This window comes from the organism of the source record quoted next, unplaced genomic scaffold (assembly GCF_019419815.1).
Source record: "Pyrus x bretschneideri cultivar Hongxiangsu unplaced genomic scaffold, Pyrus_bretschneideri_v1 Contig148, whole genome shotgun sequence".
In the NCBI taxonomy this organism is placed as follows: Eukaryota; Viridiplantae; Streptophyta; class Magnoliopsida; order Rosales; family Rosaceae; genus Pyrus; species Pyrus x bretschneideri.
The window spans coordinates 41498-113586 of record NW_025999444.1 but is presented as its reverse complement, the minus strand read 5'-3'; the positions used below and the strand labels follow the sequence as shown (position 1 = coordinate 113586).

The 72089-nt window shown below is 36.6% G+C and overlaps 5 protein-coding genes and 2 long non-coding RNA genes across 10 annotated transcripts; 4 read left to right on the top strand and 3 right to left on the bottom strand.

Annotated features, from left to right (window-relative positions):
- The first annotated feature begins 14568 nt into the window (after positions 1 to 14568).
- On the top strand, positions 14569 to 15465 carry LOC125475410 (uncharacterized mitochondrial protein AtMg00810-like). The gene has a single exon (XM_048580139.1). The coding sequence runs from the start codon at positions 14569 to 14571 to the stop codon at positions 15463 to 15465; it is 897 nt and encodes a 298-aa protein (XP_048436096.1).
- Positions 15466 to 17405: 1940 nt separating this feature from the next.
- Positions 17406 to 20452, bottom strand: LOC125475408 (L10-interacting MYB domain-containing protein). Of its 2 annotated transcripts, none has more exons than XM_048580135.1 (5): positions 20297 to 20452; positions 19370 to 19716; positions 19187 to 19280; positions 18578 to 19083; positions 17406 to 18416 (listed from the first exon to the last, which is right to left on the bottom strand). In XM_048580135.1, exons 2-5 carry the CDS (start codon positions 19703 to 19705, stop codon positions 17844 to 17846), a joined length of 1509 nt encoding a protein of 502 aa, XP_048436092.1. In that variant the 5' UTR covers positions 19706 to 19716; positions 20297 to 20452; the 3' UTR covers positions 17406 to 17843. The 2 variants fall into 2 exon arrangements, with proteins under 2 accessions (XP_048436092.1, XP_048436093.1); XM_048580136.1 differs by having other exon boundaries at positions 19370 to 19706; positions 20297 to 20443.
- Positions 20453 to 22519: 2067 nt separating this feature from the next.
- On the top strand, positions 22520 to 23540 carry LOC125475409. The gene has a single exon (XM_048580138.1). It carries the CDS (start codon positions 22520 to 22522, stop codon positions 23468 to 23470), a length of 951 nt encoding a protein of 316 aa, XP_048436095.1. The 3' UTR covers positions 23471 to 23540.
- A 112-nt stretch (positions 23541 to 23652) lies between these two features.
- Positions 23653 to 24494, top strand: LOC125475412. The gene is made up of 2 exons (XM_048580140.1): positions 23653 to 23746; positions 23831 to 24494. Exons 1-2 carry the CDS (start codon positions 23669 to 23671, stop codon positions 24374 to 24376), a joined length of 624 nt encoding a protein of 207 aa, XP_048436097.1. The 5' UTR covers positions 23653 to 23668; the 3' UTR covers positions 24377 to 24494.
- Positions 24495 to 24793: 299 nt separating this feature from the next.
- LOC125475411 lies at positions 24794 to 27965 on the top strand. Its single transcript, XR_007256799.1, has 2 exons — positions 24794 to 25562; positions 25653 to 27965. It is a non-coding gene; the product is annotated as an uncharacterized LOC125475411 (long non-coding RNA).
- Positions 27966 to 42496: 14531 nt separating this feature from the next.
- Positions 42497 to 47681, bottom strand: LOC125475407. Its single transcript, XR_007256798.1, has 2 exons — positions 47583 to 47681; positions 42497 to 42569 (listed from the first exon to the last, which is right to left on the bottom strand). It is a non-coding gene; the product is annotated as an uncharacterized LOC125475407 (long non-coding RNA).
- A 2155-nt stretch (positions 47682 to 49836) lies between these two features.
- Positions 49837 to 58420, bottom strand: LOC103941171. Of its 3 annotated transcripts, none has more exons than XM_048580132.1 (6): positions 58207 to 58417; positions 58068 to 58099; positions 53435 to 53626; positions 52796 to 52846; positions 50341 to 50402; positions 49837 to 50225 (listed from the first exon to the last, which is right to left on the bottom strand). In XM_048580132.1, the coding sequence occupies exons 1-6, from the start codon at positions 58308 to 58310 to the stop codon at positions 50121 to 50123; spliced, it is 546 nt and encodes a 181-aa protein (XP_048436089.1). In that variant the 5' UTR covers positions 58311 to 58417; the 3' UTR covers positions 49837 to 50120. The 3 variants fall into 3 exon arrangements, with proteins under 3 accessions (XP_048436089.1, XP_048436090.1, XP_048436091.1); XM_048580133.1 differs by having other exon boundaries at positions 58228 to 58405; XM_048580134.1 differs by lacking the exon at positions 53435 to 53626 and having other exon boundaries at positions 58228 to 58420.
- Between the last annotated feature and the right edge of the window lie 13669 nt (positions 58421 to 72089).

Sequence of the window (72089 nt, the reverse complement as noted above, 5' to 3'; positions counted from 1 at the left end):
TTGGAGAGAGTGCCCACACGGATTAGGGGTGCAACTTAGGCAATTTGGACGGATTGGAAGATCAATCCAATCATAACTCAATTTTTATAATAAGGGTTTGGGTTCGGGTTGAGTTTTATTCGGGTTTATTTGAGCTCGAGTTTAATTGGGTTAGGATTTACTTGGATTGGGTTCGGGTTGCCCAACTTTTTCAAGTTTAATTTTGTAACAATTTAGTTTATAATAATTCCTACAAAAAATTAAGCCAAGTAGCATAAAAGCTAGCTAACTTTAATTTCATAAATCCTACTATAAAGCTTTAGGATTTAGAGACTACAAAAATGGACTGACTAATCAAAACCTCTTGTTCCCTAAAAGCTTAAGTAATTATAAAGGGGAATTGTTATTGGCACTTCAAAATTCTCATTTTACACTCCAAACTTTCTATATTTAGAAAGAAAAATACACTTATGAGGAGTGTAGAATGAGATTTTTGAAATGCCAATAACACTTCCCTTATAAAAGATAATTTATTAAAAAAATATTAGATTGCGCATTGATTTTTGGAATTGGCTCATTTGGGAGCATTAATTGATATGTGTTACAATCTGGTTAAATTGAGTTTGATTAGTCAGGTTGGGTTGGGTTAGGAATGGACAAGCAAATGATCAACCCAACTCAACTTAATCAATGAACGGGTTAAAATTAGGTTGGATTCGGACGGGTTATAACTAAAAAAATAACCATTTGTTCGAGTTTAAAATCGGGTTGGACATTGATGAGTTCAGATTGGCCTAACTTAAGTTGCACTCCTAAAACAGACTGCTCCTTCTCTGTTTGTTGGATCTTGGAACCGCAAATCGAATCGAGTGGGAGAGAAAATGTCACCAAATCTGAATCAAGCTCCTGATGCAAATCAACCCCCAAATCAATGTATCTCCAGTTACCCCTGTCATACCCCTTTAAATCGATATTTGGCACACCAAAAAACGAGAACTCAAGAAACCAAAAAATTGATACGACCAACAACCATGGAATTAAATACTAGAGAGAGAGTGGAAGGTTGGGTTTGGCTGAAATATGATTCAAATCCATCGTGAATTGCGTAGCATCCGTCTGCGACGCCAGAGAGGTTGAAATTCTTATGCCTAGCTTCCGGCCACTGGAGCAACGTCCAGCGAGAAAGGATGCAGCCGGGTTTTTTTTTTTGTTCTTTTCATTTTTTACTTTTATTTTCGATTTAATTCATGCAAGGGCTAAAATTAAACAATTTTTTTTTTAAACGAACAATGGAGAAGTCAGGCGATAATCATCTTGGGGATAGGCAACCCAATACACTTCTCCCTCCCCAAAACACTTCAACCCACTCAGGCAATTTGGCTCAAGGCGACCCTGATAGAGAAGGCAAGCAATAATCGTCTGGCCTAACAACCCTGTCTATGTGATGCAAAGCTGACAACATCATGATGTCAACCACAATCTAAATTATTAAAATTATAAAAAAACTAATTAAAAATATAAAAAATTATATATTTTGTTTTCTATAAATACCTAATCATGTTCTTCCATTTTACACTACATTTCAATATTTACAAATACTTTCAACTAATCTTTTATTATTATCTGAAATTAAAAATATAGTTATCTTTTATTATTTTATAAAATAAAAAATATTAATATTAATATTTTAATACAAATTGCCTAAGTTATTCAATTTAAGGGTGGAAATGCAGTTGGGCAGTTACTGTTCAGGTAATAATTCAGTGCAAGTAGTTGCTGTTCATTTAAGGAGATTAAGGTGCCTATTGCCCATGGGTGCATTACTACACTGGAAGTGCTCTAAGTCTAAGGGGAAGGGGAACAGGCTTAGCTTCACAATGGGCTTGCAATAATGTAGTTGGGAAGAATCAAACATATTACTTCTCACTTACAAATGAAGAGGAATACCATTAAACCATAGTACTAAGCGGCAGGGCTAAATTAAACAATTAATTTTGTTTTTATAATCCAAATGGCTTCTTAATATTGGAGTTGATGTCATACATTGTGCCACTTCAGCACACTAACATATTTTTAACGGAATTCAAACGGAATGAGAACATTGATTTACATCACCCATTTTCAAGTTCGACATTAATTGCCTTTTAACTTGCTGCATCATCTTGACATGGTGGGTCAATTTCATAAAATCATTTGTGTTTATTAACAAGGTAATATAATCTTTGTGTTTATTAACAAGGTAATATAATCTTTATGTTCATTAACAAGGGAATGTAATACCATCTATTGTATTAAGAGAAGAGCCCTTGTCAACTTTTTTTGCCCCATTTTTTCCAATTTTACTCTTACTTTTGAATACACACTATTGACATGAGGAGGGCAAAATAGTAATTTTGTACCCTTTGACAAAATGACAATCATATTCCTATTTTTCCTATTTTACCCTCACTTTTGATACACAACAAGAGAAATTGTCCCACTATCAATTTTTCATACTCTTTTTAAAATTTTAAAAACTAATCACACTCCTTAATAAATAAATAAAAAAAATGAAATAGTTCACACACACAGAGTGTGTACTCATCGTCTAGTACCCATTAAGATAATTTAAAGTTCGTTCTACTTATAGTGGTCAAGTTTTTGGATATGGTGTAATTTAGAATTTGTGAATGATAAACATATTAAATCAAGGACTATTAATATCAAGGGTTGATCTCAGTTTACTATCTTGAAATTTCTCAGTTTTCAACATTTCATACATTAGGTTTTTTTCATCCCAGTCTGGTATCTAAAGTTGTAATTTTAGGACATTTTCATGCATCCATTAAGATGTCTATTAAAACAACGATTAACCTATGACGTGATGTTCCCATAGACAATGATTAAGCGCCATGTGTCAATATGGGAGCAAGTCAATATTAAAAAAATTCTTTTCTCTTCCCCCTTCTTCGACTCCCCTGATCCTTCCCACTTAGATCTGACATTCGTTTCGTGTTTTCCATGTTCGTGTCGTTTTCATGTCATACCGATATCTTAACGGGTCGTGTCATGTAACACCTGTTAAAATAAAAGAGTAAAATGACCTGACCCGAAATCGACCCGATAATATTAACAGGTAATATGACCCGACTTGTTACCCGTTAAGGAAAATATATTTTAAACTAATAAATAATCAAATGAAAAACATAATACTAAATATATATATATATATATATATATATACATACCATATTGTCACATCCAAAACATAAAAACGCATTTTTCTTTTAAGTATATATTTACATACCCAAAATAAGAGCATAATAAAAAAAACATTAGAACATTACAAAATATCAAATGTTCAAAAGATTTGCAAAATTAAGGACATTGGAACCTTGCACATTTTCTTTCGCACATTCACAAGATGGACACATAGTGAGGGTGGTTGTTGGCATATGGATGTACAAAGGTTGGTTTAATTTGTTAGTGTTTCACAGAACTTCTTCAAGAACTCACAGTCTACCTCAGTTTACTTAAGCTTTGTCCTACTATATCCTAATCGTTGTTTGGTATGAAATTATGAATAGGTTGTGGCATTTCTTGCAGCCATGGATATCATGGCTGAGCAATTTCCTGGAGCTTTCTCTGGGTATTCTCTATAGGTACTTCACTTTTCCCTTATAATTTGTTACTGATGCTAAATATATTATAAGAGAAAGTCTAATTGTTTGATAAAAAGGATCATTTTCAGTATAATATTGACATTCAAATGAAAAGAATGAGAAAATGCTTTTCGTGAAGAATGAAATCCAAATAACAATTAGCTCAAGAACTACAGTCCAATTCAAATCGAAAACCCACATTAGAATTACATACCTCCCAATAGATTAAACTACATACATCCCAATACATCCTAGATAACAATTAGCACAAGAAATAATGCAAAATTTAGGAAGGACTAGGTTTAGATTTGGCAGGTTTAAGCATAATTAACATCAGAGGTTTAGATTTGGTAGGTTTAAGCATCAATTAACACGAAACCTTAACAAAAACTAGAAGAAAAAAAAAACCAAATCTGAAAACGCAGTTCTTGATCAAAATTCCAATTAAATTCAAAATTGCCTACTCATATTGAAATCCCAATCCCAGCTTTTTGATTTTTGGAGAAGTAGACTTACGGTAGCAGTGTCGTCGACAGCTGTGGTGTTGTCGAAAAGGAGAGGGTTACGGGAGTGGGGAGAGGGAAAGGGATTAGGGCTTTTGTTTTGATCAAATGGTAAAATTGGAAAATAATGGAATAGAGAAGGGCTTTTTTGGTCCAAAAAAGTTCTAATAATATAAGTGGAATTGAATCCAACGGTACAGATTTACTCTAATTTATCTTACGACTATTATTTAAGTAAAGTCTTTAAAACTTTTTTAATTAATATAGAAGTGTAAAAAATATAGAAAATATATATATAAACGCTCGTAATAACAAGCCTTACAACTTTCGTGAATAGCTTAACTTCGAAATTCGCCATTATAATCATATAAATCATAGATCAAAATTTAACCGTTGATTGTTGTTTACATTTACGCTTCATTTTTCTCATCAAATTTTTTTTTTTTTTTTTTTTTGAGATTTTCTTTTTTGAAAACATAATCTATTAGAGGATGCAGAAGATGAACGGTTTGTATTGTTGATATTATATTCAGAGTTTTACGGTTAGTGAAAATATTGCTTGATGTCTATAAAGTTTCTACAAACTATATGACATCGACTCATATTTTAGTTAACCGTAAATATCGAAACGTGATATCAAATGTGACATCCCACATCGCCCAGGGGACTGATCCTTATATGTATATTCCATCTCTACCTAGCACGAGGCCCTTTGAGAGCTCACTAGCTTCGAGTTCCGTAGGAACTTCAAAGTTAAGCGAGAAGGGGGATTGAGCAATCCCATGATGGGTGACCCACTGGGAAGTTGCTCGTGAGTTCCCAAAAACAAAACCGTGAGGGAATGGTAAGCCCAAAAGCGGACAATATCGTGCTACGGTGGTGGAGCGGGCCCGGGAAGTGGTCCCCCCCGGGCTGGGATGTGACAATTTGGTATCAGAGCCTAACCCTGGTCGTGGTGTGCCGACGAGGATATCGGGCCCCTAAGGGGGGTGGATTGTGACATCCCACATCGCCCAGGGGAGTGATCCTTAAATGTATATTCTCATCCCTACCTAGCACAAGGCCTTTTGGGAACTCACTGGCTTCGGGTTTCGTAGGAACTCCGAAGTTAAGCGAGAAGGGGCTAGAGCAATCCCATGATGGGTGACCCACTGGAAAGTTGCTCGTGAGTTCCCAAAAACAAAACCATGAGGGAATGGTAAGCCCAAAGCGGACAATATCGTGCTACGGTGGTGGAGCGGGCCCGGGAAGTGGTCCTGCCCGGACCGAGATGTGACATTGGTATCAGAGCCTAACCCTGGCAGCGTGTGTGCCGACGAGGACGTCGGACCCCTAAGGGGGGTGGATTGTGACATCCCACATCGCCCAGGGGACTGATCCTTATATGTATATTCCATCTCTACCTAGCACGAGGCCTTTTGAGAGCTCACTGGCTTCGAGTTCTGTAGGAACTTCAAAGTTAAGCGAGAAAGGGGCTTGAGCAATCCCATGATGGGTGACCCACTGGGAAGTTGCTCGTGAGTTCCCAAAAACAAAACCGTGAGGGAATGGTAAGCCCAAAAGCGGACAATATCGTGCTACGGTGGTGGAGCGGGCCCGGGAAGTGGTCCCCCCCGGGCTGGGATGTGACAATTTGGTATCAGAGCCTAACCCTGGTCGTGGTGTGCCGACGAGGACATCGGGCCCCTAAGGGGGGTGGATTGTGACATCCCACATCGCCCAGGGGAGTGATCCTTAAATGTATATTCCCATCCCTACCTAGCACGAGGCCTTTTGGGAGCTCACTGGCTTCGGGTTTCGTAGGAACTCCGAAGTTAAGCGAGAAGGGGCTAGAGCAATCCCATGATGGGTGACCCACTGGGAAGTTGCTCGTGAGTTCCCAAAAACAAAACCGTGAGGGAATGGTAAGCCCAAAGCGGACAATATCATGCTACGGTGGTGGAGCGGGCCCGGGAAGTGGTCCCGCCCGGACCGAGATGTGACATTGGTATCAGAGCCTAACCCTGGCAGCGTGTGTGCCGACGAGGACGTCGGGCCCCTAAGGGGGGTGGATTGTGACATCCCACATCGCCCAGGGGACTGATCCTTATATGTATATTCCATCTCTACCTAGCACGAGGCCTTTTGAGAGCTCACTGGCTTCGAGTTCCGTAGGAACTTCAAAGTTAAGCGAGAAGGGGGCTTGAGCAATCCCATGATGGGTGACCCACTGGGAAGTTGCTCGTGAGTTCCCAAAAACAAAACCGTGAGGGAATGGTAAGCCCAAAAGCGGACAATATCGTGCTACGGTGGTGGAGCGGGCCCGGGAAGTGATTCGCCCCGGGCCGGGATGTGACATCAAAAATCTGAACCGTTCATCTTCTTACATCCGTTAGATGATCATGTTTAAAAAATAAAAAATAAAAAATGAAATTCAGTAAGAAGAATAAAGCTAAATGACAATCAACGGTTAAATATAAATTTAAGGTTTATGGATTATAGTGATGGATTTCGAAGCTGACCCCTTCATGAAAGTTGTAAAGCTTGTCACTAAGAGTGATTGTATGTGTGTGTGTGTATATATATATATTTTTTTTTTTTACAGTTTTTACACTTCTACAATAATTATTATTAATTTTATTAAATTTTTCCTCAAATAAAAAACATTATTCATGAGGGTTTGGAGGATTTTAAAAATCTAAACGATAATGTAATTGTAACCATTATCTACTCGTCGATGAATAATGATGAATCACGAGTGTTTATATATTCTTTCACATTTTTCATACTTGTATGTATGTCTTTTTAGTTCTTGCCTATACAAATACTATACTAGTTTATTTTAATTTTGGACAACAACATGTTAAGTAAAATTTATTCTAGTAATGACAATAAAGAACTCTCATAATAAAAATACATAATGACTATTTCCTTTAAAAAAAAAAACTTATATAGAATAATAATACAAAACTATATATTTAATATAGAATATATTGTATATATTAATATGGTTATTTTATTTTATTATAAATCTTTTAGTAATTAAACTTTAAAATTATCAAAATAATTTTTTTATCGAAACGGATTACTCACATGTTGCCCACATGTATACCTGTTATTAACAGGTTCTTAACGGATCACTTAATAATGACCCGATTAGTTATCGTGTTGACTAAAAATGCGTTATTTTCGTGTCGTGCGACCGTGTCATATTAGAAAATGACAGGCCTACTCCCCTTCCTCCCTTTTCACCTCCTCGACCCACCTCCCCCCTTTCTTCCACCCTCTTCACCTCCATTCCCTTCCCTCTCCCCAAATCAACCTGCACTAGGCCTGGCAATTTCTGACACGACCCGGCAATTTCTGACACGACCCGATAACCCGACATGACACGAAATTAATAGGCGTTTGGGTCGACACGATAACGAATCGGGTCGTTATCGGGTAACCCGATAAGCACCTGTTAAGATAACGGGTTGGTTCGGGTATACACGTGGGTAACACGATACACGATAAGCAGAATATTATTTTTATAATTTTATAACCCTAAAAAAATACTATAATAATTATATACATTAATTTTACAATTTTATACCCCTAAAAATTATAATAAATATATATATATATTAAATTAACTATAAAATTTATAATAATTATAATAATTATATATACTATAATAATTATACCCCCAAAATATTAAGTCTATCTATAATAATTATATATATATATATTAAATTTTATAAAAACTATAATAATTATTAATTAATAATTTAATATGCATGATGCATTGCATGATTTTGCATCCATTGAAATTTGATGTGATTTCTTTCCATTCAAATTTCAATAATCAATTTCTTGCCGTTGCCAACTTGCCGCCCTTTTTGAAAAAAAAATGGAGGGAAAATGAAAATGTTAAGAAAAGTTGAAAATGAAACAAAAAAGTGAGGGAATTAGGGAAAGATGTTGGAGGGAAAAGTGAAAATGATAAGAAAAAGTTGAAAAGGAAACAAAAAAGAGAGGGAAAAATGAAAATTAATAGAAGTGGTGAGAAATTTTTTATTTTATTTTATTTTTTTTAAGTTATTAACTTTTTATTACACACATGACTGTCATGACATATCTCACTATTTTTATAATGACCACGTGATACGTGATGTATGTACTATTCCGTGTACCGGTCAAGTATAATTTATACGTACAAAATAAATAGATTTAAATCTACTTAATAAATATATATATACACACACACACACACGGAACTTGATTGATGGCATACGAATTCTCCAAAACTAATTTCAACGATCCAAACCGTCAAAATTGTTTGTATATGCTTGGAGATCACATCAGCAAAAAATCACAAAAAAAAAACATTCAGAGATCAAGTAACGGGACAAAGCTTTTCAACGGTTATAAACGAAAAATCACGATTTAACGGTTATTTTAACTCCGATTTTGATGATTTTTTATAACTACACTCCTTGACCCTATATGAATACAATGAATGAATTCGATCTTCAATTTAAAATATTAACACAAGTGGATACCACAAAATCTTATGTTATACTTAATGAAAGTATAAATAAACTCTAAGTGTTAGTCAATCTATCGTTTTACGAATTCTCCAAAACTAATTTCAACGATCCAAACCGTCAAAATTGTTTGTATATGCTTGGAGATCACATCAGCAAAAAATCACAAAAAAAAAACATTCAGAGATCAAGTAACGGGACAGAGATTTTCAACGGTTATAAACGAAAAATCACGATTTAACGGTTATTTTAACTCTGATTTTGATGATTTTTTATAACTACACTCCTTGACCCTATATGATACAATGAATGAATTCGATCTTCAATTTAAAATATTTACACAAGTGGATACCGCAAAATCTTATGTTATACTTAATGAAAGTATAAATAAACTCTAAGTGTTAGTCAATCTATCGTTTTACGAATTCTCCAAAACTAATTTCAACGATCAAAACCGTCAAAATTGTTTGTATATGCTTGGAGATCACATCAGCAAAAAATCACAAAAAAAAAACATTTAGAGATCAAGTAACGGGACAAAGCTTTTCAACGGTTATAAACGAAAAATCACGATTTAACGGTTATTTTAACTCCGATTTTGATGATTTTTTATAACTACACTCCTTGACCCTATATGAATACAATGAATGAATTCGATCTTCAATTTAAAATATTTACACAAGTGGATACCACAAAATCTTATGTTATACTTAATGAAAGTATAAATAAACTCTAAGTGTTAGTCAATCTATCGTTTTACGAATTCTCCAAAACTAATTTCAACGATCCAAACCGTCAAAATTGTTTGTATATGCTTGGAGATCACATCAGCAAAAAATCATAAAAAAAAACATTAAGAGATCAAGTAACGGGACAAAGCTTTTCGACGGTTATAAACGAAAAATTAAGATTTAACGGTTATTTTAACTCTAATTTTGATGAATTTTTACAGCTACACTCCTTAACCCTATATGAATACAAAGAATGAATTTGATCTTCAATTTAAAATATTTACACTAGTGGATGTGGATATCACAAAATCTTATGTTATAATTTATATACTTAATAAAAGTATGAATCAACTGTAATATTAACAATTATATACATTAATTTAATAATTTTATATCCCTAAAAAGTAAAAACTATAATAATTATATAGATGTAGGTGTAAATTGAATACAATTTCATTATGATCGATGTAAATTGAAGATTTTGTAAATAGAGGTGTAAACTTTTGAGAAAGACTTACAATCTTAAAAACAAAAACTCTTTATCCTTGCACATTTAATATTTGTAATATATTAGTAGTGTATGTATTATTTTTTTTATTAGGCTTTTATTTTCGAGTGTAGATATAGTACTTGAACGAGAAATGTTTTAATGTTTTGAAGTAATATTTATGTGGCAATGTGTGATATGTGCAAATTTTAAAAAAATATATTTTTTTCTTAACGGGTCATAATGGGTCATAACGGGTCGGGTCACTTTACCCGTTGGGTAAAGTGACACGACCTGTTAAGGACCCGTTAAGATAACGGGTGTGACACGAAAACGACACGAACACGATAAACACAACCCGTTTGCCAGGCCTAACCCCCACCTAACCCCCACCATCCATCATCGTACCCAAAGCATCGATACCCGTATTAACCATGTAATGCCGAGTGACAAGAGTTGTTGTAGACCATTAGATCGAAGATTGGTTAGAGAAATATTGACCATTGGATGTGAGTTAGTTAGGAGGTTACTTAATTGTTAAGACTCCTTCCTTGTATAAATAGTGAGCTGGATCGCTTTCTGATGTAATCAACATTCTGTCTCCAGAAATATATACAAGACTCTTCATTTGTTTCTCTCTCTAAAATCTCTCTTGATTTGTACCGTCATTGTTATCATGGTATTAAGAGCTTAGGTTTTTCATCGGGCCTGAGTCTCTGTGATAATCTGTGTTGATTTGTGCAGAATTTGGATCTCTGAGTCAGAAATTTCGAGTCGGTGATTGGAGTCGGTGATTTCAAGTCGGCGAATTGGAGTCAGTGTTTGGAGTGTTTGGCCCTCGTGATTGTTGTGATTCCGGTTGCTGTTCAGGAGATACCTGAAAGAGTATCTGTGCTGGTGTGAGGACGGTGATTGTTGAAGCATCTCAACAATGGCGGTGGACTTTCCGATTGAGCAGGATTATAGCATTTCAGGTCATTCCTTTTTATTGCTCTAATTGAGTGAGAATTTGATGCGTAATCTGAAGCACGAAGCTGTTTGTGTTGAGTAATTGTTGAAAATTTGGTGAATCTCGCAATTTTTTTTTTGAGGCACGAAGCCCTATGTCTGTAGCTTGTGGTTGATTTGTTAAAGTATGAAGCTTAGTTTGATGACTGTTTGATTTCCTGAAAACCGATTCCTAGCACGAAGCTCATTGATTGTTCAAGAAAATCACCAAATTTTGTTCAATTAGGGCAAGAAGCTCCCTGATTTGGTCTACGTGCACAAAGCTCTCTGATCTGTTGCAAAATTCTTGTCTGCATTGACACGAAGTCGTTCTTTGGAGTTGTTTACAGTGTTTTGCTTTGTCAGAATTGCATTCTGTGTTGGAGTATTGGTATGGTCTTACATAAAGTTACATATTTCTTGTAACAATGACAACTTCATCACTCAAGATTGATGGATTTCTGGGAATGCTTACAATTCGCCTACAAGATGATAATTTTGCTAAGTGGTCATTTCAATTTCGGTCCGTCTTGGAAGGGTATGATCTTTTCGAATACTTTGATGGCACAAATGTCTGTCCGCCTAAGTATGTTGTCTCTGTGGAGAGTGGAGTGACAAAGGAAATCACGGCTGCTTATCATGAATGGATAAAGACAGATAAGGCTTTACTAAGTCTTCTTATTGCTACTCTCGGCGATGAAGCTATTGAATACGTTGTAGGGAGTAAGACTGCCCATGAGACATGGACACAACTTACTGATCGATATGCTACCGTCTCACGAGCTCAAATTAACCATCTTAAGATGGAGCTGCATACAATCAAGAAATGAGCTGATTCCATTGAAAAGTATTTGCTCAGACTTAAGCATTTGAAGGATCAGTTATTGGCTGCAGGAGAAAGTATTTCGGAGAATGATTTGATTGTTGCAGCTTTAGCTGGTTTGCCTTCTAAATATAACATGATCCGTACTGTGATTGTGGCACGAGAAACACCAATAACATTGAAAGAGTTTCGTGCACAACTACTGAGTGCCGAAAGAACTGCTGAGGAGTATCAATCTGCTATGCAGTTTCCTATGACAGGAATGTTTTCTCAAGGTGAATCATCTGCCACAGGGGCTAGTAGACAGTTTTATCAAGGAAAAAACTCTAATTCAAGAGCTAATCGTCAGTTTTATCAAGGAGAGAGTTCTACTTCTCAGAATTATAATGGAGCAGGTTTTGTGGGCCAATCACAGAGACAAGGTGGTAACTATCACAATGGAAGTCAGAATTATACCAATGTAAGACAGTCTCACAGAAACCACACTGGTTTCAATGGCTCTCGGTTTTACACAAAACCAAGGTTTAATGCTGGTAATTCTGGGGGTTTTAACAACAGATGCAATGGTAGTTTCTCTGGTTCCTCAAACAATAACAGGAGCAATTCTACCTGGACTTCTTGGAATGGAAACACTGGTATCAAATCCAACATTATTCCTGAATGCCAGCACTCAATTGCTACTACAGAAATGAACAGTTACCATCTTCTAATGGTCCAATCCCTGAGTGCCAGATCTGTGGAAAGCGAGGACATATTGCTCTTAACTGTTACCATCGAAGCAATTATTCCTTCTAGGGTGTAGACTTCAACAATAATCAAGGTTGGATCATGGATACTGGGGCAACACATCACATGACCGGCAACCTTGAGGACTTGAATATGATTGCACCATTTAATGGTGATCAGAAAATCACAGTTGGCAGTGGTGAATGTCTTCCAGTGAAGAATACTGGTTCTTCTTCTATTCACACATTGTCTAAACCCTTAAATCTCTATACTGTTTTGCATGTTCTTGAGTTAACTACAAGTCTCATTTCTGTCTATACTTTATGCAAGGATAGTAATTGCTATGTAATTCTTGATGAATTTGGGTTTTGGGTGCCGGACAAGGCAACAAAGACAATACTCATGAGAGGAAAGAGTAGTGGGGGATTATATCACATACCAAAGCAGCTCTTCTTCCAGTACAATCAGTTGAGGCAGTCTACACCAAAAGCATTTCTTGGGCAGTTAATAAAGGCTTCTTTGTGGCATCATCAGTTAGGTCATCCTACCAATGAAGTTCTACATCATATGTTATCCCATTCTCAGATTACCTATAAGAGTGATATAAATAAGCATGTTTGCAGTTTTTGTCCTAAAGGCAAAATGTCTAGACAAGTGTTTGAAACTAGAACTTTGGGGTCTGTAAAACCATTTGAGAGGATCAGCAGTGATGTATGGGGACCAGCTTCAATTGTATCAATAGAGGGTTATAGATACTATGTGAGTTTTATTGATGATTGTACTAAATTCACATGGATATTCCCTTTAATATACAAATCTCAAGTTCTGGAAGTTTTTCAGTCTTTCTATGCATTCATTCGAACTCAGTTTCAAGCAGTTGTTAAAATTTTCCTATCTGATGGTGGTGGAGAATATATGAGTTTGGCTTTTAAGAAGTTTCTTAATTCAACAGGTATATTGCACTTGGTATCATGTCCTTACACTCCCCAACAGAATGGTACTGCTGAAAGAAAACACATGCATATGTTAGAAACTGCCATTACCTTACTTACCTCAGCTAATCTTCCGCATAACTTTTGGTATCATGCCTGTGCACATGCAGTTTTTCTTATCAATTGGATGCCATGTAAATCTTTTAAGTATGCAGTCTCCATTTTTCCAATTGTTCAAAGTTCAACCTATGTTGCATTCTCTGAAAATTTTTTGCACAGCCGTGTATCCTTACCTTAGACCCTATACCTCATTCAAATTAGATGCAAGAACAAATCAATGTGTATTTGTGGGATATGCCTTAGGCTAAAAGGGTGTGCTTTGTTACCATAGAGCTACGAGGAGGTTGTATATCTCCAGACATGTGGTTCATGATGAGCAGACATTTCCGTTTTATCACAGTAGTTCTTCAACTGGTGCACCGAATGTTAGATATCATCCTGTGATCGTTCCTTATGTTCAGAAATACGAGTTCCTTCACAGAGTTCTCCAGAATCCACAAAGGTTCAAGTTCCTTCTCAGCTCCAAGGTTCCTCACCCCACACTACTCTACTCTCTGCCCCAACTCTCAACTCTTTGTTGCTTGTCCATAACCCAGAGTCAATTGAGGTAGGTTCTTCTTTTTACCCAAATAATGATTCAAGTTTAGTACATGCTATATCTCATCCAGTATCTCCAAGTGAGCATCCTATGCAAACTAGACTAAAGTCAGGTGCAATTCAACGGAAGGATTATAGTGCTTATTCTGCTCATTCTCCTTTTTCTTCTTTGTCTAGTGATTTTGCATTTTGTGGATATACTGCCTTGCTCACTATTACAGAAAGTGATGAACCTTCATCATATAAAGCTGCTGTTATAAGTGCAAAATGGAGAGAAGCAATGGTGGATGAATTCACAGCTTTACAAAGACAAGGTACATGGATTCTTGTTCCTCAACCTTTGAACAGGAATATAATTGGTAGCAAGTGGGTCTACAATGTCAAGAGGGATCAACATGGTGTAATTTCCAGATACAAAGCACGGCTTGTTGCTCAAGGGTTCAGTCAAGAACAAGGGTTGGATTATGCAGATACATTTAGTCCTGTGGTACAGTTCGAATTGTGCTCGCCCTTGCTGCATCTCAAAAATGGCCTCTTAGAAAATTAGATGTGAAGAATGATTTTCTTCACGGGGATTTACAAGAAGAGGTGTTTATGAAGCAACCCCAAGGTTTCCAAGATTCTGAGCATCCTAATTATGTGTGCAAATTAGTCAAGTCCCTATATGGTTTAAAACAGGCACCTAGGGCCTGGAATTCTAAATTCACAACCTATTTGCCTACATTGGGATTTGTTGTCTTAGATTCTGATACTAGTCTTTTTGTCAAAACACAAGGTGCTGATGTAGTGATCCTTCTACTCTATGTCGATGATATTATCATTACTGGCTCTAGTTCCTTCCTGGTACAACAAGTGATTGATGCTTTAGGAGAAGTTTTTGAAATGAAGGACATGGGACAGCTTACATTTTTTTTGGGATTGCAGATTACATATCAAGCAAATGGTGATCTGTTTATATCTCAGTCCAAGTATATTCAGGATTTGTTGAAAAAGGCTGGTCTTGAGTCTTGTAAACCTTGTTCTACTCCCTGCAAGCCTCACACTCAACTACTCAAAGATGAGGGTACACCATTGCCAGCGCCAACTATGTTTCGAAGTTTGGTAGGAGCACTTCAATATCTTACATTTACTCGTCCGGACATTGCATATGCTGTGAATTATGCTTGTCAGTTTATGGCTACCCCAACAGATGTTGATTTCTCCCTAGTTAAAAGGATCCTACGATATCTTCAGGGCACTGCAGCTTGTGGTCTTACCTATTCTGCCAGTTCACAGTTACACTTGACAGCTTTTAGTGATGCAGATTGGGCCTCTGATATCAACACAAGGAGATCTACCACGGGTTATGTTGTGTTCTTAGGTCTTAATCCTATATCTTGGCAATCTAAGAAGCAAGGGGGGTATCTTGAAGTTCCAGAGGCTAAGTACAAAGCCTTAGCTAATGCAGCTGCAGATATGGCTTGGGTCCGATTGATTTTGAAAGACTTGTAGGTGTTTTTACCTCATCCTCCTCTGTTACATTGTGATAATCTATACATTGGCACTGTGCTCTAACCCTGTCTTTCATACTCGGATCAAATATTTGGACACGGATTTCCATTTTGTTCGAGAAAGGGTGCAGAAAGGGGATTTGCAGGTGGAATATATTTCCACTAAAGACCAAATAGCTAATATTTTGACTAAGGGCTTACATGGTCCCTTGTTTCTTCATCATTGTTGCAATCTCAAACTTGGTTACCCAAGTTGAGATTGAGGGGGGATATTAACCATGTAAATGCCGAGTGACAAGAGTTGTTGTAGACCATTAGATCGAAGACCGGTTAGAGAAACATTGACCATTGGATGTGAGTTAGTTAGGAGGTTACGTAATTGTTAAGACTCCTTTCTTTTATAAATAGTGAGCTGGATCATTTTCTGATGTAATCAACATTCTCTCTCTAGAAATATATACAAGACACTTCATTTGTTTCTCTCTCTAAAATCTCTCTTGATTAGTACCGTCATTGTTATCAACCCGGGGTTGCGACCGCTGGAGTTCGGAACATCGCCAATATTATTGTCGAGGTCCGTCATCTTAGAGGCGTTTTTGGCATAATTTGGGCCTCCGAGCTCCACAATCTGCCACTCCCAATGGACCTTCGCTCGAATCAGCTTATTGATCTTGTCGTTGAGGTCGCATGTCTGATGCTCCCCGAGGGCTTCGTTCTGGATCTCGGCGACCTTTCGGCCGATTTCCCTCTATGATTTGCTGCCGCCATCTAGAGGCCTCAGCGAGGTCGCGAGACTCGGAGGCGAGGTATGGGCGTCGCTCTTGGCTTCTTCTTTTCTTCGGCTTTGAGGGCAATGAATCGATTGAGCACCGACTGCGTTTTCTCTTCGTTACGAGCCAGTGCAATTAATTTGCAGTAGATATTGATTCAGGCGAGAAGCGTAGTGGAATTTGATTAAAACCTAAAACTAACCCTAGTTGGAGAATGCAAAGTGTGCAGTCTTGGATAATCGGTGATTTTTTGTTCAACCTTGAGAGCGAAATAGTGGCTGTTAACCGCGAAAGGTGAAAATTTATAACTGTTGAACTTAACTGATATTAGCAGAAGCTTTGGGTGCGGCGGTGGATGGTGGGGTTAGGTGCAAGTTGATCTGGGGAGAGAGAAGGGAGGGGAGGTGAAGAGGGTGGAGGAGAGGGCGGATGACGATCAGGGAGGTGAAGAGGGAGAAGTGGGAGGGATCAGGAGAGTCGAAGAGGGAGGGGAAGAGAAAAGAATTTTTTTTATATAGTTTTTTTATTTTTTTTAATATTCACGTACCATTGACACGAGACGTTGAGTCATTGTCCACGTGCGCATCACGTCATATGGTTAATAGCTATTTTAACAGACAGCTTAATGAATATATGAAAATGTTCTAAAATTACGATTTTAGGTACGAGATTGAATGAAAAAAACTTGATGTATAAAATGTTAAAAACCAATAAACTTTTAGGATGGTAGGAACACCAATATTAAACTTCAAACACAAAATAGTCACACGAAATAAGTAAATTTTTTTTTAAAGATGTTTTTCTTCACATTTGGTAGCGTTGGCTGGTCCCAAATTAAAAGACGCATTTTTCAATTGTGGAGAAAAATTGTACGCTAGTATAATTCTATTTTCCGGGTACTATGACATGGGCAATAATGTATATCTGTTAGCGCATGATGTGATAATAGATAATGTGGTATCCCTAAACTACAAATTTTTACCACTTTTGACTCCTATATCGCACAATTCAAAGTGAAGTAAAAAGTTCACCAGAAAAAGAAGTTGAAGTGAAAAGAGCTGGAGACTTTGCAAGAGTTTCATCTTAATCATGGATAAAACCTTGTTCGTTGTTGTATTGGTACAAATATAATGAATTAACATGTGTATCGTTTAAGGCTAAGGAAGCTGCATGACAGAAACAAGGATATTCTATTACGTCGATCGAAGACGTGTGATTGACTTACATTCTCCAAGTGCTAAATTACTCACTAATGTATGGCTGGATCATGGATGGATGAAAATCCAAACAGCTTGAAGCATATATACATATAGGGTAAAATGCATACCGATTAGTCTATCCGACTCAAATCAGCCGTCAGCTTCAAACTTATTGTACTCTGCAGCTTATATCTAATTGCTTTAGTACATATCAGTTGAGAAAGGCCACTGTAACCTAATCACTTGCTGCCATATATACTCTTTCAAATTCCCCATATTAAGCTCCTCCATACATGATACTTCAGTCACAACCCAATAAACTAAAACTACCATCAGAATCAGATTCAGAGCACATAGAGAGTTGATGTTACCTTCCCTCGCACTTGTATGTTTCTGGGGCCTAAATTATACTACGTTGCCAACTGCGGCCGAAGCTTCCTCGTTAACCACTTCTTTCGTAATTTAACATCCAATGCCATAAATGTTTTTGCCTTGTTTTCATCCTCTAGCAAATCACAAGCATCTAACACAAGGTCTTCGTCCATGTCTGGTAATGCTTGTATTGCTTCAATCACACTTTCTATTGAGCCAGAGTTCATGTTCCCATCATTTCTCGTCTTATCTGACAGCGATGAAACAGCAGATGCCATCTCACGAAGAGCACTAGCCATGCCACCATCTGCTTCTCGGGATCTTTTTGGATGAGCCTGATTTGAGGAGTTTTCTAGTTGACGCCTTTTCTTATGGGACATAAGGCTCGACTCCTGCACCTCAACAACATCATCCTCGGCGGAAACTGATGTAGATGCAGACTGAAGACTAGTTAACGCTCCACAGAATCTGGCGCCCTCAACTTGATTTTGTTGCTCTACATCTTGACCTGAATAGCAGTCTCTGTCATCAAGACTTGGATCACATATCATGCATAAATCTTTATAATATGGGACAGGTCGGGTCATGAACTGCCGTGCATCAGTATGTTCCTGCATGTTACGATAACAATATTTTCTTCTGACTCTGAATAATGAAACAAAGATAATCATCATGATTAACCGGGAGGAACTCAATGGGAATATTATGTGCAATACATAAATAATAAAAGTCTTCAATTGAATAAGTATGCGGTATTTGAATAGATAATTACCTTAATATAATCCTGCCAAACATAATCATCAGCTGTCACCATATGGCGCTTATCATCCCAACTAAAGCCATCTAATTCAAGTAGATTCTTTATAACATTATATTGCCTTTTCAGAGTTTTGTGCCGATTTTTAAGAACATCCATATCATAATTAAAGCCAAACTTAGTGTTGAATAATGCAATCATCTCCTTCCAAGCTTGTTTACGAAACACACCATCAACCCTGCTGCCTTTCTGCACCTGTTCTTGCAAAAGGTCAATGAAATAACAGTCCATGGGCGGCTGCCAGTAAGTTCTGGAGCGATTACTAGCAGTGATTTCAGGAACACTTGTAATAGCGTGCTGCCTAACATCAAAACATTTTTCTGAGATAGTGACTCCATAATCCTCACCAACAATGATATCACGAAGAGCCTCTGCTGTGTCCTGATTAATGTTCGTCAGCTGTGTGGCTGCTGTTTTACCAGTCTCGCTTGAATGTGATGACTCCTCGGGAACATTATCACCTGGCATGAACAGGTTAAGAAGCAGAATTAAAAACTCCTGGCAAAACAATTGCTCCTAATCGTTACATATTTTTAACATTTGTATCAAGGACACAATGATTACCTTTCTCTTCGAATGCTGCGTCGCCATATATCAAACACAAATCACGGTAATAAGGGATGGTTTTTATTCTGAATGACCGTGCATCTGGGTGTACCTGAAACCATAATCTGTAAGGTCTCTTGACATGGTTAAGAGAGGGAAATTTGGAAAAGAAAAGAGAAAGGTCAGGTGATTTAAGTATACCTTAATATATCCATCCCAGGCATTATTATCAGCAGTCACCATTTGTCGCGTTTCATCCCAACTGAATCCCCTCTGATGAAGGAGGATTTTTACAGCCTTGTACAAATTCCTTAGTGTTTTGTGCCGATTTTTCAGAACATCTTTTTCATAGGGGAAGTTGAATTTTGTATTGAACAAGGATGTCATATGCTTCCAGGCACGCTTGCTAAATAAATGATCATCAAATTTATTTCCTCTGCCAACTTGCTCTAACATGAGATCAATGAAATATCGATCCATTTCAGGGGTCCAGACCGTTCTCAGGCGATCACCACCAGTTCGGGCACGGGTACCCATACTGCTGGAATCTGAGTGAGTATCAGTAAAAGAGTAATGAGCACAAAAAATCACTAAACGGCATTACATTCAGATCAAACTAATTATGATCTCTCCCATATAACAACGAAGCAAGTCTCTGCCCATGTCCTTTGTCTAGTGAATACTTATTAGTGAGGAATTCTGAATGCAATAGGATGGTTGGTTGGTTGCTTCAGAAAAAAAATGATTGAGTGATATCAAAGCATACTATAGTATCTATCTATCTGCCTTCCAATCTCAAGTCCCAATGTCTCAAACATACCTCCCTCCCAGATTTCTACGAACTTTTTGCAATCCATTTCTGGCTTACTTTGCCTAAATCCCTAGTAATTTGAAACTTGAAAGTCCCGCACCCAAACATATAGAAGAGAAAATTTCACTGCTGAGTGCTGACTGCACTCAAAGAATGTGTTAGCAGTATTAATTCATTAAGATATACCATCTTAATAAAATTCACGTTTTGAAACTTTCTCGCTCAAATCTGCACACCATATAAACTTACTTTTTATGATAATTGACAACAGGGCAAATGTAACGAATAACTCGAGGGAATAATTGGTCACTACCAACCTCGGAATCGATCGGCAAGATCTGGCTGGGGCTGCTCCTGCTGGAGTGCGTTTTCTGCGTGAACTCGGGGATAAGGTTTTCCTGGATAAGGTTGTATCCTCTTCCTAATTGGAATAGTATGCTAACCCCAACCTTAGTTACACTAACCTCTCATTGTGGGAAGCACATAAGACAATTTCTAAAGTCAAAATTTTGATTGAAAAAAAATAAAGATGTCAAATTTTAAAACATGAAATTAAATTTGAATTGATATGACAAATTTAAAATATTATTTATCTTTTATATATATATATATATATATTATAGTTGTAATCTATATATACTAGCATTTACATACACACTTTGTGTGTATAAACACATTTTTTTAGAAAATGAGAAGGAGAGAGAGAATGTGGACGGAGTGGGAGGTTTTTGTTTTTTATTTTTTTTATTATTATTATTAATTTTTTTAAATATTAGAGGTATTTTAACATCACTTGTAGGCAATGTTTTAAAGAACTCGCCTTGGGGGGGCGCTTAGGGCGCCCTTGAGGCTGGGCGAAGAGGCAAACGCCTCAGTTTTGCTGGAGTAGGTGAAATGCTTCGCCGGAGACGCCGAGGCGGCGAAGGCACGCCTCAAGGAGTCTGGACGTTTTTTTTTTTTTTTTTTTTTTTTTTTTTTAAAAACCATCCAAACCCAAAACGACGTTGTTTGGGTAAGGATTTTTAGTCTTCACCCACCATACCTTCGAATTCAACCCATTTTTCTGCCTCTACCTTTTGCCTTCTGCCTTGTTGGTTCTTCTTCTCCCGCGCGCCAGAAGCCCAGAGGCTCAGAACACTGGTCCAGTCACCACGCCGCCATCACCCCGCCGCTATCACCTCAGCACCATCAGCCCAGCCCCAGCGCCGTCAGCAAGATCCCAAAGGTTAGGGTTTCTGAAATTAGGGATTTATTTTCTGGGGAAGGTTTTGCAACTTTTGCTATAGAGGGGTTAATAGTTTTCAGGGGATTTAGTTTGCTGGTTTTGCATTTTCTGGGGAAGGTGCTCTGCGAGAAAGAGACAGAGAGAGAGAGGGAGAGAGAGGAAGAAGCAGAGTAGAAAACAGGGGACAGACAGCCCACGATTTTATTTGTCTGTGTGGCTGCCAAATTGTTTTGCACTTATAGTCTTATACCATAAACTTAATGCTTCTGCCGGCTGCCATAAATTGTGTCCGTGTGCCATAAATTGGCACTTAGATAAATTGTTAGAAATTGTTAGAAATTGGCACTAAAGGGTTAATTGTTAATAAATTAATTAAAGGATTCATTTATAAATTAATTAATAAATTGTTAGAAATTTATTAATTGTTAGAAATTGTTAGAAATTAATTAAGGGTTAATTGTTAGAAATTGTTAGAAATTGGCACTAAAGGATTAATTTATAAATTAATTAATAAATTGTTAGAAATTGTTGGAAATTGTTGGTATATAAATTAATTAATAAATTGTTGGTTCATTAATTGTATGCATGCATCTATTGTTTATTGTTTAGGGTATTGAAGAATATGGCTTCTTCTTCTAAGAAAGATTTTGCTTGGCAATGGACAAAAGATTTGGATTCTGTCACTAAGCACTTCTATTGTGTTTTTTGTAACCACAAATGCACGGGTTCAATTTCTAGATTCAAACATCACTTGGGTGGTGTAAGTTCGGGAGGAATGATAAGTTGTAAAAAAGTCCCACCCAATGTGAAGGAAGAATGTTTTGCTAATGTTATGGAAACTAAAGAAAAGAGGAAAGCTAGTCATGAGTTGTGTCGTGGTGGTGGAGAAGAAAGTGAAAGTGTCGCCATGGGCACAACAAGGACACCATATGTAAGTAGTGGGAGTGGGAGTGCGAGTGCCACACATTCACAACAAACCGGTTCTTTTCTACCACCTAGGTCAAGGGGACCACTTGATAGGTATGTTACATCGGAAGCTCGTCAAACCACGTTGAATACACCTTTCAAAAAAGAGGAAAGAAGACAAGCATCCCGAACACTTGCCCGATGGTTCTACACTAGTGCCATTCCATTCAATGCGGCAAACAATGAATATTATGTTAATGCAATGAAATTGGTGTCCAATTTTGGTCCCGGCTTTGATGCTCCTACAAGCCAAGAATATAGAACTTAGATGCTTAAAGAAGAAGTTGATGATGTACAAAGTATGATGAAAGAACATCAAAAGGCTTGGAAGAGATATGGATGCACTATTATGTCGGATGGATGGTCGGATGGCAAAAGTAGATGTTTAATCAACTTTCTTGTCAATAGCCCTCAAGGTACTTGGTTCTTGAAATCGGTTGATGCATCGGCCTCTATTAAGAATGGAGATTTATTGTATGGCAATTTGGATGACGTTATTCAAGAAATTGGGAAGGAGAATGTGGTTCAAGTTATATCTGACAATGCTTCGAACTACAAGAATGTCGGGGCAAAACTTATGGAGAGGAAAGAGAAGGTGTGGTGGACTCCATGTACGGCTCATTGCATTGATTTGATGCTAGAAGATATTTCTAAGATGGCATGGTTTGATGACACACTCAAACGTGCTAGGTGTATTTCAAAGTATCTATATGGGCATCAATGGGTACTAGCTTTGATGAGAAAGTACACTAACAATTCGGAAATTCTTCGTCCGGCGGTCACTAGGTTTGCCACTTCTTTCCTTACACTACAAAGCTTACAAAAGCAAAAGGAAAATCTTGTTGCTTTGTTTACCTCTCAAGAATGGTTGGAAAGTACCTATGCAAAATCCCGTGAAGCAAAGTTGGCTAAGCATCATGTGTTATATGATCGTGAGTTTTGGGGTCGAGTTTCCTTTTGCATTAAGGGCGTTCTTCCTCTTGTTTGTGCTTTGAGAGAGGTTGATTCGGAGGAGAGACCCCCCATGGGTTTTATATATGAGTTGATGGATGCTGCAAAAGAGAAAATTGCAAGCAATCTTAACAAAGTGGAGAAAAAATATATGCCTATTTGGAGAAAGATAGATCGTAGATGGGACGATCAACTTCATCAACCACTACATGCGGCGAGCTATTACTTAAACCCACAATTTCGATATAAGGATAATTTCTCAGATACTGATGAAGTGCGAAATGGGTTGTTTGCTTGCATGGATAGGATGCTTGGGAAAGGGAAAGAACGTGAAGAGGCCGATGTTTAATTGGATTTATTTACTAATAAGCGTGGTCCATTTGCGGATTCTATGGCTATGCAAACTAGGAAAAAGCGAACACCAATTAAGATTTAATTAGTTAATTGTTAATACCCTTTTATCATTAACCTTTAAATTACTTACCTTATTAATATTATTTTTTTAGCGGCTTGGTGGGAGCGCTTTGGGCATAAAACACCCGAGTTAATGAAATTTGCTATCCGAGTTCTAAGCCTTACTTGTAGTGCATCGGGATGTGAGAGGAATTGGAGCACATTTTCAATGGCAAGTAAATATATTATTAGTATCTTAAGTGTCATTTTTGCTTAAAATATTTAGACTTGAATAATAGAATTGATTTATCTGTAGATTCATACAAAAAGAAGGAATAGGCTTGAACACAAAAGGCTTAATGCTTTAGCCTATGTCAAGTACAATTTGGCTTTACAACAAAGAAGTAAGAAAAGGATGGAGAAGTATGATCCTATTGTTGTGAAAGAAATTGCCTCCGATGATGAATGGATAACAGAGATAGAAGATCCCGTTCTTCCGGAAGATCCTACATGGCTTGAGGATGAGTTATTGTATAATGTTGAGGCTGTAAGGAATGTGCCAACCCCGATTTATGAAGGTGGCTCATACATTCGAGAGCCTAGAGAGTCTTCTCCTCCTCCTCCTCCTCGTGAGCCTACTCCTCCTCCTTCTCCTCGCGAGCCTACTCAACCTCAGGGTCCTATTACATACAAAAGAAAACGGGGTAATGAAGAATCCTCAAGTAGAACTAGAAGAAATGTGGAATATGATTCGGAAGATTCTTTTGATGAAATGATGAGATACCCGACAAGTTCATCTAGAGTTGGCAATGAAGAGGATGATGTTGCCTTTTATTTAGATGAAGAGGATTTAGATGAATGATTTATATCTTTGTTTGTATTTTGATTTATATGAAGATGATTTGGATGAATGATTGTTTTCTTTGTTTGTATTACCTTTTGAATGATGAATTTGGGTGATATTACCTTTGAATGATGAATTTAAATGATATTATCTTTTGAATGACTATGGATTTGAATGAAAAATTGAGAATGGATGTTTATTTTACATAGTATTATTTTTTATACAATTATATGTATAATATATAAAACATATATATAAAAAAAGATTAAATCCTGTAAGGCTTCGCCTCACGCCTAGGCTGGGCTTCGCCTCGTAGGCTGGGCTTCGCCTTGGACGCCTCACCCACGCCTCACGCTTTTAATACATTGCTTGTAGGTGAGGATTCAATAAAAACAGTAAAATTTGGATTTGTGAAATTACATTATTGCCCATCTTTTTTTTTTTTTTTTTTGTGTGATAGAAGACTAATTTGTCTTTTCATTCTCCTTTGGTTGACAAAAAAATTTTTATTAATTAATAGAGATAAAGGAAGAATGCTAGTTTAGTGAAGCATTCAGAAATGCCAAGAATGTCGCTTTGTTTTCTTCACTATTGAAATCCAATAAAAAGGAAAAAATGAGGACAAACTAGTAAAAAAAAAAAATAACTGAATAAAAAAAACTGTATTTCAAGAAAAAAAAATCAAAGCAAAAAGTAAATACGTGTTGAAAAAGATGAACGAAGAATAAACGCGAACCAGCTGATAGTTTTCTCTGTAGGATCCTTACGATTTGGACCAAGTTCAGTGGGAGGTTCAACAGTAACTACCCACACTACACTAATATTTAGAGATGAATAATTGGAAGGAAATCAATTTTCGTTTTCAGCAAATTAGTGTGGTTTCTCGTTCCAAACAGAAAAGGATTGAAAAAAAGAGTCACAGATCTCCTTCTTTGTTTTTGCCGTTCAGGGTTTTGTGCTCTGCATGCAAGGGGTAAAAAAACCAGAGCTTTTTGGTTTGAGAAAGCGCACGTCCCTAAATTTGCTCCACGTTTGAGCGTTAACAACAACACGATGCGCTTACATGGACAGAAAAACTGCCATTCTGCTATCATAGATGGGTACAAAACTTACGTCGGGTGTGTGTCTCGGAAACTCGACTACATGCGATCATGAGAGAAGCACACCCATCATTGCCCCTCCCATAAATCGAACTTGTGCAAAGGTATGTGAATCCATGGATATCTGTTTGATTTGGAAGATCATTTACATGGTACTGATATCTGTTTGATTTGGATTAATTCTTGACTTCCAGGTTTGCTTTGGACCGTTGTTTCGGTTCTCCGAATCGTCCATGCAGTTGGAGCACTCCGCTTTCGAAATTAGTGGTGGTTCCAATCACCGACCTTTTTTTTTTCTTTCTTTCACTGGATCAAACAGTTTAACGTTCACAGATAGTGGATAGGTATGTCTTTGTTTCTTGCAGTTGCAGATTTATGAAGAAAGACGAGAACGTGCTTATGGTGCCTGCTAATCGTCTTTATATGATGCAAGTTAACATGTAGACTTTATGTTATATTAACTTGTATGATGCAAGTTAACATAACATTGTGTAAAAAATAATTTTGGTGCCTGCTAATCGTCTTTGTAAAATTTAGCTTAGTAGTTTGATCTATTTGTCCCCTTTCTCCTTTGTACAGAATATCTAATAAAAGTTATTTGAAGCTGCATCATCTCTTATCAGGTAATACAATGGAGAAGCTACAAGTGATGCATTTTACATTGGATATGAGGCATCAACAAATTAATGCTGGATAGAGACATGGAGGTATGGGTAATATGGTTTGAACTTTCTATTGTTTAGATTTTGGTAACAAAAGCAAATTTAAACAGCTCAAAATGGCAACAAAATGCAAAGTAAGGGGGTTTTACATTTGATTGAGCTTCTCAATTCACTCTAATTAGATATGAATATTTTTTTTCTTCCTTTTTGCCAGTGTCTGTACATTTTAATTACTACACTATGCTCATTCAAACACACTGCATACTATAATCATTCAAACACACTACATACTATACTCATTCATACACTCCCTTGCAGCTATGGAAACAAGTATTAATGTTGTGGCGGCATTAAATTGATACAATAGTTCAGGTGGAATGGAAAAGTGTAGGATACATGTCAAGAAAAATAGTAGACATTGTACTCTGAAACCACAAACCCTATCAACTCCATCTTTTATCTTGCTGCTTATTGTGCGGGTGCAGTTGGTTTCCTCCTTCCATTTTGGTATTGACTTCATTTTTCTCTGCAAATATAGGTAGTTGATTTTGGGTGAGAATGACTCTCTTTTGTTTAACATTGTGTAATTGTAGTAAGAAATTACTCTTTCTTTTTCTGCTTTCATTAGATTTCATCATCAAAATCATTCAACTTTCCTTGATCAATTTGACAGCATCACAGTTATGCTCTTAAATTCTTTTTTTTTTTTTTTTTTTTTTTTTTTTTGATACTTTGCATTATTTGTTGTTTATAAACTGAAAGTTTCAATGTGTGAAGGTTTGGGCATATGTCAAAGAGGGCATCATGGCTTGGACTTATGCTTCAAGAAGACTCATGACTCATCTGTAATCGAAAAATCATAGTTCATGTTTTAATTGATTTCCTTTTTCATAATTTCAAATGAACTTGATCTCACATATATTGAGTTCTGTATTTTCTAACTATAATGCATAAAGCTGTGGCAGAAGTCCGTATAACGGAAATTGTGAATTAGCTAGGTAGGTAAATGGGTTTGGAAAATAACAAAAAGCTTCAGCAGCCATCTGAGTTTGTGATTGGTCTGCAACTTTTACAATTACATTATTATGTGGTAAGCTAGCAAAGAAGAAGAACTATAATTGTGTGGACAAATTGGTTTAATGCAAGTGATAGTACCAATTTGTGGTACTGTATCATAGTATAATATCTACTATTTGTGATGGAGTGATTTTTCAATTACAGATGTGATAGAGTGAGTGGTATTGTATGTGATCACATATCTTTGTAGATTGTTTAATAACTAAAATTGTTCCTTGTAGTTTGAATTTGTCAAAATCAAAGTCAAGTTCATTGTTACCTGGTGCATGTTCCGCCAATGCTTTGGATGATTGTGTTTGTGGATGGTATGACTCAAACCCATTCTTGGCTTCATAACGTGGATGTTGAATGGTACTTTTAGTTTTATATGCAAACAAAATCTAACCTTATATTTGCTTTTGTTTGTTTTGGGATTAATAGAGCTGAGTAGATTTGGATTAAATTTTGGTTGAACAGATTGTGTAGTTGCGAGTCTTGATCTGATGGATAGGATTGAATGAAAAAATCGTGGAGCATGAGAACCATGGAAGCATTGTAAAACTGCTCTGATGGATAGGATTGTGTTGTTGAGATTATGGCAGAACCAGTGCCCCCTGTCTTGCCCAATATTGGAACAATCCAACAAGGAATACAATGCAAAGATTAAAGGGAGTAGGTTGTTAACCATTGCCGATCTTAATTTTGCCTTCCCACTCCATCTCATCTCTCTCCTTTTTAGTATCTAACCGTGTAACTTTCAAACCTTTTGTAGTAATTTTTCAGTTCTAAGAGTAATTCTCCAGTTAATTGCTTAATCTTTTAATTTTTGCAAGCATATTTTCTTTTGAGCATTCTAATTTTTCTTATGACATAGTTTCTAATTATTGTTAAAATGCGATCTATGAGATAACATTTTCATAGTGTCTAATTTTATTCATGTGTATTTTTTTTTTCTTTTCTTTTTCTTTTTCATGTGCATAAGCAAATGTACATGCAAAGGCATGGTATGTGCTTTTTTTTCTTGTTTGATTTACTTTTATTTTTATTGAGATTTGGTCCATATTAAATTGTAATTGATATTCTAAACTTTACTACTTATGTGGTTTTCGTAACCCAACATGTGAAGGGTTAATTCTATTTTTAGGTTGAAAGAAAATATGGTGTATGAGTGCTTTCAATTCTTTTCTCATCTCTAAAGTGAATACTACAGCTATAATTGAAATTCTTCTTGAATTGGTTGTATACAACAACACTTGCCTTCTCTGTTCTATTTAGTGCCCATATCTATAAAATGGACACACACCCATAATTTATAAAATAATCACTTAAAAAATACAAGAATATCTAAAACAATACATTTTTAGAACCCGTAGCTCTCGTGATGCAAAAATGCCTCTTGCACGCGGAGAGGCTAGTTTAGTATTTTAAAACAAAAGATAAGTATAAAAATTATGAAAAACATTTATTAATTACTAAAAATAGATTTGAAGCTGCTGTCAAACTTGACAACAACTTCCTCTCCTTTCCATTTCATGCCACATAATTGTCATGTCAGTTCGAAAACACTAATAATGTTCTATTTTACCGTTATTACTGATGTAAACTTTTTGACAACTCCTTTAGAGATGCTCTAACATCTTAACGAAAAATTATCATATATAGCCAAAATTTACTATCTACTCTCATAAATGTCAATTTTTATAAAAACTATCAATTATAACAAAAAATATTAAATAGACTTAAATGCCCTAAAAATTAATTTAGATTGCCGAAAAGTGTATTTCACACCAGCAAAGTTTTATCACATGTAAATATTTCCAGAACATTAACAACACCAACGCCGGCTCACATTCCCGAAGGGATGATGGAAAGATATTGACCTTTTTTTTTTTTCAAATTCAACAGAAATTAAAAGAGCCTTTCTTGTATAAATATTTTTTTTTATGTTAAATTAACTTCCTGATTGGAGTTCTTTGACTCGTTTCATGACGATTTCATCTAAATGGATGAGAGATGCTTTATTCTTTTTAGTTTTTACTAAGATCAAAACGAAGCTATATAATTTCCGTTATTTGTATTGCCTTTTATTAATGGTCATAACTAATAGGTTGATATATTCAGAGAACAATTTTCTTCACAAATGAATTAAAATCCATCAGAGCCTGTAAATTTTCATAATTTTATAAAATAGAGTTTGGAATTTAGGGTCTTTGTTTGTGGAGAAGCTGCTCATTCACTACAAAAGAAAAGGACGAAGCCTAGAGTTTGGATTTTAGGTCTATCGTTTTTAAGTTTGAGGGTAATTGGGTTGACATTTACAAAATTGGAGGCTAAAATTTGACCTGGTATTTTTTTTTTCTTTTTAGTACAAACGTATAGGCTGGCAAATCTATTTCTTTTTTGGTAGAAACGTACAAGCTGAATTAATAAATTAATTGTAAACTCATCATTCATTTTATTCAACAATACAACTAATCATTTAATTAAGGTTTATTTTTACCTATATCCCTTAGAACTCTATTTTGATCTCTCTTTGTACTCTGTAACTCAAAAGTCATGACTTTACTCTATAAAACTCAAAATTTGTTCCACTTTGACTTGTGGACTCTCTCCTCTCCCTGAAACTTATAGGCAGCCTCCTGAAACATATATGGGACCTAATACCCAATAAGAATATGCGACATGTGCAATAAATCTTCATTATGCGTTAACATTTAACAATAAGAGAATATTAAGTTTAAAGAAAACTGAAGAGATGAAAAGAAAAAAAAATTGATTAGACTGGTGCACCCAAATCAAAACAACATAAGAAATTAACAAATCTAAGGCAATGCAGAATGAATTTTAAGTTTTATAGAGACGACTTTCAAGTTTTATGAGGCAAAATTAGATCAAAATCGAGTTCTAGGGGACAAAGTAAAGCGAACTTTGAGTTTCAAAGAGTAAAGTGATGACTTTTGAGTTACAAGGAGCAAAGTGAGATTAAAATAGAGTTCCAATAGCGTATCTAAAAATAAGCTTTTAATTAAACACTATTTACATGGCACATAAGTTGAGGGATAGGCTGAGAGTTTTATGACTTTAGTTTAACAAGGTAAAATAGGTTACATGCAGGTAAACTTGAACTGACCCGTTATTTTAACAAATGTTTAACGAGTTGACCCGATAAAAGACCCGACACGTTAAACCTCGACTCTAAACTTGTTTTTTTTTCCGCATCGTGTCATGTCAGGCTAACGTGACGTGTCTTGCATAAAATTGCTAGATCTATGCTCAATGTGGAAGGTGGTGCAGTTAATTAGGCGAGTATTGGAAAGTAAAGAAAAGTAAAATCTGACAAGATTTTTCTAATATCCGCCACCTAAAGTTAATATTGTAGTAGTGTTAGGCAAGTATTGGAAAGTAAAGAAAATTAAAATCTGGGCACCCATTAATTTAGTGGGTTGCACCTGATACCACTATCAAGTAAGTTGGATATGGGTAGACGCAGTAAGCTGATAAATGAGTTTGATGGGTTATGGATTGTTATTTATCCATTCGTTCATGGACATGGGTTGGTCCAAATCCACTCGTTTTTGCCCAATGCTCTTTGGATTGATACGGATGAATGACACAACAACTCAATTCAACTCCAATAAATAACTGGTTTGAGATTGAATTGGATTTGGACGAGTATTTACTTCTTTTTAGTTTGGGTTTGAAATTTTAAGAACCCGTACTTTTAGAAAATATATTTATACGATTATTTGAAGGTAACGTGTGTGTGTATATATATATGTGTGTATGTATATATATTTATATGTATATACTTTTATTGGTTGAACTACATGTTTATATATTTATTTTATTACATATTTTCTAGCTTTTGTTTGCTGAGCACTTAGTTTGGTGTTTGTAGTTAGCCGTATTGGTACACGTGGAAGTCTACAAACTTGAGCTGGAGGACAATGTTTTCATATAGCTTTGTAGATACATGAGATTAAAGCTGGAGGTCGCATTGAGATTGCATACAATGGACAGGTGTGTATGACTTATGAAATTTTAGCATGAGCTGTCGATACAAGGACTATGGTTAACCAATTGGAGCCAAAGCTATCATGGGCCGCCCATTTGAACCAATCAGAGGACTCTCTTAGCCGACTTCCTTTACTATAAATAGGGTAGTTACCGTTTGGTTTTGGAAGGGGAACTTTTAGAATTTGCATGGAGCAGGCAAAAGGTTTAGTTATATATAGAGAGCTTCAGAACTGAAACTAGAGGGAGAAAGTTACCATGGGTATTTGATAGAGATCGGATTATAGGGTAGAAGGTTTTTATATAAGGGAAATGATTAAACAGCAGCAAACTGAGAGATGGCTTGTGGTGTTAATCAACAGCATGCAATGTAGGCAGGGATAGATACAGAATGAAATGGAAAATATAAGGACTATGTCGTGCATGCAACAAGAGTTCATGTAGACATTATATATATTTATATATAGAGAGAGAGAGATTAGAAAATAAAAGAGAGTGGAGAAATAGATGACGATCAAGGAGCTTATTTAAGTACGTGGAGTCTAGCTATTGCGGTAGTGATATGATTCTTCGTTTTAGCTTTAGAATCCAGGTAGGGGAAATACAGCAAACCTTTACGGAAATTGATTATATTAAATTTCGTGAAGTACGATAATATTCTTGATATTTTTGGTTGATTAATGTGATTGAATATTAATTGGCTAATTGCTTCCGTTAAGTGTTTACTTGTTATTGGTTATGGAATTATTGCTGGAATGCTATTCGTTGAGAATATACTGTGAAATATGTGAAAGATAAAATGACATTATATGTGCATCATTCATGTTGATGTGGTTGGAATTTTAGTATTTAGATTGGAAGTATGGAAATGAGGGTAGTTGGAAAGGATCTTTTGTGTAGTTGAATCTATTCATTGTGAAACCAGTTCCAGGCGAGCCCAGTGTGCACATTATAATAGGATCGACGAGAATTGTCGATGTGGGTGATTTGGGCTAGAGATCAATGAAATAGATAAGATAACTAGCAAAAGGGGTTTATGAACTTGGGATATCATATGGGGGTCAGTTTCTATAATAGAACATTTGAACCACCTCTGCAAGGGTAAAATGCATGGTATGGGATGTGCAAGTCTGCATGTTTTATTATATAAATTAACAGGGGTAGTTGAAGAGGTTGCATTGCATTCATGCATTATTGTCAATAATGATTTGATATTTGGCTATATGATTTCATGACACTTAACTTAATATTGTCAATTTACTGTGATAAGGTTATGTCCCCATTGAGCTATTAAAGCTCATCCCTCTATTGTTATGCAGGTTTAGGAACTAGACATTCAAGAGGGTAGGCAGGATGAGATCGGATTAAATTGGAGTAGAGAAAGTATATTCATCTATTTATTGTAGGTTGTAAAGAATTCTTGATTTGTTTAAGAATCATGAATTATTTTTATAAGAGGAATTTATTTTCCAACCCATTCTAATTTCCTTTTATTTATTGAGCTTTTAACCCACGTTTTGGATTCGAGTTTGAGTTTTTATTATCGACCCCAGGTCTGGAACGTGACAGAAATTGAGTTAGATATAGACAGATTCAGGTTGACCCAACCTCAATTGCACCTCTAATATGGATCATTGTGTAATGTAGGGGTGGTTCGGTATGGGATACCGAACCGAAAGTAGTATCTCGAATCCCAAACCGAAATCTTTTGGGACGGGAATTTGAAGACCAATCCCAAACCAAAATTTCGGGAATCCCGAAATATTTTCTGGATTTCGGAACAAATCGGGAATCCCAAATTAAAATATGAAATTATGAATTATTCTTCAAATATATAATTTAAGAACACATTCATGAACTAGGAATGTCATTTCATTCACACTACCATTTAATCAAATATTGGCATGCTTGATTGTTTTTATCAGAGTCAAAATTCAAATTAATTAAACCCTTTTGACAATCTGTTAAGAGACAAAAGAATCAAACCTTCTAAAATCATTAGCCATGACAGCAGCAATAATAAAATCCAAATGAATATCAAACAGAACATGAAAAATATGCAAGGTGTAAGACATTCCAGGTTGCAGAGCATGAATTAGAAACTACTAGCATCAATTATAAAAGAATAATATATAATATATATGTATAAATTAATAATATATAATTTCGGTTTGGTATGGGATTCCCGAAATATTGAGAAGCCAATCCCAAATCCCATACCAAAATTTCGGGATCGGTTTGGGATAGCATCCCGAAAATTTCGGGAATTTCGGTTCGGGAAATTTTTGGTTTGGGATCGGGATTTTTTCGGTTCGGTTTGGGATTTTCGGGAATTTTTTCCACCCCTAGTGTAATGTATGCAATTGTATTAATTAGAGCAATTGCTACGTTTATCTTTCTGGGATATCCATGTTTAAATGTTCCCATGTTTTTCATCTTTAGGGTTTTCTCATTTTCTTGCTACCGCCTCTTTGTCCCCTAAGATTTTAATTTAAACTTTTAGGCTTTCTCTTGCTCTATTATCTATCACCACATAATTTTAATCGCATTGGCCACATTACTTTTTTGTATTGTCCATACTATTAAAGGTTTACGTTGAAATTTTTTGATTCTATTGTAGGCCTGATTTAATTGAACAATATAAAGGATAGGGAGAGGGGGTGCGGCGACAATAGAGAGAAAAGAGACGTGTGATTTTAAGGTGTGTGTTATCTCACCCCCATTATGCCTTTATTTATAGTAGCAGGGAAGGTAATTCTTTGCCCCAGTAAGATTACAACTCTAAAATGATAATATCTATTCTAAGAGATATGATAGAATCTCACAAGGATATCCAAGCTAACATAGGATTTACACAATCACATTCTTAAACTATTAGGTCTCCAACACTTCCCCTTAAGTGTGTAAATACTCAAGTAAATGGCGTATTAAGTCTTCAGCGATGAAGTAAGATCGGTTGATGAAGTCGTCCGTACAACGAGTGAATGTGAGTTTTAAATCAGTGGAAGAATGCATAAAAGGTAAAACTCACAAAATCTTGCTATGGTATAACCCAGGGTAGGTTAAAAACTCATAGACTAAGGAGAAAAGTGAGAAGTTGCATTAAGTCAAAACTATACGTCTTATAGATGCAAGTAGAAAGCTCACAAGGGTATGAACAACCAAGATGGGTGCCTCGTCAAAACCTAGTTAGGTAGCAAAAACCTAATGGCGAAAAAAAGCTTCTAATCATAGGAGAAAAGTGCATTAAGGTCAAGTGAGTATAGTTTTGGATACACCCCCTGAATTTGACAAAACTTCCAAATGAGAACTACAAGCATTGGTTATGAATAGTCAAGCATACCAATTCCTTAGACAAGCTTCTGGAAGGTTGACTTCGGTAGTGACATCATGCAGAGATCGATAATGTTATTTGAAATCGGATTGCATGACTTCAATCTCATGATGCTTTGTTGATGTGATGTAGACGCAATATATCTTGGCTTTGACTTCGTTGATGTATCATGTCTTGGTCGAGTTGATACATGTGACATAGTCTTCATGGATCGACGTTGAGACTCAACGATGGATGAAAATAGCAGGTACTTCAAATATGCTCAACAAGAACTCTCAACCATGTCTCATATGTGGTGTAGTGAAGCTGAATCTTGGAATGATTCTAAAACCTCATAACTAAGGCTATATCATGGACCTCCAAGATATTGCGGTATCCCTAATGGTAAAGACATAACCATTTTAGGAATGTACCTTGTGCGGGTTTGATATGTAACTAGCGTCAGCATAACAAACAAGGCAAGCATCATTCCCATGATCAGGGGGTTGGATTTATTTGGGATGTGTTGGGATTAGCTCAAATCCGTAGTACCATCAGGGTAACGAAAAGACGTCCTTAATACCAATTCAGTGGTTACGTGTAGGCACAGTGTTGCATCTTTACCAATAAATCAACAGCGAATGAGATGTCCTGTCTAATTCAATGAGCTAAGTACAACAAAGTGCAAAGTTAAACTCAAATATAAAACCTTAGATTCCATAACCTCTTCAAGGTTTTCATTTGCATATAACATATGGAAGATCATAGGTATACTTAAAGATAACACCTTCGGGATGTAGTTCAACTGGTGGATCAAAATACTGCCACAACAATGCTTGAACTTCAAATCAAGACATAAACGAGTTTTCACAAGATCATTCATCTTAAATTTTGTCTTCAGGTGCTAGGCATTTTTCTTAAGCTTTTCCTGAGTCTTAATAAGATTCATGTCATGGACATAAACTGCAACTTTAGCAATTCGGAATAAGACTTTATAGTTTAACACGCAAGGGCATAATGTCATATCCCTGATTGATCAAATAATCACTTAGACGGGTATACCATATCCGCTGGATTGTTTCAATCTGTAAGTGGACACCTCAAACGAGTTGAGAAAGTATTCTATGGTTTGAAGCTATTTGAACCAGTCCATGTATATTCTTTAAGAACTTACATGTCAATCTTTGTATCAATATCCTTATGGAGAAACACTAACCACAGTCATAATGTTGCAATCAATCACAGGGCATTTGAGAGAAACCTTGCACTGTAAGGCATGCATTATATCTCATTATGTCGTCCATCTCATTACGCCTCATTTTCCACTAGTAACACTACAGGATTACCTTGGGTAGTGTAGAAACTATAGATCCAAAACACATAGTGGTAAGAAATTAAGCTTGGATTGTAATTTCGGTTGTCCAATCAGTTCTACGTTATCACTAATCAACGGAACATAGTTCGTTATTGTCGCTTTTTATTTATGTCGGTATTTACCATATAAGTGAAAACATCATCGGTGATAATCTCATTCCAATTCCATATCTCAACCAAACTAGTATACTGGACCAAGAACTTCAAGTCCTGAGAGTAAGCTGGATTAATCTCATGAGATAGAAATGATTGAGACAGCGATCGAGTATGGATTCATTTTGTGTCGTGACCTTTCTATTCTAGGGAAGTGAATCCTATGAATTGAGTGATATGTTGTGCTTAGGACATTATTGTATCGACCAACAAAGCGGCCAAACTATTCTTCAGAGGTGGCACATTCTTCGGGGATGTTAACTCAACATCCATTAAGTATGTTTATCCTTGCTGACATGTTTGTAGCTAGTATAATGTCTTGTCATTTTAGCTAGATCACATGAAAGTGTCTGGAGCAACATTCTAAAAGTTAGAATACTTCGCACTTGCTCATCACACTTGTGTGCAGGCCCAGCCCAGGCCCAATGCTATAAAGGCAACTATCCAGGGCCCAAAACTGAAAGGGGCACCACAAAAAAAAAAAAAAATTACAAATAATTAGGTATAAAAAAAATGTCCATAGCCCAAAATAGGTATAAAAAAAATTACCCAGCCCAAAATAGGAGTTGGAGGGCAAGAGCCCAAGTTTGACAATACATAGAAAGGCCCAAATTTTGAGCATTGAAAAAAAAAATAACATAAGGGGCCCAAATTTCAATTCCCCACCCTCACTTTGTTTCCCGCACTGCCCTGCGTCTATTCTTTTCTCCCAACCTCTGCAAAATTGATAAATCCTTACCCATTTGCCATTGCAATCTCTCTTTCTCTCTCTCTCTCTCATTGAAACTGGGCCACACGATGACCTCTGCGACGATGACCTCCATGAATCAAGTATGCTTCACTTTGCAAACCTTCAATCCACTTTCGAATTTATTTCCCTAATTTTCTGTTCCCATTTTGAATTCCATCTACTTCCTTTTCTCCACCCACACTTTGTACTCCCCAGATTCTTCTCTGTTACAGAAGCATCTCAGTTTTTTAACTCCTAAGACTACCCTTCTGTTATGAACCCAATTTGCAATTGAGGTTTATGCTTGTAATTGAGGATTTTACTTGTTATTAGGGGAATTTATTAGAGATGCCCAATTTGTGCTGAAGGAGCCCCATCCCAAAAAATGAACCAATCTATTTTTATTACTTTCAATTTTGGTTTTTGTTTAGTTGCTTTGATTATGTTACTAAATATCAAATTTGGTACATTTTTTGGGTTTAAAATTTTGAGGAGGTTGTTTAGTATGTTTGTCATTGTCATTGATATGAAACATTAATTACTTGTCTTTGTGGATTTGCAGATGGATACCAGTGAAGATTTCGAAAGCGTTTTTCTAGAAATGTTGCACAGGGAGATTTGTGTTGGCCACTCTTTGCTTTGTGTTGGCCAATCCTTACAAGGTCAGGGGTAAATTGATGAATACCTATATTTTATATGATTGGATGAATATCTGATTGGATTGGGATGTATTGGAAGTGTGTTTAATGCGTTATGTGATTGTTTTTTTTTTTTTTTCTTGTAGCTGCTACACCAAAACAAATTAGAGAGTTAATGAAGGTTGATGGGCTTACTAATGATGAAGTCAAAAGCCATTTGCAGGTTTGTATGAGTGATTATCCATCTATTTTGAATCATAATTTGGTTGATGTGAATAAAATTTTACACATACGTGATAGAAATTGGAAGCCATTTTGCATGCTATTAGTGATGAATTTTTTTACACATACATGTGATTATCCTCGTTAAATATTCTTTTTTAAACATATGTTTACGTATTAAAAAAAAAGGCACATTTTGAGCTTTTGCACTGCGCACCAAAAAACTCAGGACCGGCCCTGCTTGTGCGGTACAGAAATCGAGATGAGACATAATGGGTAATGTCTAGGCAAATTTCCGCTGTTCTTCAAGAATGTTGATGTTCTTATCTCCCCCTAACGGCAAAAAAACTGTCTCTTTGAAGTGACAATTCGTAAAATGAGCAGTAAAGAGATTGCATGCAAGGGCTCTAAAGAGCTAGTGTGAAGAAGAATCATAATCGACAAAGATTCACATCCTTCTTTGAGGATCCAAATTGGTACATTGCGGTGGCGCAACTTGGTACAGAAAATGCACACCCAAAACGGGTAAGTACAAAACATCAAGTTCATACCCAGTAACCAACTTTAATGCTAAAAATGGTTAGGTGACTATTAGCCTTAAATTAGGCTAACATAGCTACATACAAGATTGCATAGCCCTAGGCAGAAACCGAAAGCTTAATGCGTTCACCAAGGTCCAAGAGATCAATTAAATTGCGCTTTATGATCACTTTGCGAGACTGTTTTTGGTGAACATGGGGAATTCAATTTTTAATTATAAACCCAAAAGACATGCAATACTTACTGAAGCATCATCAGTATAAACTCTCTGGCATTATCTAGTATTCCAGACTTTATAAGATAATCAGGGTGGTGGTCCTTTCAAAATTGGCTATGAGGTTTAGCAACAATGTGTGTAGACAAACATGTGACCATTTTGTCAATACATCAACCAAAACCATAAGTATTTATATGGTCTACATTTTGGTTGGATTGTTCCACAATTATTACCTTGAATCCATTGTGAAAAGAAAGACGTTCCAAATCTTTGCGAGGGATGATATAGAAATCAAATTTCCCAAACGAGCAGGCTTGGCGAAGTGTGCTTGTAGGCACATGATCCTTACCTGAAGTAAGGAGGTGTGTCATGACATCATTGTTCGACCTAAGTGTCCTAAATGATTGTGTCGAAGCAAGTAAACTGCTCGAATCACCAGGCTCCAAGCTGGCTACATGTGGCGCGTCCTAATTGGAAGGTAGCCCATTGGCCCCAAAATATAGCTTCGGGCTTCATACTCTGGATGCGGTGCAAAGATGTTCCACTCTATTTTCTTCAGTGGTTACATTCATGATCATTGTTCTCTCGAATATCCTTAAGACTCAACGACGTTCTTCTGGAACGGGGAGAATATAAGGTCTCTATAATGGTAGTTCAATACCATGCATACAACGAGGAGCGTGCCAATGCTATTAATCAAGTTAAATAGACTTGAAGTCTTAGCTAGAGATGTGATTTAGGTATAAAGTTAGTGTGCGTAGTATCGCATTCATCTAGAACTAACTTACTGACATTTGTACCTAATCATGTGTTAATTGGATTCAATCACATGTTTAAGAAATAGGATTCAATTAACTTATATTCGAGGAATATCCATAACATTATCCATAAACTAAAACAAACACCAAACTTGAATCGAACAACATAGAAAATTGTTCACAAAATAAATGAAAGTTACTAAGGTGGATTCGGGCAATATGGTCATCCATGTCAAAATTCTCTTTACCACATTTGTTAGGTGGAGCAAAATTAGTCTCACATATTGACTACGAGAATGGTACTTCTCAACAACATTGGTAGGAGCACGAAAGAGTGCATACCCAAGGATCTATTCCATCAAAATGAAAGTAGATTCTGCAATGTTGAGTTTCGAAGATATTGTTCATGATTCTTGAAGTTTTAGGTCTTATGTGCCAAAGATCACGCTTCTGGCTATAATGCCACACCTTGGCAGACCCTAATTATACCATATGTTGTAAAAACAAACCCTAGAGTGGGTGAGAGAGAGATAAAAAAAAAACTTGAGTTCGAAAGGTTTTAGTTGAACCATATGAGTCTGTTCGACACATCCTTACCCCAACCCATCCCAGCAAAAATTGCTGGCTGCAGTTCATAGCCTTGCAGCAAGCTGCAAGCTTTTGGGTTTCTCAATGACACATGCTGCACAACAGCCCAGATGGCTACAGATGGCAGCAGGCCGAAAAAAAAAGGGTTGGGGTATGGCCCAACAAGCATTAGGCTTACTGGTCATGCGGGCTGAGGCATGGAAGGGAAAAGCCCAACACTTGGCTAGCTTAAGATCGATGCGCAAGAAGTCCAGCGATGCCCTAACTTCTGGAATGGGTCGTGGGCGTGAAGCCTAGCCCCAAGAACCCAGGCAGTAGACTTGGTCCACTCTGAGCAGTAAGCCCAGATGACTGCTGATGCAAGACTGACGTCATGATCAAGTTGTCCTTGTCCCTGGCTTAAGCTGTAAACCAACCAAGCACGGCTCGTAGGCATGTCAAACAAGTCGTGTTTGTCATGTTTCGTGTAACATATGTTATCTTAATGGGTCGTGTCGTGTCACACCCGTTATATTAACAAGTTCTTAACAGGTCGGGTCACTTTATCTGATAAGTAAAACGACTCGACCCGTTATGACCCGTTAAGAAAAATATTTTTTTTTCTTAAATTTGCACATAACGCATTGCCACATAAATATTACTTCAAAACATAACAACACATTTGTCGTTAAGTACTACATCTACACTCCAAAATAAGAGTCTGATAAAAAAAAAAACCAATACACTAATAGTCTACTACAAAATATCAAATGTGCAAGGATATGCAAAATAAAGCAGTTTTTCTTTTCAAGGTTGTGAAGCCTTTCTCAGAAGTTAAAACCTTACCAATGAAACTTAAAGTTTGCATGTTATTCCTTTTACAAAATCCTTCATTTTTCATCGATTGTCATGGGAAAATTGCATTGGAACTTTGGCTTGATTTATTGCTTTAAGAGTTATGTTGATAATGTTTTCCACATTAGAACTGTCTTTCGCATAAACTAAGTATAGAAAAACCCAACATTATAAACTATTCAAATTATGAGAAGTTTACCAAAATAATTATGAAAAGAAATAAAACAATAGTACTATACAATTTAAAATATATTACCTCATTTTTCAAATTTTCTAAATTTAATTTAATATATATAATTATTATAGTTTTTTAGGAGTTATCAAATTATTAAATTAATATTTTGCTTATCGTGTATCGGGTTACCCACGTGTATACCTGGACCAACTTATTATCTTAACATATTATCAGGTTACTTGTTAACGACCCAATTCGTTATCGTATTGATCCGATAACCTGTTAATTTCGTATCGTTTCGTGTCGGATTAACAAGTTGTGTCAGAAATCACTAGGCCTAACGACTCATTGTTGGTTTGGGCCGACTTGGAGGGTTTAGGGTTTTGAAAACCCTTATTGCTTCTATTTTCTTTCGATTCTTTGATTCATAAATTCTACTTAGCGATTTTATAAATTGCATTATGCATAAACATATATATATATATATATGTATATTGACAAATATATGAACATGTCCAATGTGTATATGTATATATGTGTGTGTGTGTGTGTGTGTGTGTGTGTGTAAATGTAGGGGGTTCATGCATCTTGAAAATTTTTTTCTTGTTTCATGGTTGTTTAAAATATCTTACTTTATTTTTAAAGAACTTGATTGGCAGAAAACAATTCAGCCTTTAAATTTGTAAAGATCCTTCTCGGAAAGCCAGAATTTCATCTCCAATGCCTTGTATCACATCGAACATAGAAAATTTAAATTGAATCAATATAGATCAATTCAATAAAATAATAATGTAATCATAAAAAGAATGATTAAAATGTAACTCCCTTGGAATATGAACAAACTCTTTTTAGCGCAGCGTCAAACGCTTGTTGATAACGTGTTGTGTGCCTAGTTTAACTGAACAATATAAAGGACAGAGAGAGAGCAGGTGCGACAACAATAGAGAGAAGACAAAGATGTGTGATTCTAAGGCGTGTGTTATTTCACTCTATTGTGTCTTTATTTATAATCATAGGGAAGGTAAATTTCTTACTCCGATACGATTACAACTCTAATTGGATAATATTTAGGGTTAGTTCGATATTGTTGTGCTTTTTATAAAAATTGCTTTAGTTGTTATGTAAGAATAAACTGCTATAAAATAAAACAGTTATGGATTTAGTAATTTTTTTTTGTAAAAGTGTTTTTAACAAAACAAGAAAAAAATAGTGCTCAAGTGTTTAATAACTTTTTTATAAAACTGTTGTGATTGTATTAAATGTTTAAAAAAGATATGATGCTAGATATAATATAATTTTTGTATAAATTATTTAATTATTATCTCTCTCTAGAACTGTCTTATCCCCTCATCTTATTTAATTATAACATCTCGCTGAACTCACCTCTCCTTGTTGTTTCCGTCTTCTTCATCTTCTTTATTTTCTCCGTGTTCTTCATCTATCCAAGTTCAGTCAAATTCACAGCTTTCTCTAGTCCGATCAAGATGAAGAGGTTGACGACGACCACATGGATGGGTTTAGGTGGTTTGGGCGTTGCGTGTTTAGGGAAGTGGGTGGGATCTGGGTTAGCAAGTGAACAGTGCTGGAGCACGTGCTGTACAGTAGAGATTTTAGTTTCCTCAAAGATGATAAGGTTGAAGGATGTGAAGAACAAAAAGACCATGAAGATGAGAAACAAGAGGAACAAGAAAGCTAAAATAGATCTGTGCTTCCACTAGATGCAGAGGAGAAGTCTGAAATCCAAGGCTTCGACGAAGTTTTTTCTTATCTCGGTGCAAGATTATTGGCTAGCGAAGTTTCTGATGCAGAGGAGAAATCTAAAATCCAATTGCTCAGACTGGACTATTGAGTTTAATGTTTTGTTGTATTAATTCTGAACTGCTGTAATGGCAGTTGTTTTATATACATCTTACACACACACATGCAATAAACAATCCTTGTAAAAGGTGGCGTCCTAGCTGTTGTAAAGGTGGCGTCCTAGCTGCCCATGTTGCAATGCATCAGAGCACATGATCAGCCTGAAACCATGTGGTAGTCTCCTGACAAAGTTCTCTCAACACTCCCCCTCAAGTTTGGAATGAATGTTGATTATTCCTAACTTGCAAAGCAAAGTCGTAAACTGGTATAAGCTCAGTGGCTTTGTGAAGATGTCGGTTGGTTGTTTCATGGTTGAGATGTGAGATGTCTCGATCATTCCACTTTGAACCCTTTCTCGTACAAGATGGCAGTCAATTTCTATGTGTTTGGTTCTTTCGTGAAAGACCGGATTCGAAGCAATGTGAAGTGCCGCTTGATTATCACAATATAACTTGACTGGACGTTTATGTTTGATACCCAAGTCTTGTAGAACAGATTTCAACCAAGTGACTTCACAACAAGTTGCTGCCATTGAACGATACTCCGCCTCTGCACTAGAATGTGACACAGTATTTTGTTTCTTGCTTTTCCAGGAGATCAAGGATTCTCCAAGAAATACACAGTATCCGGTGGTAGAACGTCGTGTGTCTCGACATCTGGCCCAATCCGCATCACAAAAAGCATTCAATTGAATTGGACTTCTTGCAAAAAGAAAAATACCTTGCCCTGGTGTGTGCTTAATATATCGTAAGACTCGATGGGTTGCCTCCAAGTGTGGAGTTCGAGGCTTCTCCATAAATTGACTAAGAATATGGACAGCATACACCAAATCAGGGCGCGTGATTGTCAGGTAGATTAGTCTCCCAACAAGTCGTCGATAAGAGGAAGGATCAGTAACCCATTGTCCTTCGTCCTTCCTGAGTGATAAGTTTTGCTTCATAGGAGAGGTGGCTGGTTTTGCGCCAAGATGACCTGCATCCTCAAGTATTTCAAGGGCATATTTTCGCTGTGAGAGGGTGATCCCCTTGCTAGAGCGAGCAATTTCAATGCCCAAGAAATATCTTAATTGGCCAAGGTCTTTCAACTTGAATTGCTTAAAAAGAAAAGACTTGGTATCTTCAATTGCTTGTATGTTATTTCCTGCCAAGATAATATCATCAACATAGACAAGGAGGGCAGTGAATTTACCATCATGGTTTCGGACGAACAATGAATAATCTGCCTTGGATTGTTGATAACCGGCCTTTCTAAGAGCACAAGAGAGTTTGATAAACCATTGACGAGAGGCTTGCTTAAGCCCATACAAAGATTTATGAAGTTTACAAACTCGTGTCTCCCCCTTTCGTCCGAAACCAGGAGGCAAGGACACGTAGACATCTTCTTCAAGATCACCATGGAGGAAAGCATTATTAACATCAAGCTGGTGGAGGTGCCATTGTTGGACCGAGGCAACAGCAAGGAGTAGATGAACTGTAGTCAATTTTGCAACCGGAGCAAAGGTCTCTCGATAGTCTAAGCCTTCAATTTGGCTATAACCTTTGGCAACCAAGCGTGCTTTATATCTCTCAATGGATCCATCGGATCAAAATTTGATTTTGTAAACCCATTTACATCCAACCGGCTTCTTGCCAGGGGGCAATGGTTGCAGAGACCATGTCCTATTCGCAGCAAGGGCTGCCAGTTCTTCTTCCATAGCGAAACGCCAGTGAGGGTCGCGTATAGCCTGTGAAAATAAGCTGGGTTCTATGGCAGCTGAAATGGAAGTGGTGAAAGCACGATGTCGAGTAGATAAACGATCGTATGTGAGGACATCAGACAAAGGGTAAGGAGTACCTGGTACTTTGGTCAACGCCGAGTGAGATGAAGGGACGGACCGAGAAGGGAGGTTGATGTCGATGTGATATTGTTGAAGATAACCAGGTGCATGAGTGGGTCGTTTAAGACGAGGTGGTGAGGTGGAAAGAAAATGAGATGAAACCGAAACAGGACTCACCGGCGAAGATGAGGATGGATCGACGGAATCCTGCTCCAGTAGAATGGACGGATGAATGATGGGATCATCATAGGCAGTATCTTGAGTATGTGGAAACACAAGTGGTGAAACTGCAGCAGAAGATGAAAAAGGGAACACATGTTCATGGAAAATAACATCACGGGAGATAAAGATTTTACCCGTGTGAAGGTCGTAAACTCGATATCCCTTTGTGCCATATGGATACCCAAGAAAAAGACACCGTGTGGCTCTTGCATCAAATTTTGTGGGACGATGGTGGTGGGTGGAAGAAAAACATAAGCAACCAAACACTCGCAAATGTGCATACGCTGGCTGTTTGTGGTGAAGTATTTCATAGGGTGATTTGCCTTGAAGAAGAGGAGTGGGAGTCCGATTTATGAGATAAGTGGCAGTGAGGATTGCATCACCCCAAAATTTCTTAGGAAGATGAGATTGAAAAAGTAAGGCTCTAGAAACATTGAGTAAGTGGCGGTGTTTGCGCTCTGCTACCTCGTTTTGTTGGGGAGTAGAGACACAACTTGTTTGATGGAGAATCCCCTTATCTGAAAAAAATTGGGTCATAAAAAATTCTGGACCGTTATCACTACGAAGAACCTTGACTCGTGTGGAAAATTGTGTTTCAACAAGGTGGATGAAAGTGATGAGATAAGATCGTGCATCTGATTTGTGATTCATTAAATAAACCCATGTGCATCTTGAGAAATCATCCACAATAGTTAAGAAATATTGTGCCCCTGTGATAGTGGGAACATGGTAACCTCCCCAAATGTCAACATGAATTAACTCAAAAGGAGCCTTTGTGGTGATAGAACTCAAAGGAAAAGGAGCACGTGTTTGTTTGGCTAATGGACAGATCAAACAATCATCAATGCTACAAAAATTCAAATTTTTAATGCAAGTAGAGAGATGCCGTAAGGTCTTGTTGGAAAGATGGCCAAGGCGTTGATGCCAAAGCTGAGAAGAAGAAGAGGCAACAATTGACGCTGAATTGCACCTAGTTTTTATCACATTATCAAGGTAGTAGAGTCCTTCTCGTTCAGTTCCCGTCCCAATCATCTTCCCCGATCGTTGGCCCTGAAGTAGACACATTTTATCAGTGAAGATGACAAAGCAAGATGAGGTATTAGTGAGTTTGCTGACAGAAATTAAATTTAGTTTAAATGATGGAACACAAAGCACGTTGTGAAGGGTGAGATCATTCGAGAGATGAACTGTGCCAATATGTGTGACATCGGCAAGTGCATGATTGGGTAAGTGCACTTGTCGATTGTATACCGGAACACTTGTGGTCATTAAGCTTGGTGAGCAGACCATGTGGTCTGTGGCGCCTGTATCGAAAATCCAGTCTCTTCTCTTATTGAGAGCATAAGCACAAAAAACTCTACCTGACAAGTTATTCATAGTAGAGGTGGTACCGACATGATTAGATGTGGAGTTGGATTGACTCTTATCAAGGAGTGCAAGCAGATTGTGATATTGCTCGGAAGTGAGGCTGTAGGACGAAGGAGATGTTGCTGGAGGCATTGGCTGGGTATCAACATGATTAGCCTTGGAATTGGAACCCCTGTGATCCTGATAATCTCCCCTATTGCTGTTGTCTTTCCCTTTTTTCAGTTTGCGGCATTGATCAATGGTGTGACATCTACAATTACAGTAATCGCACTTGAGGTGTGCACGACAGGTATCTGAAGTGTGTCCAGTTGCATCACAACGACCACATTTTAGATGGGAATTTCTTGGAGAAAAATTCCTACCAGAGTTTCGCATGTTATCCCGCACGACGAAAGCTACGGTATCGGTGACTGAGGACTTTCCAGGAGCATGCATTGAAACTGTTCTTTGCTTCTCATCTTGAATAATAAGTGAGAAAGCTTTGTTGACAACAGGGAGGGGATCCATAAGTAAAAGTTGCCCACGAACCGCAGCGTAGGATTCATTGAGGCCCATGAGAAACTTCATGGTTTTCTGACTTTGCTGAAACTGCATTAATTCTTTTGCAGCTCCACATGTACAGGTTGGAAGAGTGCACATGGCATCACGTTCATCCCAAAAGCTTTTTAGTTTGGTATAATATGCACCAATGTTCAAATTTCCTTGAACGCTTCCATGTATCTCTTGTTCAATATGGAAGAGATGCACACTGTTTGTGTGAGAGAAACGTTCCTTCAACTCATTCCAAATATCAGCTGCAACATTGTTGTAGATGACACTTGCTCCGATATCTTTCGAGATAGAGTTAAGCAGCCAGGATTTCACGAGGTTGTTGCAACGAGTCCACTATTGGAATTCACTTGTGGATGCAGACTCGGGCCTTTTAATGGATCCATTGATGAATCCTTCCTTGTTCTTGGCATTGAAGGCCATGGCCATGGCTCGGCTCCAAGTGGAGTAATTTTCGTCATTCAAAAGGTGTGTGACGAGGATCGCTCCAGGCTGATCAGAGTGATGAAGATAAAGAGGATCGCTGGGATCTTCGTATTTGGTGTGTTTGCTGGAAGAGTCAGTTGCCATGTCGGCAGGCAGTGTGCAGTGGCTGTGCTTGGCTGTGCTCTGCGGCTGTGCTTCATGGCTGTGACAGGTAGAGCAGCGACGATGGCTGTGTAGCAGCTTTGGACGGCAAGGCAGCGAGTGTGCAGCTTGCAGTGCACTGGTTGCTGCAGTAACAGATGTCGCTGTTCACAGTATAGCAGCGGAAGAGTGAAGGCAGAGCAGAGCAAAGGATTGCCTAAGCTCTGATACCATATTGAGTTTAATGTTTTGTTGTATTAATTCTGAACTGCTGTAATGGCAGTTGTTTTATATACATCTTACACACACGCATGCAATAAACAATCCTTGTAAAAGGTGGCGTCCTAGCTGTTGTAAAGGTGGCGTCCTAGCTGCCCATGTTGCAATGCATCAGAGCACATGATCAGCCTGAAACCATGTGGTAGTCTCTTGACAAACCATGTGGTAGTCTCCTGACAAAGTTCTCTCAACATGGACAACGACGGTGGAGAGCAGAGCTGAGAGGAAAGAGGAAGAGGTTAGGATTGCCATTTTTGAAAAATTCATTTAATGGCACTGTTAAAAAAAAAAGTTGGTTTTTCAAAGTTGGGTTTTACGTGTGTTTTATTTTTTTTTTATTTTTTTATTATTTTCTCTTAACCTAGAACTGGGAAAAGAAAAAAAAATGGAGTTGAATCTTTACTAAATAGTCTAAGAGATATGGTATAATCTGATAAGAAAATCTAAAATAACATAAGGTTTATATAATCACATTTCTAAATGGAACTGTTATTAGCATTTTACAAATCTCATTTTACATTCTTTACAAATTTATTTTTCTTTTTAATTATACAAAGTTTGGAACGCAAAATAAGATTTTTGAAGTACCAATAACAATTTCCTTCTTAAAAATTGCAACATATTTTAAATTTTCCACACCATGATTGTAGTTTTAGTACTGAATAAAAAAGAATTTTAAGATGTTAATGTTCAGTAAATTAGAATGAAGTTTTTCATTTAATTATGTAATGAAATAATATACGTACTTAATAGTTGAACGTTGTGTCGGGTAACATGTTAATTTAACAGGTCGAATTTGTGTTTGAATGTTTCAACCCGTTAGCTTAGTGGGTTAACATAATACGATTCGTTAAGATAATAAGTTGACATTAACATGTCAAACACGATCCGTTTATAAAATCTAAATATGTAAGTTCTTTCCTCGAGAAAGTCATCTTTTTTACCACGTGAGCATATTGTGGCGATTCACACAGAATTCCTCATCTATGAGAGCTATCCGAATCAATCATGCAACTTGGTTCGTGTTGTTTCCAAATTTCTTGAATTCGAAGACAACGGTCAATTCCTGTAAATTACTTGTACGAAATTGTAACACATATCTTGAGAACTACTGAAAGACCCCAAGCCTTGGTGACATTCCACCAACCGGGCCCATGGTCTCGAGATCCTAGCACCCAACCCGAGAGGCTTGCACCCAGGGCAGACCACGAGGCACCAACCCTAGAACCAAATCGCGTTATCCTAGCGCCCACCCACATGGCAAAATATACTCACCAAATAAGTGACATATTAGTTTAATTGTGGCGAGGTTTCTAAATTTTATCCAAGTGACATATTAGTTTAATTGTAGCAAGGTTTCTAAATTTTATCCTTAGTTTAAGGGAAGTGTTATTAGTAATTCAAAAATCTCATTCTACACTTCTCACAAGTGTATTTTTTTTTTTTTCAAATATAGAAAGTTTGGAGTGTAGAATGAGATTTTTAGAGTGTCAATAACAATTCCCTAGTTTAATATTAGTTTCTGAACTCTCATATTAATTTCTTTAGTTCTCGAACTTACAAATGTGTTACATTATTGATCATTTTCATTAACGCTATCTTTTCTTTTTTCTGTTAAATTTAGGAGTACATAAGAACTTCAACTTAAAACATCAAAACAATAGAAGAAGCTAAAAAATAAATGAAAATTTATAAATTAATATCTAAACTTAAAACAAAATGAAATTTGAACTATTAAAATACAAATAGCAATTGGTTGGACTTTAGCAACTTACAAATATTAGGCAATGCGACTTCAAAGTTGGTAGTAGATCGAACTGTGGCTGAACTTAAACAACTAACAAATCATTTATTGAACTACAAAAAAAGAAATCCTATGTATTCAATTTTCTTACACAAAAAAAGTCTAATTTTTTTCATTTCTCATTTTTAAATTTATTTTTAGTATTGTGAGATGAAGTTCCTAATATACTCTTAAATTTAACGGAAAATAAACGACGCTAATGAAAAAGATTAAAGGTACAAACACATTGTAAAGTTCAAGAACTAAATAAACTAATACGAAAGTTCAGAGGCAAATTAAACTACCGATAGAGTTTAAAGAACATCGTTACAATTAAGCCTTAAAAAAATTTTATGTGGTGGTGAAAAAACTGGTACAATATAATTAAACTTAAGATTTCTTGCATACAAATGAAAAGATATACCATTAGACCATAATATTAAGTAACGTTCCAAACACAGCCTTAAGATTACCATTTTTTACGACACAATTGGTCCCCTTTTCAGTGCATAAAATATGTTCCACGGAACGGGGCTACTTTGACATGTTGGAAGGCGTAACACGTGAGGTCATCAAATTCAAGACATCTTCTCCTGCAGATGAGTTTGATAGCACGAAATCACATAGCATGGTTGTTTTCAACTTTAAAAAACAGATGAACACTCACACAAACCCATTCCCACAGAGAGATCTACTCACTTCATACTGTATGCATACATAAACAAACCATACTTCAGTCACATCACTCGTTCGTGTCACAAACCAGTAGATGGATCGAAGATTTTTGTCACACAATTCCCAGATTGGCTAAGTAAATGGATGTTGTTGAGTTTCAACGTGCAAGTTTAATAGCTTTTACCACCTACCAAAAATATAATTAGAGTACAACAGATCACCAACCGCTCCAAGTTTGCTTTCGGATATTGAGTAAAGTTGTGGATGAGTTTCTAAGTCTCGAAACCAGCACCGGAAATGTTCTTTGAACGAAAAAGTTCACTCAAGAAGTCCATTGGTGAACCAGGAGACCCAGCACCGACTGTCGAAGCCATTAACTAAAGATAGCCATTCCAGACATTATATTGTGAAAGAGAGAGAGAGAGAGAGAGAGAGAGAGAGAGAGAGAGAGAGAGAGAGAGAGAGAGAGAGAGAGAGAGATTTCATAATCACCTGATGAGGAAGGAGGAAGGGACCCCATGCTGAGCTGCTTCCTGTGTACATTACTGGTCTTTCTGAAACATAAAAAATATAGAATAAACCATCCAAATTGCAAGAATCACTCACAATACGATTACTAAATGATGCATGCTTAACTGAGGTTCGTTTCAAGACCCCTCCTTGACTCCTTTATTCCTTCCCACTCCTTAACAATTCATTATCTAGCCCTTTTATTTTTATATTTTTTCTTATCAGAAATCAGATTTCTCCTTTCTATCATTGCCAGGAAGGTTCTCCATATTCCTCCAACCCATTGCCCCTTTTGCTTTTCATAGAATTAAATCATTTCATATAACCATCAGCTTTACTCTTAGAGAAATCAGATTTCTCCATTCTATCATTGCCAGGAAGGTTCTCCATATTCCTCCAACCCATTGCCCCTTCTGCTTTTCATAGAATTAAATCATTTCATATAACCATCAGCTTTACTCTTAGAAAATTGCAGAAAAACTCCATTTTGTTAAATATTCTTTGCACTCCCTTCCCTTTAGCTGATCAATCAAATCCGATGGAAAGTCCTCAGCCTACTCCTCTATGTGATTAGGACGAAGTTGGCAGAGGATGGATCACCTGTAAAACGGGTAATTCTCACATTAATATTTTCAAGTATCAGGAAATTTCAACCTTCATACCAAAAATTTTATTCGTCCGACTTTCATACATAAAATTTGAATTTTGTGACACTTTCATACTTCCATTAGCCTTTCTATCAGGAGCTCGGTTAATTGATAATGTGGCAAGCCACTGGACAATGACTGCAAAAAAGTGGGTGCGCCCCACTGGCATTTTTTTTATTTTTGGAAACAAAAAAAAATTAAACCCAAATTGTCTTCAAACTTGGACTGTGGAAACCGACGAGGAAAACCCAAATCATCTACGTCGCCAGAACCCAGAACCCACATAGAAGGCCAGCTCAAAACCCAAAACCCACATCCTCCACTTTACCAACTCACCAAGTCAAACCCCAACCACCCTTCCAAATCCCTGCAAATTCAGATCATGGAAATTCGAGGAAAGTCGCTCACCGAGTCTGTGGAAGCCTTAATCATGGAAATTCGGATCTTTTATGTGACTTGGAGAAGCCCATTGGGGAGAAGAATGTTGAGGAGCTAAGAGTGGCAATGGACAGTGTGTTTGTATCTGGGTTTTAGGGCGATCCAGTTGAAGAAGCAGAGGGCGGTTTGGGGTCAAGGTTAGAGTGAAGACAGAGGAGAAATGGGAAGGGGATATGGAGGGGCTAGTTGTTTGAGGGAAGGGTGGCACTGCCAATTGGGACAGCAGAGAATGGTGAAGAGCTGAGAGGAGAGATGGTGCGGTTCAGTGGAGAGGGGAAGAGGAGCGGCGGCAGCAGAGGAAATGGAAATAAGGGTTTTGAGGAGGAGGAAGAGGAAGGGTTCACGTGGGTGGCAGATAACGGCCATGGGTTTTCTCATCATCTTCTTCGGGCATTGGAGGAGGACCTGACCCAATTCACTTCATGGTATATGGATCAGGTGTTTGAGTTGTAAAGTGGGAGGAGGAGGAGGAGGAGGAAGAAGAAGAAATGGTGTTTGAGTTGTACAGTGGGAGGAAGAAGAGGACCCGACCCAATTCACTTTGTAGTATACGGACCAAGAAATAGTCTTTGAGTAGTGCAGTGGGAGGAGGAGGGAGTGGGAGGACCTAACTCGCTTCATGGTATATGGACCAAGAAATGGTGTTTGAGTTGTAGAGGAGGAGGAGGAGGGAGAAGGAGGACCCAATTCACTTCATGGTACAAGAACCAAGAAACGGTGTTTGAGTTGTAGAGTGGGATGAGGGAAGAGGAGGAGGAACTTCCTCCTTCTTCTCCTTATCCTCAGAAGAAGAGGACGTGCCCAAAGTGCCATGTTGTAGAGTGGGACAAAAAAAAAAAAAAATTTATTTTTATTTGTTTTATATGTCCACGTGGGGCCCACAGTGCGACGTTCTGCACAATCATCGTTAAGTGGCGTGCCACGTCATCAGTTAATTGAGCCCCTGACAGAAAGGCTAACGGAAGTATGAAAGTGTAACAACACTCAAACTTGAGGAATGAAAGTGGGACAAAAAAACCTTTAGGTATGAAAGTTGGAATTTCACGATACTTAAGGATAGTAATATGAGAATTACTCTAATAAAAAAACTCTTGTAGTCAACCTATTGCTCCATCCAAACACTGTTAAAGCTTGTACTCTGAACCACCAAACAATTAATTACTCTGAGCCATCTTTAATATACAATGCTGATATATTTCCTCCATTTATAGCAAAATTTTGCATAAGAAGTATTTTGTGTGATTGAATGAACTATACCATACATGCATCAATTTGGACATCTTAATGCATGTCTTTACTTTCATGTAGAGTATGCACCAAATTTTGAAAATAAGGAACATTCTTCCACTGACCTGGTAGATCTACAGATGGATCGTTGAAGCAACGCATTGCAGCTGCCCAACCTGCATTTGAAGACATGCAATTATTAACCAATTCAAGCCTCATACAAGTAATCACTGAAAAAGAAAAAAACAAAAATACACCCCTTTAGTCTTTTAGTTAATCATGCACAAAGTCCCAGCAAACTTTTATGCATAAATAATTTTAATCCAAGCTCCAAAGAAAATACTCTTAGGTCAACTAATGGTTGGTAATCTTTACTTTCTTTGTAACTTTCTAAAAAGTCAAAAGAACCGTGGGTGGGGGTCAGGGGCTTGCAACATTATTTTCACTTTGAACTTTTTGTGAATGACAATTGGAGAAAGGAATCACCTGCAAGAATTTAAATGTACAACCTAAACCTATTTTGTATAAAAATACTAACAATATGAAAGGAGGATGTCAATGTGGGCATCATAACCTATTTTCTAATGCATGTTACTTTCAATCATCAAGTTGAAATATCACGGATCACCTCAGGACCCTTGCTGATATCATTTGCACAAAATTGTATGGCAGAGCATAAATAGGCTGATGAAAAAAGAGCCAAAACAAAGTAATTCCTGTATTAACATATAGCAATTCCTTTTCAAGAAACTGTTGACACATACGACTATGTAAGAGCTGGAAAGCTTCACTTGTGCAACACCCCTCTAAAGCTACTAACCCCCGAGAGTTCTCATTCAGAAGACTGCTGCTGCTTCCATCCCCATGATCCATAACAGAAATATTTCTTGAACTAGAAATTTGACTCTTCTCCAGATCACTCCCACCATGAGGATTGTTAGTTCGATCCAACCGATCTGAAACAGTAACTTATAACCACATTAGATATGTAACCCTAAAAATGTCACAATTTCCTCGACTACTCAACTTCTGGTAAACAAAAGAATAAAAAGATATGTACAAATAAGTCAAAAGAAACAGCCAACAACAGCCTTTGGGACTAAAGACAGCTCCTCCTACTTAAGAACAAGGGTTGAGACACACCTTAGTACCTATTTGTAAAAATACCAAACTGTGGAATTACAGTAGAAAAAAAAATTGATAGGTCTCACTATAGGAAAACGTGAAATGATAAACATTAAGTAATAGTTGAAACTACTTAAACAATAAATGGAACATTGTAAAAATAAAATAGAATACCCTAGATTTGAGAGATGGTACACTTTGTTATAACAAATTATTTGAGATATATGTACTGACATAAAAAATAGAACTGACAGATACTAATGATTTCCTGATAAAATTAGCATTAGAATAAGGATTAAAACTAATTCATGTTGTTGCTGTTTGTATCAGTGCTAAATGCTGAAAGAAATAATGAAAATATACATGACTTCTGATGGTTCCCAATGACATAGACATTCTTAAGAAGCATGAAGAATGCATAAGAATCAAAGGATTAAATAATTATCGAGCTATAACAAAGAATAAACGCAGTGCAAATTCACCAAAGACACTTAACATAACAATAACCAACAACTCAGGAGCAAAGGAACTCTGAACAAATCGCTTGTGAAGTGATTTCAGGATCTGTAATGCAAAATTATGAAATAAGTAGAATGTAAAGAGGATGGAAGAAGAAAATCTTGTAAGTATTATGTGTGATAAAATCCATAATGGACTAACCAGGATTATATAGTATTCGTTTAACTATTCTCCAAGGGATGAATGTTAGGCTTTAAGAGCATGAGCAACAAATATTGAATGTTAAGATGGATGGTAAGAGTGATTAGAAGAAACAAGATGATAAACATTATCAGCAACAAATATTAATGACAGATTTACACAACTAAGCTTAGAAAGTTAGTACATAAACCAAATTAAGGAAATTAATATAAGAGGTACTTGATTAAGAATCTGATGAAGACTCACACATGATGAAGTAATATGTAAGGATCTAAAAGATATAAGATTTAATGGAAATTTGGTATATTAATCAGTGTTTTAAAAGGCCAAGGCGAAGCCAAGGGATTTAATGGATAGCCTTGCCTAGGCGATAGAAGTGAGGCAAATGCCTCACGGTACCTAAGATTATTATAGTCCTCAATAAAAGTATGATATAATACTTTTTCTAAAACAAATATTCATTGTCATTCAAGGCTTGTTTTATCCATTGGGCGTTGTAATGTTTTAAAAAAACATTTTACAATTATTTAAATATTTAATAATATAAGAAAAATGAGAAAAGGAAAGGAAAAAGGAAAATCTGATGAGTCTATGCAAGTCAGGTTCACTGCAGTTCTAACTGTCTATACTTCAATTTCCGTCATAGAGAATTGAGGCTGAGAAGATTTTAAAACCTTGCACCAACCTTATGCCGCCTAGTCTGGCTGGGCAGAGGCCTTTTTTAGATATCCCCACCCAAGAAAGCGCCTAGGCGAGTATCAAAACTAGTTTTTTAAACCATTTATTGAGCAAATGATTCATTTCAATACCTTAAAGATAAGTTACACAACTATTTATAGTTACACATTAGGAAAGCCAAACGTTACTAAGAAAATTTAAAATTACAGTAGTAACTTTCTATCTAACTTGACTCTTTTGAATTAATAACACATCTATGGACTTTATTATCCTCTTCACACCCCCTCAAGCTAAATGGAGAAGGCTGAAGAGAAAGCTTAGATCGAAGTTGGAGAAACCCTTGCCAAGGAAGAGATTTAGTGTGAATGCCTGCTAGTTGATCCTGACAGCATACAAATTGAACAGTAAGAAGCTTTGCCAAAACCAGCTCTTGGATGTAATGATAATCTATTTCCACATGTTTGGTTCTAGCATGAAAGACAAGATTGGAAGCCAAAGCAATAGCTGAGATGTTGTCAACCAAATCTGAGGCAATGCAGGTAGTTTAAAGCTAATATCAGTGAACAGTTGACAAATCTAAGTGATTTCAGCAGCAGTATGGGCTAATGATCTGTACAAAGCTTCTGTGGATGAACGAGCAACTGTATGTTGCTTCTTTGCACTCCAACTTATCATGGATAGATTGAACTGCCAAAGTAAGTAAGATCCTTATAATAACTGGTTTGGCCACTGGGTTAAATGTGTCACTGAAATCAATACCTTCCTCTTGATTGTAGCCCTTAGCTACTAATCTGGCATTATAATCGTCCACAGAACCATCTGGTTTCTTCTTAATTCTAAAAACATGTTCATATCCAGCAAGGTTTTGAGAAGAGGAGGAAGTAGGGTCCAAGTTCCTGTATTTAGCAAGGCATTAAACTCATCTTGCATGGCTACCCTCCAATGAGGATACTTGGAGGCTTGCAGGTAAGTGGAAGGAACATATTCAGTGTGTAGATGAGAAGGCAGGGGATGTTTAGTTGCAGTGTAGGCTTTGGGTTTGAAAATGCCAGATTTAGACCTAGTTTGCATAGGATGGGTAGAAGTGACAAGTTGTGATGGAGGTAAAGGTGTAGTAGGTTCTGGTTGAGATACAGATGCAGGAGAAGGGTCTACTGGAGGATTAATGGCAGATTCAGGTGTGGTGGAATGTGATGATGATTGAGGTAAAGAGGCAGGGAGGGTTGAGTTGAGAAGTGGTGTTTGGAGGTAGGATATAGGTGAGGAAAGGTGAGGGAGAAGGAAGAAGAATTGGATGTTGGGATAGATGGTGATAATTTCAAAAGGGTAGTACTATGGAAAGGAAAAGAGTCTTCATCAAAGTAAACATGTCTAGAGATGTAAACTCTGTTAGTAAGAGGATCTAGACATCTATATCCTTTGTGGGTTAACCTATAGCCAGTAAACACACATTGCGTACTCTTGGCTTCTAGTTTGGAATTGGTATAAGGTTTTAACCAGGGATAGCAACTGCAACCAAACACTCAAAGTTGACTGTAACCTTGTGATTTCTTAAAAAATTGTTCCCATGGTGATGGTTTAGAAAGAGGGGGTAGTTTGTTGATGAGATAGACTGCAGTAAGGAAGGCTTCTACCCAGAAGTGATGTGGTACTTTGGAAGCTATTAACAGAGTCCTTGCAGTTTCTACAACATGTTTGTGCTTCCTTTCAGCACAACCATTTTGTTGTGGGGTGTAAGGACAGCCAAGATGTTGTTGAATGTCATGAAGGGCAAGATGCTACTTAAAATTAGAACTAAGAAATTCACCCCTTGAATCCGATCTTAAAGTACCAATTTTGTTACCAAACAGATTCTCAACAAGAGCTTGGAATTGAAAAAATGTAGCAAAAACATCCGATTTATTCTTGAGAGGATACAACCAAGTGTACTTAGTAAAATCATCAAGTATTTATAGTTACACTTTAGGACAGCCAAAAGTTTCGTAGGAAAAGTAAAAGAATATTTACAGTAGTAACTTTCTAACTTTTGACTCTTTTGATTTACTAAGACATCTATTGACTTTATTATCCTCTTCGACACTGATATTAATAAAGCCTCAAAATGCCATAAAACTCGTCACCTTCATCTCCATTGAAAATTAGGGTCCATTTGATAACCATTTCATTTTTACCGTTCACATGAAGAAAAAAAAAGAAGTGAAAATGAAACATGAAAACTTGTTTGGCAATTAACTTCATTTTTTTTTTCACTTTTAAAGCAAACCAAATTATGAGAACTAAAATCAATTTCAGATGCTAGCTTTCGTTTTTATTTAGTTGATTTTTTTTGCACCTCCTTTCTCATTCACCAATATTACATCACAAAAAATGCATTGCATTTTATTTCCAAAACCCGGTATATGTGACCTCCCAACTTGGACCCAGGCGCTCCACTCTGCATTGGGCTGCAGATTAGCCTGAGCCCCGGGACCCTGGGACATGGTACCAACCCAAAATTCACAAATAAGGAAATTTCATTCCCAAAATTCACAAACAAGGAAATTTTCATTTCCAATTCCACATAAAAGAGCATGTCGCTTTATCGTGGAGGACAGCAATCATGCTGATTCTCCTTCCTTAACAACTAACTAATTAACCCACTAACAATATCACTCTACTAAAAAAATAAAATGTAAAACCACAAACAGTTACCAAACAAACTTTAGTTTTATTTTTATTTGAAAACAGAAATCAATTACATGTTTGCAGTTTTTAAAAAAATTTACTAGAAATTGAAAACTAAATGAACGGTTGATGACCATTTCGGCTTAAGTTTTTGTTTGGTATCGATAGCTTTCAGTTTTCAGTCTTCAAAAACTGAAATGGTTATCAATCGGACCCTCAGATAATGTAGCGTAAAAGAGATTAAGATACATGGGGAAAAGGTGAAGTTACCTGCGGATTTGCGTCTGTTAAGAGGACGATTCCTGAAATGAATCAAATGAAATGCAAACAATTAACTAGTTTTCAATTAACTACTGAATTAATTTGATTTTAATAATATTGTTTTAAAGAAAAAAGGAACCACACCCACATGGAAGAACGAAACGAATACCTCTGATTGGGAGGAGCATAGCGCTTCACGACCGCCCCTGGATCTGCTGCGGCTGCTGCCGCTGATGGAGGATTTTCCAGCATCCGTGGGTCAGTGTGATGACTATCACCCACACCCACCAAAAGACACAAGAACTCAGAAGCTCGAACTCCTCAGCAATGAGAGATGGGATATTGGTTGTGTGTATGTTGGGAATTTTGTAAAATACCCCCTTTTTAGAACAAATGAACTTTTGCCCTTGTTTTCAGATTGAGATAATTGTAGCATGATACCTCAACTTTAGCTTAATTGGAATTTTGATCCCAAGCTAAAAATTAGTGAGCATCCATCTTAGAACTTATGATAGTGTGAATCCGTAGTCTCTTTGGATAATTCCGTTACAATTTCTAGTCATTTTTTGTCCATTTAAATCTTTTTGTTTTGAATGAAAGTTCTAACGTGATTGGCGAAAGTGATTAATGATCCATATTATAACAAGTTCATAGATAATACTCATCAATTTTTAATTTCAAGGACTAAAACTCCAATTCAGCCAAAGTTCAAGAACTATTGCTTTAATTTTCTTTTTCAAAATTTACAGAAGAATGTTGCTAAACTAACCTAATTATACTATTTTCTCCCTCTCTTTTTAATAAAAATATTAATAACATATTTATCCTTTCATAAAAAAATAACTTTTTAATCCTCATTTAATTAACTACTGAAACATTGAAAGAAATTGTTTAAAAATAATAAATAAATAAATGAAAAAAAGGAGCTTTATATATAGAGATCAAAACTTTTACTATATTGCAAGAAACTCCACTAGTTTTTAAACATGTCAATGAGACATAATAATATAAAAGCAATTCAAGCCCAGCTCAAAAATATGAAAACAATGTTTTAAAATATTAGCCATACTACTAGGGTGCGTTTGTTCTACCGGACTAACTCGGACTTGACTAACTTTAGAAACTAAGCTAAATTGGCTTAGACTAGACTAAGCTGGACTGACTTCGTGAAGTGTTTGATGCAATGTCAGACTAGAAAACGAGACTAACAATAAATTATTATTATTATTATTATTATTTTATTATTATATTTTAATTTATTTCCTATTAAAAATATCAACATTAATATGGAAAAATGGGGCATCTTCTTCGTAAATTGCTAGTGCTCTTCTGCACACAGAATTTCCATTCACATAATCCAATAATCATTCAATGATCAGAACTAACTGGTATCCCAAAAAACTCACAAATCCAGGCCTACCTTCACAAACCAAACGCAAACAATTCACAGAATACATCAAATATTCTAAAATTTAAAGAACAGAACAAATAAGGTAATAAATAAATAAATAAAATAAGAAGATGAAGAACACAAAGCACCCAACCCAGAGCCCAATCAACTTCTGCAAACCTTCCATAGTTGTAATCCTTCGTATGGAAAATTAAATCCCAGAAAAATCAAATCCTTCAAGCTCACTTGTATCTGCAGGACCAAAAATTCGATTTGAAAACCTTAAATCGCCAAAGTTCTGTCGAATTGGAAACGGAGCTCGTGGGTTCTCCGATTGAAGATCGAATTTGAGGTCCCATTCGTGATTGTGGGTTGGGGCGATGAGAGAGAGATTGGTGGTGGTTAGTGAAGGAAAATTTGTGAAAAACATGTTCATTTAAGCAACATCAATAGCATGCAATTAATAATTAAAGGCGGAATCATGCTTGTATGCACTTAAAACAAAACATTTACCCATGAAATTCAAAGCCTAGTAGATAGGTGAACCAAGACTCAACTCAAAACAAAGTGAGTTGAGAAATCAATACCTTTGTAGATTCCTTTTTGCATAAGCAAAGGCTAATCACCCAAAGAGAGGGCCTTCATTCCTTGCATCTTGGATCCATGGATTTGGATGGATGAAAAGGTTTCTCCAAGTTCCCAAAATTGAGAACCTCTAAGTCTCCACACCAAGGTATATTGTAGAAGAAATGAGTGACCTAGAGGAAGTAAGATTGCTAGCTATTCCCCTCTAGATTGGCCAAAATTTTTGAGAGAAATGAGAGCTTGTGTTCTCATCCTTTCCCCAAAAATAACCCTTAGTAAATTTTAGGCTATAAAGTCCTTTATATAGTCCCTTCAAATAAGTGACCTAATGGACCAAAAGCCCTATTCTTTTACACATGGCTAGCCTATAGGTTTATTGGGCTTTCAAGCCCTTTGTTTTATTCAAGTTGTCATACAACTTGAGTTAATGGGCTTGACATTCAAATCCCATTGGACCTTGCGGCCCAAAACTAACCCGAGGTCTTTTAACGAACTTATTCGTTTGATTAATTAACATATTAATTAATCCTAGCCTTAGATAAATAATTAAACCATTTAATTATTCTTACTCATCTCCGTTGAATCTTCAATCTCTACCTTACACGATGTACGATCCATTAGGTTCCTTTTAGCGAGGCAGTGGGCGATTCAAACTCTTTCAAATCGATTGTGAATTGAAACTTACTTTCAATTCTCCCGTTAGTGATAATACACTTTTAGGGCTTCCACAAACCATGAGTGACACCTAGCAGCATATCATGGTTACCCAAGCTAATCAGAAGAGGTGGAGAACCTATTCAGTTTAGGATTACAAATGCAATACGGTCTTTCTCTAATACAATACTCTTGACCACATTGTTTGGTTTGATAGTTTATTCATGTCTACTATCCAATGTGAATCTTGTACTTATATGATTACCTTGAATGTGATCTGGAACGCATTCTAACATCTCATTCATACTCTGGCCAGAGATTCTAAATCATATCATAGAGTATTCTCCCTCAAACAGTTTGAAGGTTAGAGATCCCTTGTTGCGCATTCACTTGCCTCCATGGCTAAGTGGCTTAACCCCGACGATGCCGTGGACACCCTGATAGAGTGACTTTGACATAATCAAAGATTAAGGACCTAACCACAAGACAACTGTGATGCCTCAGGTCAAAAGACTAATTTGCATTATCCCAACCATGAGTTCTCATGTGACATGAATATGAGAACTCTTCGTTGATCGTGTTCAGTGAACTCATTCTCTATTGAGCACCTACGTACTTGTCTTGATGTCACACACACCAATGACTCGAGACTAGTCACTCTCCCTGAGAGAAGACATAGCACGTACTGATCTTAACGGACTGTTAATGCCCAATTGACAATCCTATGATCAGGAACGTTTAGGATGTGTCAACGAAAGAATGGTCTCATGAATCTAACTTCTTTAGATCGCATTCTTCCAATCACATATTCCTTGGACTTATCGTTTAAGCATATAACATTTATATGAGACGGCTCAAACAATAATGTTTGCCCTTTAAACTACATTAGTTTGAAATGTCCGTAAAGTATCATCATATGATTGGTTTTAGGGCACATTTCCAACAATCTCCCACTTGCACTAGAGCCAATCAGCTTGTTCATCAGTGATGATACCTCTTCTGTAATTCATTTCATAAATGGCTGAGTAGTAGGCCTAAACAATGGATATCTATATGTTATCCATAGAAGCAACCTTGAGAATAACGACGTCACCATTATACATGATTCTCAATCATGTGGTTCAGTCTCTCATTTGAGTTCGGACCTTGATGAGACATTGATTCCCTGGCTTGAGCTATCGCCCCATTAGTGTCATACACTTTCTGGTTGGAACCGAATGAAGAGTTCATGAATGAACTTTCCCATCCAAACAACAATGTTGTAAGCTTCTATATGGCAATATATTTTGCATACATGATGGAACACATTAAAGTCATTTACTTTTAACGTTTCCACCCAAATATCTCTTTAGTCATAATAAAGAGATATCTCATTATCACTTCATTCATAATGAAGAGATATTCTATGATGGATTAGATTCATAATCTAATACATTTACGCTTCCATTACGTTACTCTAATTCTTCCTCATTCTTGAGGAATCCATCCTTAGTATTTCTTAAATACCTAAGGATTCTCTTGACAGTTGCCATGGTTCTGATCCTGGGCTTGCACTGATATCATCTTGTACCGTTCTAGGTATGACTTATATCAATGTTTTCATACAATATGAAATACATAAATCACCTTTCTGCGTATGCGTAAAGGATTCTATTTACGCATTATTTCTTTGGGAGTCAAAGGGTACATTCCCTTTGAGAAGAACAACTTCCTAGTCTCACTAGAATTGTCATTCTAATTGAAGTTTATCATCATATGAGAAACTTCCTAGCATCTCATTGTCTATTTTAGGGATTGATATAATCCAATTATATCTTGAAATCTATCATTATAGATTTCCATCCCATGTATATAGACTATGTCTCCCATATACATTCTATCATTATAGAATGTTTAAAGTCATAACTTTAACGATGAAGAATTCCTTTCATTTTCAAAATTAATATATATCATGTATATATATTCTAATTTAGGAATATGATCAACTCCCACTAATCTTTTGTAAACCTAGTAAACAAAAGATTCATTTACATCTTTATGAGAAATCAAACAATTGATCTTTTCTCATAAGACGCTTATAGCTCCCACTAGTTTGCTAAGATCCATGATGGATGGATCTCTACAACTAACATGTCTTAGAAGTATATATCATATATATATGGGTAATTGATAATGTCCAACAAACTAAATCTTATTTATGTTCATTCTTCTCCTAATGGAGAAATTCATTATCTTACGATGCTACTTTCCTTGATATTTTTCAAGGAAATTAATCTAAAGTGTTACTTTTTCCTTGGATCAAATCTAAGGAGGTAAATACTTTAGACGTCTTACTCATCTACTTACATTTCTTGAATTCTTTGAAACCTTTTGCAAAGTATTCGGACTTGTGTTTATTCAAAATAAACTATAGTCCAACCGAGAGTGATCTTCAGTGAATGTCATACAACATGAGTAGTATTATGTTGTGGACAAGTGCCACTAACATCTAAGTGAATTAACCTCAACAACTTTGTGATTCTTTCTTCTTTCCAAAAGAATAAAGATTCGAACATTTCGCCTCTATACAATTTTAACAAGAAGGTATTGGATCCGGATCTAACGATCCAAAGCATCCATCTATGACCAACTCGTAACTTATGTTTTAGAGGTGTCACAACTCAGTTGAGATTAGTCACTCCCCTGCAATCTTTTGGGTTTTAAGCATCATCGTATTCTAAACAGTTAAACTACCACATCATCTCTACTATAGAGACAACCAATTACAATAATCTAATTATTGATTAATAAAGAACAATGTTTTTGTCAAACAAAACATTTATCCATCTCTACTATAGTGACGGATTTAAGTTCCTTAAAATTGGAATGTAAAGACAATCTTTAGTATTTTCCAATTTCTTTGGTAGTTCATATGAGGAAGTAAGTACAATCCGCTTTCGCAGAGATCTATATTCGATTCACGTTTGGAATGTGAAGTACTTTCTCTTCTCTCATATATCTTCTACTTCTTATTAGCACACTTTTACAACAATTGTAAAACATAGTTACTAATACAGAATCATACATTCAAGTAGAAGAACCAACTGTTATGAACTTTTCAAGAACGTTTTACAACACCTTCAAAAAGGTGTGTTCTTGACACTTGCAAGACATTTCTTGCAAATACCCCTTCCAATGTCCATCCTTTCATAAAGAAAGTTTGTTCCCTTGGAGTTATTTTGCCTTCTTCATTTGACTTCCCTTTTGACTACAATAGTCATGGTCCCTAAACTCCCACTATCTCTCTTGAAACTCATTTCAAATGTGTTATACACATCAAACGATTTGGAGAGCGTGCGGTTATTGTTCACTATATAGTTTACAATAAACTTAGTGAACCATTAGGATAGGGACACAAAGGTAAAGTCCTTGCTTAGTTTCCGTCTCGTTAAGTGGTTTAACACTTCAACACTCAATGATTCAAAATCATCATAAGTCCATATAAATGGACTATTTTTGTCAACCAACCATTATGTTCTAAACATAATAACAAACTTTCAAGAGTTGTTCAAGGCAACTCTCATTTCTTCATACAACATTTTGTAAGTGAAGAATCATGGCACATAAAGTGTCCATGCCCTTGTGCTTACTTCTCAAGTTCCTTGTTCGTGTAACAAAGAGACAAGCACTAGAGTTTGCATTGTCCTCTTCATGGTAGACTTATCTAACATGTTCTTCCATTGATACATTATCAATAGGAAGATTGTGAGGATGAGACTACTTAGTTACATCTACAAGCCATTAAAGACAATCTATGGGATTGTAGAACTAAGTCCGGAAATTAAAGCGTTTGGTTTTTCTTTGTCAAGTTTTGGATAGCGTTTGCAAATATATTGGTAAACAAATACATAACGAATATAAATTGATTGATTTTAAGCCATTTGATTCGGGTCTTTAAATCAAATAGCACCACCCACTATTTTTGGCAAATTCCATATCCCTCATCGGAATTCGAGAGTTTTGGAGGAAACTCTTAGTAGGGTATGGGAGGCTCACCATTACCAAGCCCACCTCACGATTATACGATGTTGGTTAGCAAAAATAATGATGAGAGAATAACGCTTTACTCATTTACAACTCTTGTAATTACCCATCTAGTTTGGCCTCTAGAGAATGAATGCCTCAGAATTATATCATGTTGGCACCATTGCACTTAGTTAAGTTATTCCCACCATGCTTAGTTTATGTAGAGGTTCAAGCACAACCTCAGAATTATATCATGTTGGTCATACTCGTTGTCTACACTCACCTCATCATATGCGTATAGACTCCTCCTGAATGTAAGCATGCACTTTGTACTCCCCCATTATAGGGTGAAGCCGGTGTACAAGTCACAAACGATTGGAGCCTACCACGGTGGAAGGCCACGAAGAGATATTCAAAGCATCTCTCGCTTATCAACTTAATATTGATTTGGTTGAGGGTTTTTAGGTCTCATCACATATAAACATACATTTTAATCCAATTAAAACATTTTGATCCTATTACAACTATTGGTCCATTTGATTGATTTAGTTGTATATAATACTCCCACTAAGCTTTTAAAACGGTTTTTAAAGTAAGAGTATATGATACTACTAACATAAGGTTTGCATTCATTGATGGACTATATAGTTGCCTTAGGGCCTTAGGATGACTATGAACCTTTGATTCGATTCAAACACGAGCCTAGTGTTGAATCTCGGTCTAGGGATGGAGATTGATTTTAGTTACGCGTTTAATCACATTAAGGCGTGTTGTCTTATTGGGCGTTGGACCCAACTACTCCAATTTCATGCATATCGAATAAAACAAGAAAGGAGTACTTCAAAGTAAATAAGAGCTTATGCTCTTTTACAACAATTGATCAAATCAAATTACTTTAAAGTAAAGAAGAGCTTATGCTCTTTTACAACAATTGATCATATCAAATTACAACCAAAATTTAATCTACACATTCCCATGGTTCAAACAAATTTGAAACGGCCTTTCACATAGCTCAATTATCGTAGGCTAAGGTTCATAATCACCCTTTCTTTAATTAATTAACGCTTTAACTAATTAAACTTGAATGCAACATTTTCATTTGGTTTTTGTATCCATAGAATTGATTTAAATGGAGCTAAATGAAATGAAAATCCAATTCTCATTTAAAGAGACAAAACAATTTTGTTCTCTACCTAATTTGGGCCAAAATGCTATGACCTCAACTTGTTTGGGCCATAGTGCAATTAACCTCAACTTTTGGGCTATTTTGCAAAAACTTAAACTTTTGGGGTCACTTTGTAAAAACACAAAAGTCCACTACTTCATGTAATTACAACTAGAACCCAAAATTTTCCACAAAAAATAAAACTTCATTAAAGGAGCAAAACAATTTGTCCTTTTAGTGATTTTGGACCTTTACGTAAAAACGTAAACTTTTGGGTCAAAATGCAAATACACAAAAGTATCAAAACTTTATATAATTGCATGAAAGCCCCACAAGGACCCTAATTGAGTAGGGTGGCCGGCCATTGAAGCAAAGTTTTAAAAAAAAATTTCAAAGTTTTGTAAGTGGGGTGTGTGTAATGGAATAAATCATTACACACCAAACCCACTATAATTTCTTTAATTTTTCAAAATAAATATCTAATATATTTAAACATAAGAAATATTTCAAAACAAAAACTTTATGAAATAAATCAAAACTTTGAATCAAAACACCAAACCTTTTGTTCTTGGCAAGAACATATCAAGAACAATGAAGAACATTCATGAAAACCCATAAGAGCTCCATGAACATTCTTCACCCAAAAACATACCAAAACCACTCAAACTTAAGGGAAATAACATACAACCATACTAGGGTACATAGGGGTTCCAAAAGTCACTTTAAAATACTTTTAACAAGTTAAACAAGAACCCAAAATTCCACCCTTTGGATTTGGCCGAATTTCCCCAAAAACATGGCACCAAATTTTAGCTCCAAAATTCATGCTCATATGAACTACATCTACAACATTTGAGATGGCAAATTTTCTAACAAAATTTACATTCAAAGAAGCAAGAATAAAGCTTGTAACAATTACAACATTCAAATCACAAACTATGAACTACAAAACCCAAAAGGATTCACCAACTACTAGACTTAGGCTCTTGATACCACTTGAAGGAAAATTTGTGAAAAACATGTTCATTTAAGCAACATCAATAGCATGCAATTAACAATTAAAGGCGGAATCATGCTTGTATGCACTTAAAACAAAACATTTACCCATGAAATTCAAAGCCTAGTAGATAGGTGAACCAAGACTCAACTCAAAACAAAGTGAGTTGAGAAATCAATACCTTTGTAGATTCCTTTTTGCATAAGCAAAGGCTAATCACCCAAAGAGAGGGCCTTCATTCCTTGCATCTTGGATCCATGGATTTGGATGGATGAAAAGGTTTCTCCAAGTTCCCAAAATTGAGAACCTCTAAGTCTCCACACCAAGGTATATTGTAGAAGAAATGAGTGACCTAGAGGAAGTAAGATTGCTAGCTATTCCCCTCTAGATTGGCCAAAATTTTTGAGAGAAAGGAGAGCTTGTGTTCTCATCCTTTCCCCAAAAATAACCCTTAGTAAATTTTAGGCTATAAAGTCCTTTATATAGTCCCTTCAAATAAGTGACCTAATGGACCAAAAGCCCTATTCTTTTACACATGGCTAGCCTATAGGTTTATTGGGCTTTCAAGCCCTTTGTTTTATTCAAGTTGTCATACAACTTGAGTTAATGGGCTTGACATTCAAATCCCATTGGACCTTGCGGCCCAAAACTAACCCGAGGTCTTTTAACGAACTTATTCGTTTGATTAATTAACATATTAATTAATCCTAGCCTTAGATAAATAATTAAACCATTTAATTATTCTTACTCATCTCCGTTGAATCTTCAATCTCTACCTTACACGGTGTACGATCCATTAGGTTCCTTTTAGCGAGGCAGTGGGCGATTCAAACTCTTTCAAATCGATTGTGAATTGAAACTTACTTTCAATTCTCCCGTTAGTGATAATACACTTTTAGGGCTTCCACAAACCATGAGTGACACCTAGCAGCATATCATGGTTACCCAAGCTAATCAGAAGAGGTGGAGAACCTATTCAGTTTAGGATTACAAATGCAATACGGTCTTTCTCTAATACAATACTCTTGACCACATTGTTTGGTTTGATAGTTTATTCATGTCTACTATCCAATGTGAATCTTGTACTTATATGATTACCTTGAATGTGATCTGGAACGCATTCCAACATCTCATTCATACTCTGGCCAGAGATTCTAAATCATATCATAGAGTATTCTCCCTCAAACAGTTTGAAGGTTAGAGATCCCTTGTTGCGCATTCACTTGCCTCCATGGCTAAGTGGCTTAACCCCGACGATGCCGTGGACACCCTGATAGAGTGACTTTGACATAATCAAAGATTAAGGACCTAACCACAAGACAACTGTGATGCCTCAGGTCAAAAGACTAATTTGCATTATCCCAACCATGAGTTCTCATGTGACATGAATATGAGAACTCTTCGTTGATCGTGTTCAGTGAACTCATTCTCTATTGAGCACCTACGTACTTGTCTTGATGTCACACACACCAATGACTCGAGACTAGTCACTCTCCCTGAGAGAAGACATAGCACGTACTGATCTTAACGGACTGTTAATGCCCAATTGACAATCCTATGATCAGGAACGTTTAGGATGTGTCAACGAAAGAATGGTCTCATGAATCTAACTTCTTTAGATCGCATTCTTCCAATCACATATTCCTTGGACTTATCGTTTAAGCATATAACATTTATATGAGACGGCTCGAACAATAATGTTTGCCCTTTAAACTACATTAGTTTGAAATGTCCGTAAAGTATCATCATATGATTGGTTTTAGGGCACATTTCCAACAGTTAGGACAGGTGGTGTGATCTTTGTTGTGTTTGGCGATTGAAAGATGTGCAAAACTTCTAACGAATTTGGTTTTGCAATTTGAGTCTGGGATTTGCGATGGAATCTGGGTTTCGCGATTCGAATGTGGGTTGCAATTTCAACGAATCTGGGCTCTGTTTACTGGCTTTCGGGTCTGGGTTTTGCGATTCGAATCAGAGTGAATCAAACGACGACAAGGGTAGGGAGAGAATGTGACGAGTTCTGGGTTCTAAGAGATTCGAAACAAGCAGACGATGTGATTCTGGGTCGGCGATTGTTAACGATGTTGGCAACGCAAGCAGATGAAGCGAGCAGAGAGAGGAGATGGAGGATGACGAGGAGAGAGAATGTGAGAAGATGTAGACACAATAAAGGTTTTAGCAGTCCTATGGTTATTGGGGGGGTCTCGTTAAGACCTCTTAGCGAAGGGTTTTGTCCATGCAAATCCCCCTTAATCTCATTAATGTTAATCCCAGCATGGAACAAACACGATATTGGACTAACAACTAGTCCAATCCAGTCCAGTCTCACTTAGTGAGGGCAAACAAATGCCCCCTAAAGCTTTAGGATTGTTAATGGAACCTAACCCTCACAACTCTAACAAAATTAATATGTCTCATAAACTCAACTCATCATCAACTATTTCTGCAGAATCATTTTTGAAACTATATATAGAATCAATTTATATTATTTCTTACTAGAATAAATCAATCAACCTGTCCTCGACCATTTTTGCAGAATCAGTTCAACCTGTCCTCGACCATTTTTGCAAAATCAATTTAACCCGTCTTCGACCTTTTCTGCATAATTAGTTCAATCTATCATTGACCATTTTTTTAGAATTAGTTCAATCCGTCTTCAACAATTTTTGTAGAATCAGTTCAACTTGTCTTCGACCATTTTTTGCAGAATCAGTTCAACTTGTCTTCGACCATTGTTGCAGAATAAGTTCAACCTATCTTTGACCATTTTTGCAGAATCAATTCAACCCGTCCTTGACCATTTTTGCATAAATAGTTCAACCTATCTTTCACCATTTTTGCATAATCAGTGCATTCAACCTTTTTTACAGAATCATTTCAACCGTCTTCTACGATTCTATTGACCCTAAAAACTACAAAGCCTACGTGGCGCCCAGGCCAAATAACTAATGAGCTAACTACGTCCTTCAGTTGATGCTGGGGTGTGCCAACTCGTCGGCCAAGCTCGGTCGAAGAGTAAAATTTGTTGATGTTGCGTTGAACGCGTACTGACTTCTTGATCTTGCAACTGCAACCAAGGAATGAACATGTCTCGGCCTTCAGGTTCTCGAGCCTGAAGACAAGGCTGCTAGTTCTGCGAAGTTCACGAATCATCGGCGTCAGGTTCGGTCACGGTGATTATATTCGTAAGAGTACAAGCATGTCGAACTAGCTCCAAACTATACGGACACATGTACTCAAAAGAGATGTATGTCTTGATGGTAAATGTGGTTCGACCATCAGAATGCCAAACTCTGAAACTCACTTGTCAGTGTCTAATCATAAAATCACTCGGCATTCAATATGCCGAATGTAGTAACTTGTAACACCTTACTTCGCTGAGAAGGCTAATAAGATGACCTTTGCCAATAAGGATTCAGAAACCCTTCTGGACCGAGACTTGGATAGGTAACCAGTCGGCCTCGACGCAGTGTTGTTTATCCAAACTGAAGGTGCTCATCGGTCGGCTGATTCTACGGCAACAATGTTGTTTATCCAAACTGAAGGTGTTCGCTGGTTGCCTTCACAGTGCTTTTTATCCAAACTGAAGGTGTGTTGGCAAAAAAAGAAAATAAAAAATCTCAAGATGTTTGAGAGGTTTGCGAGGGCAATTTATGTTGAATTGGAGAGCTCTTGAATGACGCACCCCCTCCTATTTATAGCAACCAATCTCATCTTGGCCTAATCAGAACTATACTCGAATTAGGATTCTTCATCCTAGTCCAACCAGGGCTTACCCAATCTTACTCCTACTAGGACTTTGAACCGAACTATCTATCCAACCACCTTCACTTCTCAAATCTCAGCATCCTCACTCCATTAAGACTCTTTATCGTACTAGGACTTCGACCCATCCGCTCTTATCAAAATCACTCATTCTTGCAATAGGACTTGACTGCCCAAACTGAGTGGCTTATGACCGCTAGACAGCCCATGGTACGTTAGGAAAAGCTTTGAGTTGAACATAAACCTACACTCGTCCCAATAATATTATTTTGGGCCTAAACACATTCTTGCATAATTAGTTCAATCTATCCTTGACTATTTTTGGAAAATCAGTTCAACCTGTCATCGACTATTTTTGCAGAATCAGTTCAAACCGTCTTCGACCATTGTTGCGGAATCAGCTCAACCCATCTTAGATCATTTTTGCAAAATCAATTCAACTTATTCCCGACCATTTTTACATCTTCGACCATTTTGCAGAATCAGTTCAACCCGTTTTCGATCATTATTGTAGAATCAGTTCAACCCATTTTCGACCATTTTTGCATAATCAGTTTCAAATACATGTATAATCATTTTTGTATACTTTTTAGTAGAATCATTTGGTATAGTTTTAGTAGAATCAGTTTATATATTTTCAACAAAACTACTATATGCCATTAGTCCAACCTGTCATCGATCAAATTATGCATTCACAACACTAGAAAACTACGGACTTACGCTATAAACTAAAAATGAGCTGCAATTTATTCTGACTTAACGAATTAACAACTTTATAACAAAAACTACAAACATTTTTCTTGGGTAATTTACTTTCAAATTTCTCTACACCAATTAAAGAATTAATGCTAATTTCAAACAAATCTACTTCCATGAAATGAAAACTATTTATTTGAAAATTAAATATCATAAAAATGGACGCACTATTTTCTATATTCAATTAGACAAAGCATTTCTTTTCTTGTTTATCTTAAAAATAAAATAAAATAAAATAAAAACAAAGGAAGAATGCAATACAAGACAAAAGAATGATAGAAGTAGCTGAAGTAATGGCAAAATGTGGATGTTGCTGCTGCAGCGCATGTCCCATAAAAAGAAGAAGCAGCGGTCCGACCGTAAATTCCTCGACACGATCAGATTATTAACATTTTCTAAAAATTATGAACTGTGATTTGCCAAAAGCATAAATTTTTGAAAAATATTTGCTGGTGATAAAACGTAAAAGTGGTCTAGCAGGTGAGTAGAGAGAACGAAAAATCTGACAATATTTCTAAAATAGAGAAATAGAGAGAATGGAGCAACAGATGAAGGAGATAAAAGTGTGAAAAGACTTTAGCATTATAAAGGATATTTTGGTCACTTACACTGTAAAGAAAAAAAAAATCAATGATGTCATTTTTCATATTTATTAACTTTTATCTTTCTTTGAAATGTTTAAAAAGTATTGTCTCAATATATAATTAAATATTA

Excerpts from the sequence above, each read along its gene's own strand:
- LOC125475410 (XM_048580139.1), top strand. The coding sequence starts at position 14,569 with ATGAAGCAACCCCAAGGTTTCCAAGATTCTGAGCATCCTAATTATGTG.
- LOC125475408 (XM_048580135.1), bottom strand. The coding sequence starts at position 19,705 with ATGGGTACCCGTGCCCGAACTGGTGGTGATCGCCTGAGAACGGTCTGG. Across the intron at positions 19,281-19,369 it reads CCTGGGATGGATATATTAAG|GTACACCCAGATGCACGGTC; the intron begins GTATACTTAAAT and ends TTATGGTTTCAG. Across the intron at positions 18,417-18,577 it reads TTTGGCAGGATTATATTAAG|GAACATACTGATGCACGGCA; the intron begins GTAATTATCTAT and ends CGTAACATGCAG.
- LOC125475409 (XM_048580138.1), top strand. The coding sequence starts at position 22,520 with ATGTCGGATGGATGGTCGGATGGCAAAAGTAGATGTTTAATCAACTTT.
- LOC125475412 (XM_048580140.1), top strand. The coding sequence starts at position 23,669 with ATGAAATTTGCTATCCGAGTTCTAAGCCTTACTTGTAGTGCATCGGGA. Across the intron at positions 23,747-23,830 it reads ATTGGAGCACATTTTCAATG|ATTCATACAAAAAGAAGGAA; the intron begins GCAAGTAAATAT and ends ATTTATCTGTAG.
- LOC103941171 (XM_048580132.1), bottom strand. The coding sequence starts at position 58,310 with ATGCTGGAAAATCCTCCATCAGCGGCAGCAGCCGCAGCAGATCCAGGG. Across the intron at positions 52,847-53,434 it reads TTTCCAGCTCTTACATAGTC|GTTGGGCAGCTGCAATGCGT; the intron begins GTATGTGTCAAC and ends CTTCAAATGCAG. Across the intron at positions 50,226-50,340 it reads CCTTCCTCCTTCCTCATCAG|TTAATGGCTTCGACAGTCGG; the intron begins GTGATTATGAAA and ends GGCTATCTTTAG.